The 72,089-nt window shown below is 32.9% G+C and overlaps 2 protein-coding genes across 3 annotated transcripts; one reads left to right on the top strand and one right to left on the bottom strand.

The window, feature by feature from the left end:
* Positions 1–12,535: 12,535 nt before the first annotated feature.
* LOC129234594 (SWI/SNF-related matrix-associated actin-dependent regulator of chromatin subfamily B member 1-A-like) lies at positions 12,536–64,173 on the bottom strand. Of its 2 annotated transcripts, XM_054868616.1 has the most exons (10): positions 63,985–64,173; positions 57,096–57,201; positions 49,150–49,251; positions 42,866–42,992; positions 42,046–42,177; positions 33,793–33,920; positions 30,695–30,861; positions 22,334–22,524; positions 21,997–22,128; positions 12,536–12,638 (listed from the first exon to the last, which is right to left on the bottom strand). In XM_054868616.1, the coding sequence occupies exons 1-10, from the start codon at positions 64,060–64,062 to the stop codon at positions 12,599–12,601; spliced, it is 1,203 nt and encodes a 400-aa protein (XP_054724591.1). In that variant the 5' UTR covers positions 64,063–64,173; the 3' UTR covers positions 12,536–12,598. The 2 variants fall into 2 exon arrangements, with proteins under 2 accessions (XP_054724591.1, XP_054724592.1); XM_054868617.1 differs by lacking the exon at positions 49,150–49,251.
* A 253-nt stretch (positions 64,174–64,426) lies between these two features.
* LOC129234593 (uncharacterized) lies at positions 64,427–66,268 on the top strand. Its single transcript, XM_054868615.1, has one exon. The coding sequence runs from the start codon at positions 64,912–64,914 to the stop codon at positions 65,404–65,406; it is 495 nt and encodes a 164-aa protein (XP_054724590.1). The 5' UTR covers positions 64,427–64,911; the 3' UTR covers positions 65,407–66,268.
* Positions 66,269–72,089: the final 5,821 nt, after the last annotated feature.

Below are 72,089 nucleotides of genomic sequence, written 5' to 3'. Positions count from 1 at the left end.
TGGAAATGATTTACCTGATATGCGAAATCTTGTCAAGATACATTATTCTTTCACACAATTTTAAAACCATAACCTTATAAACAGATTTTTGGCGAACTTTTATTTTTTATTGTTTAAATTCTTAACGTTCTTTCTGCATTTTTCAATCTATTTTGCGATAAATATTTTCAAGAAAATTTATTTGCATACTGTCTATTTCAGTAGGATACTGAAGTAACAAAGGTTATTTAAATCATTTATATGGAATTAGGTTAAGGAAAAGTGTCCAGTCAATGTTGTTAAGTTCGTTTTTTTTTTCATCGAATTGAAAAACTGATATTTATTCAAATTCACTCAGAACAAATTAAATAAAATGTGTACTCACACTTTATATATGGTGGTAGTTTTCTTTTCAGTTGATTGACCATTATTTCTTTTCACTTATCGAATTCTGTAATCTTACTACCATTTTATTCCACTCATGATAAAAATTAAAAATGGTTTAACTAAAAACGCGAAATCTCGCCAAGGCTACTTTGCTCGCACAATACCAAAACTATAACCCTAAACAAATTTGGCGAAATCTTTCAGTTGAGAATAAAAGGAATAAAGTAAATTCTTTCTCGGTTATTCATTTTGTTCTACGATAATATATCCAAGAAAATATTTTGCATACTGTCCATTCCAACTAAATGCTGCTGTAAAATATGATTAGTTAAATTAATTTAAGATTAAAAAAAACTCATATTCTTACAAATTCATACAAAACAATAAAAAAATTTACCTGGTATAACGTTATCCAATTTTGTTAATCCAGAGTTTTCTTGTTTACGCTTCCACCATTTAATACTTTTTTGAAAGAAATAAGGAAAATTAACATTATTTTGAGAAGCTCGAGAATACTACTAAGGGACGAATTAATTTCTGTTGTTGAAGGCGTTCTTAGACATGTTGAATGCGTTACTCAGAACAAACTGACCGCGTTTACGTCAACAGATACACGTGGAGCGCAACGTGGCAATGTTTTAGTTGCATTCGCAGTTTTATAAATCACCGCAAGGTAGCGTATTCGAGCGCTGGAGTTCCGAATTTCTCACGTTTTGCCTGGTTTTGCAAAAAGTTTGCGCTAAATTTCTTTCATTTTTTGTTCAATCTGAATGGAAGGATACTTTGTTATGCTAAAACAAAAGATAATTTACAGCAACGTTGTTCCGCCAATTTTGCTTTTTATTATTATCCAATGCGCCGATCGATAATTAATGAATCATATTTTTACTGAAAATAATTTTGAACTTAAGTTTGATAGGCTTTATGTTATATACATCAGAGCTTCCCCCAGGATTAAAAAAGGGCAGGGTGCTGTTTTTCAAAAAAAGGGCACTTTTTTGAGAAAAGGGCACTTTTTCGAAACTAAAAGGAATGTTGATTATAGCTTCAAAGCATCAGTGGATATAGTCGAGGGATATTACTGATATTCCTGGGTTCAAATGTCTTACTGTCGCAACAAAAAAAACTTTGAAACATTTATGAATTACTTCGCAGGACATTTGAATAGCTTATATTCATTTTCAAAGGAGGCGATTGGGACTAAAAATTGGGGAAGGGGGGGGGGGTTAAAAAAAGAAAGCAACTAAAAGCCATAGGATTTTTAGCATCTGCAAGAAAAAGGAAAGAAAAAAAAGAGAGAAAACAGTACAAAATTTTGCTAAGGTTGGTTTTGAGAGCATGTGAGTGGTAATTGATGCAAATCTAACAGCTTAACTCACGTTTCTCTTAAGATTTTGATGAATTATGTACATAATAACTTTCCCCAACGACACAGTTTTTTGTTCTTTTCTACGGGGAGCCGTGCAGTGCCGTAGCGAGGCATTAAAAAAGGTAGGGCATTTGACTTGCATGGAAGGGCACTCCTAGAGATGTCGACTTAAAAAAAAAAATATTATAAAGGGGGGGGGGGGGGTCTTGCCGCGGGAACTTTTCTAAATTTGAGATAAAAAATAGAGAGCTTCAAAGTTTTTTTTAAGCATTTTAATGTCATTTAATCAACATTAGAACCTTGAAAACTCGACAAGCCTGACACATATTTTTTGGCTTTGAAAAAAGGAAATAAATACAAACACGCACAGTATTTTTGTAAAAAGGTACTTTAATTAAAGCATGTTTTTTAAGACCAGTTGTTTTTTCATAAGTGATATCGGCTGACATATTCAAGTGTAAATGCAGTCTCTCAATGTCTAGGTCATTTTTGAAAAACTCACTTGATTTTTCAAAATTTGTTTCACTTTTGTTTAATAAAAGCAAGCACTCTTGTTCAACTGCAATGACCTATGTGAATCTAGTTGATGTAAACCGCCCAATAATGTAAGATTGTACCATTTCCCAAACCTCAATGTATTGCCTTGTAGTACTTAGGGATTTTGAAAGTGTGCAGTGACCTGGCTTTGTTGTTTTCTTACTTCTTTGGTATACGTCGATTCCGAGGAAGCGAAAGGATCATCATTTTGTGAAGGTTTTCCTTTTAAACACAATTCCCAAAAGCATTCAAAGCTATCACGCCTCCCATTTAATATACAAATCAAACCCTCATATATTTTTTCCAGATCAGCAACACTTAGAAGAGCGCACCGCAGCCTGCCCACTAGCAACAGACTTGACCCGTAAGTTCGCGCACTGGGACAAATTCATAGTGTGCTTGCAGCACTGTAACACCATCATTATCCACACCACTCGCTTTCAGTTAACCTGCTTACTACCATAATAATTATTTGTTTTAACTCATTACTGAATGTATTTTACACGGTAAACTATCTTCAAACAAGGAAAATAAAAGATAAATTTACGAGTTTAGAAAGCATAATATGACTAATAATTTTCTTGATTTATTGGGGGGGGGGCTCTGCCCCCTCAGGCCCCATGGAGTCGGCGCCACTGCTTACATTAGTTACCACAAAGTACTTTGAGATGTCACAAACATTTGGTAACAATTTCATTAAGCAAGAATGGCTTGTTTATGTAAAACAATTGATTTACTAATATCTAAACAATGAATATATAAAGTAAAAGTTTCTGCTTGTGGCTAAATAATGTTTTGTAAGCAGATATACATAAGTAAAACAAATTATTATAATCTGAAAATTTGGACATTCTGCTTTTTTTTAAAAATAATTTTTAGTTTTGATTTCTAAATTGGAAAACAAAGAATGAACTATAAAAGGGGAGGGGGAGGAAAACTAATTCTTTCAGCTGTTACTAGCTGTAACTTAAGACTTTTAAATCCAAAAGTAATAATTGCTCTTGGAGTAACCACCACCATAAGGAAACAAAAACCAATAAACAGCACCAGTTTCAAAGCACTTAGTATTTATTTTCAATAATTAAAAGTCATTTGTTTTCATTTGAAATGTCAAAAATCATCCACATTTGACTTTTACATGCTGAATTCTTTTTATTTTTGTCATATTTTTGCGTTTCTTTGATGCCACGTGTCACGCGAAATATTAGCGTTTTGCTGTTAATCTGCAGCAATCTTTTAGCATCTGCTTTCAGTTTTCGATATTTCTTATTATTTTTTGAGTAGTACACAATGTGAAGAAAACTGAGCAAAAATACAAACGTATTTTTCAGATAAAAAAATTATCGGCGTGCGTATAAAGCATAATAATAAAACAGAGCATATTATCCGCTAAAACAGCTGTTTCAGCAAATAATCGTGATTTTGATTAATTTAAACTGAAATAAAATTTAAGGAAAAAAAAAAAAAGATTAAATTTGCATCGCAGGTAAAAAAAAAAAAAAAGGAAAAAAAAATGGCGCGGATTTTGGACGTTGGCGGATTTTAGGTCGGTGGATTTGTGGCGCTCCATTGCATCTACTTAATTCTAATTCAAAATGGAAAAGCACTATTAAAAATATGAATTTGATTGAAAGATTATAAAATGCAGGGCTAACTAACGTTTATCTGGCTGGAAGAGAAGTAGAGTTTTCTTAACATACATGTAAATTGGACAAAGAAAAACTTCCCTTGTCATGAAGCGATAAGGAGGAAGGATGACAGCCAGTATTCTTCGCTACAGCCCTCCATTATTAAATAAAGGGCGATGGGAAGCCTGAGGCAAGGAGCAAGGAAGTGATTCTGGGAATTCACAGGACTAGAGAATACAAGGGCTAGCTCGTTCCTTTGATCTTTTCATCCGCCGCGAAGTGGACAGCGAGAAGAGAAAACTCGTTTTTGACGTCATCGGGTACACTCCGCGGGACAATATCCACAGCGTATGCCCTAAGAACTGTGGTATGCCTTAGCTAAAATACAATTAAAGAATTTTTACTCTGTACAAGGATTGTTGAAGAGGCAGTTGAAGGGGCTGAGGCCGCTCCCAGACAAGGCTAAAAATCATTTATTATGAATAAGGATATGAATATTGTCTTCAAGGTTTGATTTCAATTTTCAAATGTCTCATAACATTTGACTACGGTTTCTTCAGAAATAAGCTCCTGCTCCTGCGCTAAATCTGTTGGCAGGTTATTTTCCCTTCACGTTATGCTAAAGTAAAGGTCACATTTTATAGAATCGAAAATATTTGTGGGTAATTATATTTGAAAGTATTGAAAATGCCTTCACGTGCTGATTTCCTAGTTGCTGAAAAAGTTCTGGAAACTTAAGCTTCCCTTCAAGATTTTCAAAGAGCTCAAAACACACCCAAAAATTTAGGAATACAACCTTTTTTTCTGTTTTGAAATGCTTTTTATTTATTTATTTATTTTTTTTATTGAATACTAACTTTGAAGCTGCTTCAATAAATAATTGGGGGAAGAATTTTAAAAAGTTAAGATAAAGAGCAAGACAAATTTTATAAAATGTGGTGTACGAAGTTATTTTTTAATGTAAGATTTGGTTCAACCCTGTCACAATGCAAATTTATGATATTTAATTAGTTTAGTAACGGCACTGTGAGACCGTAATAAATTTCCTTCAACCGTAAAATTACAATGCATTTAGATGTAATGCATGAAATTTCTTTGTAAATATTATTCAATAGATTTAACTCTACAATTTCTTGAACACTGTATCCCCATGCTTAAAATATATAATAATTCGCATTGATGCGACAATGACTTAAAGATGAGAGAAGAGAGATTGAAAATGAGTACTATATCGTGATTATCTCAATCGTGTACCTATTTTTGTAAAGAAGCTTTTTTTTTTGTGATTATTTAAAGCTTTCAAATGAGATACATTAGTGTTTTTATGATTGTACAAAAGCTAGGCCATTTAATTGGTCTTCTGTATTGAAAGATCAATTGCCTGACCCATATAAAAAGGCTATTGAACTTTTTTCTTGAGTAAGAACATTTGGAAGAATCCGATATTTGAATGAAAAACTTTCTGAGGACAAAAGGTAAGCCGGCAGAAATATTTTTTTTTAATGGATTTTATCACAGAAGAAAACTTTGTAGAATATTGGGAAAGATTTCATTTATTACTGTAACGTAATGTTTTGGAGAATTCAGACATGAAGAAATTTTTCAGTCTACAAATAAGTTAGCTTTATAAATTTGGTGATAATCATTGAAACTTTAAATTTGGTTTACGTTGCTAAATTTCAATATGTTATTTTTAAATTGAAGTGATTGAAATGCTGATTAACAATTTCAGTAAACACCTATTAATCTGGACTTCGCTTTATCCGGACAACCATTTGAATGTACATACGGTATAAAAAAAGAACGCGTTAGCGCAATAATGTATTTTTGTAAGGCTGTAACTTTATTTTTTTAACTTTTTCTAATGCAGTTTGATATTTCATTCTCTTTAATTCAAAATACAATTTTTACTGTGTTCAAGTATTTTACTTATGTACATTGGTTCAATTTATAGGTCATTTTGCTTAATTCGTTTTAAACAATCTAGATGACCTGGATCCTCAATTAGTCCAGGTTAATGAGGTTCTACTTCAGTTTTCAAATACAACGTTTGTTAAGATTCTTGGTCACAGTTATAGTTACTTCGTGAAAAAAAACTTCCTCTAAAAATATCGGCAGTATTTAGATTCAAATGGGTTATCGCGAAATTCCAATATGTTTTAGTTATTCCTTATATCTATCTTATCTCTTTCATTTTCTTTGAGACAAGGTTGAAATAACAATATTATTATTATTTTTTAAAGTCGAAACTGACAAAATTATGTACACACATGAGGAAACTTGACAAGCACAGTAAATTATTTTCATTTCTTTATAAGTTCAATTTTATTGCGCAGAATTTCTGCTTTCTACCCCTTTATAAAACATGCATATTGGATAAAGAATATCGAAAACTACACAATAGGAACTAAAAATTTGTATTGTAGATTTCTATTATGTTTATTGTTTTTGGTATCGCTTATTAACTTGTCGATAAGATTCAAAACATTTACCCTTGTATTTCATTTTTTTGAAGCTTAACCCTCAAGAAACTTTTAAACATAAAAACGGGGAAAGAGAGTGAAGAATTACGCACGCAAGCACTATACAAATGTCCCAGATCGAGTCTACCCAGTGACGTCACTGGCACTTTCCCCCTCGTTCCTACTTTCGCGGCGCTAAGAGCCAGCCCTTCTAACTTCTATAGTCCTGGGAATTCAGCAGTGGCTTATCAGTAGTGTTCCCAAAAGTGAAAGGTCCTTGGAAGAACATTGTTAAGTCTCTAGAATGCCCAGTAGGCCACTTTTTATCCCTTGTGGTAACTGATAATGGAAGGCATGCTTAGCTCAATGGCAATCCTAGTTAAGAGGCGAGGGAGAGGGGCGGATGTCCGCTGTTTTCACTTAGAAGAAAGTCATTGTGGGAAAACAATGGAAAGGGACACTGGCTCCTTCCTTTTTCTAGTAAAAATCTTGAATCCAAAGGATGCCAGTTCATGAACAAAAAGGCAATTTGGGCGACGTTTTACCGATAAAACGGCACGTTGGGCGCGTTCTAAGAATCAAAGGGCAAGTTGGGCGCGGCGCCCTCCCGCCCAATCCTGTGGGAGGGTCTGTATACATGAGGGGAAAAAATGAATAATTGTTAACCGGAAGTGGATGTTAAAAGATCGCGGCACAAAGAAAGCAGAACGCGTATAACGCAAAATACGTGGCACTGAAGATGCGTTCAAAAAAAAAAAAAAAAGTGTTTTCAACAAGTAATTGCTGAACTTTAACAATTTTTAACTTTCAAAACTGGGGGTGGCGGGGGGGGGGGGGCATAATTTCTGTTTTTAAGTATGGTAAAAGGAAACAGTTTCGGATTTCGAAATTGGGGTCTCATACTGTAATACATTAGAGCAATGGTTCTCAACAAAATTGTTTCAAAAATTTCACTTTGCAAACAAGACAAAAATAATTCTTGACACATAGCTTGATATCCAAGCGAAAAAATAAAAAAGGACATTTTTCGGACATTTTATGAGAAAAAATAATTAAAAATTTATTTCTCATTTTTTTTACATACTTATAAACACAGAAGTGAAACACTAACCAGAGATATTTATGTACTTTAACTTAAATAATTGAAACAAAAATAAAATTCAGGCAGCGATTCAGCATTGAAATATTTAACACTCGAATGTAAGCGCATGAAATTTCGTTTAAAACTTTTTAATTGAATTGATAAAATAAGAACAAATTTTATTCGCTTGCCTCTTTACAAGGAGTACACATCAAAAAAAAAAAAAAAAAAAAAAATTCACATACCAGATGCAGAGATTGCGATTTCGAAAATGAAGTCGTTAAAAAGAGTATAAATTGTTTTGAAATTGCATTTTAAAGCTCTACTATACACATATTACTAATTACTATCAACGAAACACACGGAAAAAAGCGAGTTCAAAATATTTTAAGCGCTCTGAAGTGCCCATGCATTGCCGTAAACGTCAAACTTAAAAACGATTAATTATTCACCCTTGGTAATCAGGGTACAAAATATTCATTAAAAAGCATGTTTAAAAGAAAAAAAATACTGTATATTCTCTCATATATCTCTATCCTAATCCCCTAAATATATAATCAACAAAAAACTAATCATGGAGACGAATCTGGAATTAAAAAAAATAATAAAAATAAATAATTCCTTAAGAGGTTTTCCATCTCCAGCTCAGTCACTTTCCTATGCCGGGCTGATGAGTGCTAATAAGCATGAAACTGCAGTCCTCGGCTGGAAATGACTGAGCTGGCGGTGTATCTCACGTAATTCTGCTTTAGCCCTGGCTAATGGGCGGTAATTTACTGAATATACCTTGGCTCGCGTTCAATCTTCGAGTTGAACTGAACCATTGCTTCGGTCACTCGTCTGGTCTGCTAATTCTATATCAGCTACCAGTTTGTTTCGCACTCTTGGCTTCCTTAAGAGGTTTTCCATCTCCAGCTCAGTCACTTTCCTATGCCGGGCTGATGAGTGCTAATAAGCACGAAACTGCAGTCCTCGGCTGGAAATGACTGAGCTGGCAGTGTATTTCAAAACTCACGTGCATGAAATCAGCGAAATCGAAACATTTTCCTCCCCATCTTGCTTTGAAAAACTAACCTTTGGAGTCACCACTGACAGGCTCACTTGACTTGAATTATGGGGGAAAGCAGCGTTTCCCCCACGCTACAAAGATAAGTGTTTGCTTTTACCCCCTTCCATCCCCCCTTCTTTCGATAGGGGAGTTGTTTATGAAGGATGCTAGACTTGAGCCAGTTATCGCGTTGTTGCGTTTTTGGCGCCGCTCAACTTAGGGGGAAAATAAAAACAGCTGAGGATTTTCCCTGATCCTTTCTGGAATTCCCTGATTTTTCCCGAATTTTCAAATTCCCTGATAATTCCAGGTTTTTCCGGTCTGTGGCCACCCTGTAATTGCATGAAGGATGGATGTAGAATATCATGCAAATATATTAGTATTACGCATTGTGCTCATATACTTTATGAGTAAAATGCAACAAATATTTGCTGCAATATTTTATTACAATTTATGATTCATTCAAGTAAATATTTAAAACAGTACTTCTTTCTATTGCTTCTCAAATTAATTAATAAAATATATGACCGACAAGGTTCCTTATTCCTGTCCTGTTTTGTGTTTTTTATTGACACACCAACAGTTCCAGAAATTTTGTGCACTCAAAAGTCTATATTTTCCACCATGACCCTCCCTAAAATGCAAGTTTGTATCCACTCCTGCCTTGACGATGCATTAAAATATAATTTGCATTAAATGTATAGTCTCTTCATTCTTTGATGATAATGATTTGCATGAAGGACAATCTTTTAGAAATTTTAATGTGGAATGAACTGCATAACCAGTAAGATAATTAATTATAGGTACAATTTTATCGGTTTTAAATCCCATTCTGATACTTTAACTTTTAGCAGTTTTGCATTCTCATGCCTTGACTGAAATATACTAAAACAGGTAGCTCTTTTAATATGCTAGCAAAAGATGATTCCACAGCTTAAGAGGATCAACAGAATATTTATTTTTCGTCGCTTTCAAAACATACCGAACTATTGTTACAAAATCTTTAGAAGAAACTTTTCAAACAGAAATTATTATTGTCTTGACAGTACCACAGTTGCCAGCAAAAGAGACTAAAAATTTAACCTTGAAAATAAACGTACAGCAAGGAGTGATATGTATTAAGTTTGAACTTATTCCATACTTGCCAACCTTCGAAGAAAAAAAACCCAGGAGATTCCATTAAAGGTATATAGGTGATTCAAAAGCAACATATCTTCACAACATAATTATTAATTGTGCTTTTGAATAAGATAAATACTAATTTTAAATTGAAATGGGGATTTTTTGCAGATGTAAACTAATTGGTAGCAGCAAGAAAAACATACTGCAAAGGAAAACCTAATAATAAGAAGTGAACTTGCTGAAAATGTTCTGTACATTCCCCAGTCTCTTCCAGAAAAGTAGCTACCAAAATTTAGCTCCTAAAATTCGAAAAAGAAAATCAATATATAATGAAAATAATATATATTATAAGTAGATATAGGGTAGCACATGTCAAAATAACTTCAAACTTTCAAAATGATTGAAATATTTTCAAGATGCTAAAAGATTGAAATCTGCTGCAATTTTTGGCAGAGCACGTGCTTCGTTGAACATGCAATGTGGAAGGCTTCCAAAAAATTAATTTTTACTAACGGAGTTATTAATTGGAAAAATTCTTATTCCCTGACATTGGTAGACTAGAAAGGGGCGCCATCTATTGGGAAAAAAGTGAAACTTTTTGATGATTGACTGAAAAAACGGGATAAAATCGTAAAAAACGGGAAATCGGGAGGTAGAAGCAAAAAACGGGAGTCTCCCGTTAAAACAGTAGAGTTGCCAAGTATGAAATTCATTAAGCTTAAATTTTGCATACATTTAAAATACAATGAACATGATTCTATTTAATTACAAGGTATGAAAAAGTTTGCTTACTCTGAAATTTATTTTGACTGCACAATCTCTTGGAATAGAAGCCATCCACTTTTGGGGAAGCTCATATTTTTTTTGAATAGTTAAATGTTGAGATTTTTGGCCCATTTGCATCGTGATTTCCTCGGCAATTGGGCACAACACACTTAAAAACCACCCTCCACTTTTATCAGTATTACTTTGACAATTCGTAAGTTGGTAATTAATTTAATTTCTTGAGCAAAGCTTCTTACTAAGAAAATGAGAAGAATGTGTTGCTAAACATTAACAGAAGAACTCTTCGTCAAATAGTTGAATCGCTTGTATTGAATCTAAGTGTGAATGCTTGAGTTGTAAAAAATCACCAAGCTGGCTCAGGGCTTCCAATTTATTTTAGACAAAGAAAACGACAAAAGGAGACTACTTATAGTTGAAAAGAAGACTAGTTGTACTTTAAAAAATAGAGCTATATATACCAGTTATAGTTAAAACCATTTATATTCAGTTCCCACTGCAAATATTTTAGTACATAGAAGCAACAAAAACATACTTGAACAATCAATAAAACAGAACTCATTTAGATATAGGACCCCACTAACAAGATAAAATTTCAATAATAAATTACTACCTTGTCTATCCGGATAAATATTCCCCAGCCCCCACACAATTTCTGTTTACTATTATTTTGTTGCAGTTTGAATTCAACTACTTTTGAATTTTTCAAGTAAAGGAAAAGTTAGTATGATTCTTTTCGTCTTTTGTCTTTTATATTTGTTTCTTTAAGAAGTCAACTGAAAATTTGGGCTTCACAAATTTCTCTTTCTTTTTTCTCAAGTTAAGAAAAGAACTTTGCTTTTAAATTAAAATGAATACGATTTTAAAAAGGTTTCCTTTGACTCCTTATTTAAAAGAAAAAAAAAAGAAGCAGATGATTCGTCTCTTCAAATTTTGTGTTTTCTAAATTTAATCAGACAAAACAAATGCCATTCAATAATTTTCGATGAAATATTTGCAATAAATATCAATTTTCTTTGCATAACAATCTATTTGCTGATTTTTTTTTTTAAATAAACAATTTTCATTTTCACAAAGAAAAAATGTTGAGTTTGATTTTAAAATGATAAAGAAAATTAATAATAGAAATCAAAATGAAAGATAGCAACAATTACAGGGGAATTGTGACACAATTTTAGAAATGCTTAAAATTAGTGCGAAAGCAATCCTGTCAAAAAAACATTAGAAAAAAAAGTAAGAATTTTTGCTCATCCAAAAAGAGATTTATAGTATGAAATACTTTTAACAGTTAGATTGTACAGTACTTTTTTCTTTTAACTCAATGGAAACAATTAAAAAAAAAATAAAAAAAAACTTTAATTAAGGAAATGAAAAGGACAAAAAATTGCTAAACACAATTACCATCGCAATTGCTAATAAATTTTGGTCACTGTTTTAAGTAGGAGTATCCATTCCTCCCAAGGACAATTATTCAACCCCTTCAAAGGTCACAGAACTCTCCAAAAAGGAGTACCCCTCCACCCCCCCAAAAAAAAGATTAACACCCCCTACAAATTACAAGATGCAGCCAGCATCATTTTTAGCAATTTTGCAAGATAATGGTCTTTTATAACCATTTTGATTTGTTCTGCCAAACATGCCACCTGCTTCATTTTATTTTATTTTTTTTGGGGAAAAGACAAACATAAGATTGAGATTTTGAAATTCAATTTTGAAATGCTTTAAAATTTTCCAACTATCACATTGCAAATAAAGGTTCTTCAGTTAAAATTTAATTTTTTACAATTTCATCAAATCTTTCAATGAAAAAATTTATAAACTTATAGATAATGTATCAATTTTGTCTATTATTTCATATTTAGGTTTCAAAAAAATATCACACATTCACCTTTTACATTTTATTGCAAAATACCCAGTTGTTGGATATTTACTCAGGTCTTGGGAAAATACCTAAAATATATTCACCTACCCAATGGGTATTGACCCAATTCACATCACCCTTTACACTATCTCAATGTCTACTTCTCAACGGTGTTGCACAATTTAGCAGATAATCGGCAGCTTACCCTTTTTATAATGCAAAGATATAAAGCATTAAAATATTTTCTTTAGTGTTTGGAAATAAAATCAATCCCTAAGTTTAGTCTAAAACACATAAATATTTATTCACTGTTTACAAATAAAATATACAGATCATTAAATTCACCAGGATGGAGCAGTGTTGGCTAATCGTCTCATCCTCCTAAAAAAAGTAGATAAAAGAAAAATTACAATATTTATTACAATTGGAGTAGTTACTCCAAGATATTGATGAAATAATATAGCAAAATAGTTAAACAACTAGCCTAAACTGATCCAGAATGTTTATTTTGTTTAATATTTGGTATTTTAGCATACACCTTTGAATGTCAGTATAGTGCTGTTACATAAATACGCCACTAGCTCAGTCATTTCATCCAAGGACTGCAGTTTCGTGCTTATTAGCACTCATCAGCCCGGAATAGGAAGTGGCTGAGCTGCAGGTGGAAAACCTCTTAAGGAAGCTAAGAGTGCCAAACGAACTAGTAGCTAATATAGATTTAGCACTGACCAAACGAGTGATCGAAGCAATGGTTCGGTTCAGTTCGAAGATTGAAGGCAAGGCATGGTATTTTCATTAAGTTACCACCCTATAGCCAGCACTAAGGAAGAAATACATAAAATACACTACCAGCGCAGTCATTCCATTCAAGGACAGCAGTTTTGTGCTTATTAGCACTCATCACAAAACTGCAGTCCTCAGATCGAATGACTGAGCTGGCGGTGTATTTTATGTACTTCTGCCTTAGCTCTGGCTATAGAGCAGTAACTTACTGAATATAGTGCAATTCCATTACAACAAATACTGAGAAATTCCTCTGCAGTGTAATTCCTTTCTCAAAATTAAATAACATAATGCAAAAGTATCTAGATAGAATGAAAAACTAATAAATACAAGGAAGCCTTTTAGGAAGGAAGTTACCCTTTTCTTAACAAAAACTTATTCATAATGGAATTTTTACAAAAATGGAAAAGAAAATCGTCATGCTTTTTATTGTAGACATTATTTTTTATGGTTCAACATATTTAGAAAAGTAACTTCTTTAAATACTTCTTTCTTGAATTCCTTGGATGAAAAGACAATTTCTAAAGTTTTTTTTTTTCCGTTCTAATTTATTTCTTAGTTTTGACTGTATAAATGAGCAGAATTACATGAGTATTTTCTATTTACAAAATTTGATGCATATTTTTCTCCCTTGCTCTGACTATCCATTGATAAAACATATATGCAAGTGTGTGGGTGATAGAGTCATTTTATGCGTACACTTTACTTGCTCTTGGACTTATTTATTTTTTTCTCACATCATTTAAAAACTCTCCACAGATAAGATTTATAAACATTACATAATGCACTAATGGTACATAATGTACTTCTGTAAATCCTAAGCAATCAATCAAATTAAGTAAGAAGATAAAGTTTTGGCTAAAATATGCTTTATGAACAAACTTGAAACATAAAAAACTGAAAAAATAAAATAAAGATAACCAGCTACTTGAATTTTTTCTCTATATAATTTTAGAAAAACCTAGTCAGTCTGCTTATACATTTATGTACATCTAATAAGAGAAATTGTACTGATTAGAAAAGAAAACGAGCTGATGTGTGCATCACATGACTTCCTTTTACCCCAATTTAATGTCACTTCCTCATTACTGGCCATTTTAATGTGATTCAATAGTTTACTCTCTAAATACAGTAGACCCTTGTTTTATGCGGGTTTATTTTAATGGGTTTAAGATTTGATAACTTTATTTTATTTTACCCGGATTAGTTTCAGTTTTACGCGGATGAGGCAACGCAAACAGATAAAATTTTTCCCTCTTTCGAAATCCAAACACCTAAATATTGCAGATTACGCTTAATCAACTGCATTTTGGCATGCTAATAATCGAGCTTGGGCCACTGGAAACATTTTATGCGATTCGTTCCAGAGCTCTTTACAGAAGTAAAAATATTAAACTCACACAGTTCAGAACTCATTGGAAAAACAGCTTTTAGGAGTGACCAAGGAGGCCAAAACTAATGACGATACCGACTTTGGTGACGCACAAACAAAAACGTTCACATTGAAAATTTTGAGCCATTCCCAGACAGCAGAAATGATTTTTCTGATTTGTTAGTGAAGGAAGATTCTATCATAGAAATGAGGCAAGTGATCATGGATGCGTTAATACTCTGCAAAGAATTATAGAGAAAAATTCTTAATGACTGCCAAAAGACTATCATTGCCAGCTCCTCTTTATAAACAGAACACGAAACTAATTTGTTTTCTTTATGTATTTTGTGCATAAAAATCAATATAGATACACATTAAACTTATTTTACAATTAGTCATCACTAGAATGAAGTATTTTGCTACCTACAGAACCAAACCTCTATTTTAAACAAGGAGGATAGTAGAAAGGGGAGATGTCGAAAGCCTCAAACTTGCCGCGCGCACTTGTCGCCGCAGACGGAAGCGGGTAAGGGAAGGGGAAAAGTCTACCAAAGAAAGCAATGGTATCCAATGTGGAGCACTAGGGAAAGCGTTCATAAAGAGAAAGAAACGTGTCATATATTCATAATTTTTATTGTCAGAGCATAAAATATGCTTTACTTATAGCCCGGTCGATTTAGACATAAAAATAGTAATCAAATAACAAAAATTCCCGGAAAGCTAAATTTTTGTAGAGATCTTAGGTTTAGCATTACAAATAAAGTGCCAAAAGTCCCCGTCGATGCCATGTGAGCTAAAAAAGTTATTCAGGGTCAAAGGTCAAAATTTTAGGTTTTTTGTATTTTTCTCAAAAACGGTAAGTTTTAGCTAAAAGTACCTCAAACCAAAGTTGTAGATCTCAAAATTCTCTATAAAAATGGTCCTTATGATTTTTTCTGAAAGACCAAACCATTTCTCATATATTGCATACTCTCAAAAGACAGCCAGTCATTTACAGAATCCCCTCTACTCGCATGGCCTTGAATAACATAAGGCATTCTAGTCCGTGTGGCATCATTCACGTACTCAGGGGTGCCCAACCCACTAAGGGCATGGGTGCTCCCCTCAATATCTCGGAGTCCCCCCCTCAAAAGCAAGAGACCCCCTCCAAAAACTGAGAAAAATACCCCTTAAAACAACCACCCTTTAAGTGTTTTTTGAGCTCTCAAACTAACCACATTTCATACAATAAAACATAGTTTGGCTGGCAAGTCGCATTATTATCTTGACTCCTGACAATGTTTGGCTTTAGTGATACACTGTAGGTAAGATTTCTGGATTCTAATCTGACTCTAAGAAATCCATCTCTCTTGTTAGACAAACTGTGGTTGATGCTTCTTCATCCAATTTTGCGCATCGTCTCACTGCTTTAGTATAACGTGAGTATTGGAAATCATATAATTCAGTAGTTACGCCCTCAAGCGCCATTTCTTTTAAAGTTTTATCTGATATTCCTTTTTTAAGAAGTTCATCCGAGTTTTCCCACTTCTGCTTATCAAAGAACTCAAGTTGAATTGTGGAATTGTAAATTTTCGCTATACAATCGAATTCTTCAAACTTGCCATGTTTGAATCATCAGCTCCTATTCTGCAAACTGGTTATTTTGAGAATCTAAAAAATATAACACTATGCATTGCGGATGACCATCATCAGAGAGCTTGTTTCGAGACGGATTACGACGACCAGTTCGAAGATGGACAATGAACATTTACAATTCCAGATTTCAATTTTGAAGCTGAGAGACTACTATGAGCTCATCGATAAGCAGAACTGGTAAAACTTGGCAGCTCCCTCTTTCAGAAAGGGGACTTCCGATAAAACTTTGAAAGAAATTGCTTGATGGTGTACCTACTGAGTAGTATGGTTTTCAAAACCTCTCATGTCATAGTAAAACAGCGAGACGATAGATAAAATAAGAGAAAAAGTGTCAGGTACTCAAAACCTCACATGTCATACTAAAGCAGTGAGACACTAGGTAAAATAAGAAAAAGAAGCGTCAGGTACAGTTTGTTCTCTAAGCAAAAGGGATGAATTTATTAGAGTCAGATTAGAATCTAGAAATATTAAGCCACAATACCATCAAGCCACTATTTCAATCAAGACTGAAAATTATGAAAAGTAAAATAGTTCAACTTGCATGCCAAACTTATGTTTTACTGTAATCAATGTGGTTACAGTTTAAGGGCTCAAAACCCATTAAAATTTCTTTAACAACGTCTTTTGTTTCAAAGGGTGACTTATGTGGGCTGTTGCAAGCCACATTTATATTTTAAAATTGTTATATTTAACATTTGTTCTGTATCATAGGTAAATTTGACATTTTGAGCCAAAGTTATGGGCTAAGTGGAGAATTAACATTTTTTTACTAGATAAAAAATGCTTTTATTACTTATTTTTTCCGTATCTATGTAAGAATTAATTAATATGAAAGCAAACTTTTACAAATCATAACTTCTAATATTTTTTCTCTAAGTACGGAGCAACACGATGTTATTCAATTCTGACACTATATTGGTCAAATTCAAGATTCAACATATGTGTGAAACTTTAAATACAGTTTATTATTAAAATGATCTTATACAATGTGTAATCTACCCAAAAAGCCTGCTCTTAAGAGCAATAACATCAAATTTTGATATTTGATGAAATTATCGTAACTTTTTCCAGTTTTTATGCATTTATGGTCAACTTCAAGGTGCAAGCGACCAGGGTTGGCAAGTTTCTGCCGAGGCAGTTAAAACCACTGGTAGAAACCGGTTAAAACCGGCATGGCAGAAACTACTTTCTGCCACTTTGCGACAGAAACTGGCAAAAACTCACAAAATGAAAAATTAATTCTTGATATACAACAGAAAATGCATGGAAAAAATAATTAATTGTTAACCAAAGTACTGTAATTTTATTACAAAATTATCACAGTTCAAACTCAAATGTTACATTGTTTGGACTCTGCAATTGCCTCTCACTCACAAATGAGAAATTTTAGAATATTCTTAAAACAGAAGAGCTTGCAGACAATGCATCAAGGAGCAAGCAATGTTTGTGAAACTTTCAACTATTGTATAACTAGTCCACCATGTAGTAACTGAGGTTGTGGTAAAAATTTGACTGGAAAAATAAGTTTTGAGAAATGGGGCCAATTTGTTTTGCAAAGCTGTGACATTAGGTACAAAATTTAGGCAAGTAAAATTCTGGCACTTTCTTCTTGAAGCACATGACAATTTCAATCACAAACAATTTAGAGAAAGCATATAAGTGAGCAAATTACAATCAGTAATGCCTGTTTAATTCTCTATGTCACTCCTCTTTCCTAAGCACCCTTGTATGATTTTTTATCCTTTGTTAATTTAATCCAAATACTACTAGCCTCCGCAGTTGGAAAGTTCCCTTTCTGAACTAAATCAAGGGCACTAGCATGGGATTTTATTTTTTAAAATGATGAAATGTTTAATTTTTTAGTTTACTTAAACAAATATAATTTACTAATTACTTGAGTTATTAAAGACTTTTTAAAGTTTTTGCCATTTTCTGCCGGTTTTTACCGGTTATAACCAATTTCTGCCACTGGCACGGCAAAAACTAGTTTCTGCTGGCAGAAAGCCAACCCTGCGAGCGACACCTCAAGGTATTTTTTGCGGTCAAAATCCTTTTGCATAACCAAATATCTCTACAATAGGCAACTTTTCCGGGCAATTACTTATCGTTTATCAGATTTTGATTTTTTTCAATCCACCCTAATGAACATGAACAGTACTTCAAAAGTAAGTCCACCTCGTACTAGAGCGGGATTAAGTGAATCTGAATCTAGCTTTTGTTGTAAAAAACACTGCTTATTTTGTGATTAGGAAGCGGATGAAGAGGCTGAGAAGAACAAAACGCAGAATTATAGCAGAAAAATTCATAAATTTTCTACACTTGCATTTAAAGAATCCCTTTTAAAATTAGCCAAAGATCGTTCTGAGGTGTGTCAAAAGCTGCCCTTGCACGTTTTAATTTTGAGTATGATTTAGTCGCAGCTTTATGAATTTTTCTGCGATAATTCTGCTCTTTCTTCTTCTCAGCCTCCTCATCTGCTTCACAGCTACAAAATAAGCAGTGTTTTTAAGAACAAAAGCTGGGTTCAAATTCAATTAATCCCGCTACTGTACGAAGAGGACTTATTTTTGAAGCACTGGCCTGTTCATCCTCACGTTGCTGCAGAGATTGAACTTTTCCGGGTGTATGATTTTCTGCAATCCACGCGAATTGTAACGGACTTCTAAAATAATCAGCATTCTTATAATTTCTCACGACACTTGCATCGATTAAAGTTGGCATTTCACGACTGCCCAGCACAACAGTTTCACCTTCAGTCAAAAGTTTATTGCAAATAAAGCAAAATTGTGACATTTTTCTTAAAAATTTATCAGCACAAACAACAGTAGACGCTTGTAATAAATACGTTTATTCACTCAAACTGCATGTTTAACTCTAAAAGAAGCAGGTACGTCAGGGGTGCAGGTAGGAGGGGTCATGGCCCAGACTGCACCATCGAAATTTTTAGGGGGATTGTTTTGAGGGGTATTTTTTCCTTTTGGGGGGTCTCCACGATAATGATGGGGTGCGCCTTTACCCTTAGTGGGTTGGGCACCCCTGGGTTTGTGAACGACGGCACATGGACTAGAATAGCCAGATGTTATTCAAGGCCATGCGAGTAGAGGGGATTCTGTAAATGACTGGCTGTCTTTTGAGGGTACGCAATATCTGGGAAATGATTTGTCTTGGAGAAAAAAACCATAAGGACCATTTTTACAGAGAATTTTGAAATCTACAACTTTGGTCTGAGGTACTTTTCGATAATGCTTACCGTTTTTGAGAAAAATCCAAAAAACCTAAAATTTTGACCTTTGACCCAGAATAACTCTTTTAGATCACATGGGATCGACGGGGACTTTTGGCAATTTATTTGTAATGCTAAATCCAAGGTCTCTACAAAAATTTAGCTTTCCGGGAATTTTTGTTATTTCCATTGTCTAAATTGACCGGACTATTATCACATACAAAAATGTAAAAAAACTATATATTTAAGGGGGGCGAGTGTTCTTATTTTTATTTGTTTTTGTCGCTAGTGAATGCATTTTTGGAATGTAGAGCAGTTATTCATTTCGCCACATTACCACTCGATTTCAGAAGCTTAAATGCACTTAATTTATGAAATGTATGTCTAAAACAGTTTAGTTAGAATTAGGCGGAGTCTTTAAATAGCGTATAAAAACGTAACGTATCAATTATACATGAAAATGAGGATTCTTTTGATCTTACATTGTGAACATTGTTTGAAAGAACTACAGAATGCACAAAGTACAGAAATTTTGTTATGCACAATAAATGTTGACATATGAAAATGAAATGAATGAAAGGAGGGCTCATCCGAACCAAGCACAACGACCAGAGGTCTATTGTACTAGTCCCCAAACAGAAGTCTTAAAACAGACTGGTAGCTGAAGCAAAATTCAGCAAACATCTCATAGGAATATCATGAAGCACGCATGGTTCAAGCAAATGATGACCAAGGTGTTCAAACCTATAGGCAGAAAGCACTTCACAATCACACAGGGTGTGACTTTTCGCTGCACCAGTTAAAACCGGTTATGGTTTTGGCTACACTATTCCCCTTGTTGGGCATCTGCCCCTCCTTCTATCCTCCTAGATTTTAACACCATTACTAGAATTTAAGTGGTTTCGATTTGCGCGCCCCTTGCATAAAACGAGGGTCTACTGTATCACCAACAGTGGCCAAATTGAAATCAGATTTAGAAAAAAAAAAAAAAAAAAAAAAATCGCCAAATTTATCGCCAAGTTGGCAACAAAACTTGGCGACCAAAAGACTGGTGATATATCGCCAAGTGTCCGCCAAATTAATACCATTTGAGTTTATATTGAAATTAACACTGATTTCCCCCCAAAAAGGGGCAAAAGACCCCTTTAGAAATACCCGAATGCAACCAAAAGGGAAGGTGCACGACTAGACCCCACTAGGAGTCTACATACAAATTTCAACTTCCTAGGGCATAGGGTTCTTGAGTTATGCGACATACATATGCACATACATACATACAGACGTCACGAGAAGACTCGTTGTAATTAACTCGGGAATCGTCAAATTGAATATTTTGCATGTCTATACGTTCTTTGGCACTTATCCATGTGTGGTCGAGTCAAAAAAAACCTCATCATTCATTTGGGTGAGTAAAATGGAAATTAAGGTCGATTTTTGAACGAAAATTTTTTATGAATACAATACTTCCTTTTTTGTAAAAGGAAGTAAAAAAACTAAAGAAAAAAACTCGCATTAAATTAAAAACATGATTCTGTTATTAATTATTAGTATAACATAATTTATTAATCTGTTATTAATATCTACAGCTTTGCCGGTTACTTTGCATAAATTGAACTTTGACATTGTGAATATAATTGCTTTAATGGATGTTTAAAAAAGGTTTGATTTTGCACTGAAATAATTAGTTTATACTTGCTTAAATTTCAGCACTTAGTGCAAAAAACGATGGTAAAGGCTGGAGGATCAGACTTATTTGTGAGATGAAAGTTCCGAATTTTTTCCCCGAACTGCACTTGAGAATCTGATAATTTCTCAGATTTTAGCTCAAACCCTTTCAATTAAGCATTAAAGAAATAAATAATGACACAATTGGACAAAATTTTATATTGTGCGCCCATTAATTAAAGATTTAAATTATAGTAGAAGCTCCACTGTGAAGAATGCAACAAATGCCAAATTCTGAATTCATCAATTTTTTTCATAGTTAATTGGTAAGAATTAGTTCATTAATCCAACTGCATGTGAAATACTGCTCTAAGAAAATCAAAACTAAAATTTTGTTGATTTTAATTGAATTAAAAGCAATAATTAACATAGAAAAAGGAATTGGGGAAACTCATCCATTTAAAAATTCGAGATAGCAAAAATAAAACTTTTTGATACACAAGATTAAAAATTGAACACATTTCCGATCATTTTTAAGCAAGTTCATCGCATTTTGTCTTCCTTCTTTGTAAAACAGTTTAACTTCTCTAAAATGTGGTAAATCGTTAAAAAAAAAAAAAAAAAAAAGTATATGGTTCACCTGTTGTATTTACCGCATCGTTAATACATAAACTTTTTTCTTATAAATGTTGTGTCTCTAATGCCCGAAAATAAAGTACTTTTTTCTTTTAAGATCGAAACTGCAAGCTCTCTTACTGTTTATGTACATCAAATTTTGTCATAATTCGCCTACTACACTGCCTGCTTTAGAGTCATGGAAACCTGACGTTATTTTATGCACACACAGTATATATATATATTTTTTTTTGAGGCAAGGGGTAAAAACCTTTTGCTCTAATTTGTGATGAATAGTTATGACAATGAAATCGGATTACAACTACAAGATACAAAAAACAAAATGTACTACACAAATATTTTGTACTCAACTTCTTATGCATTAAAATAAAAATAAAAAAAACCAATGCAAATGAAGTCCGGAAAAAGAAGAGAGTCAAACATACCTCGTATTTCTGTCTTGATCTCTGATTTTTTTCTCCATTTCAGCATCAGTTAATGTTTCCAAAAATGGGCACCATTGATCTGCTTCGGATTGATTACGATATGGAATATCAACTGTAGGCAAAGGTGCATCACTGCAAGAATATTAAAAGGAATTCTATATGCACTAAAGAGATGGCTGTAGCATAAATCAGAAATTTTATATTTAGTCAAGCAGATTTTGGTCTGTATTAAGTTCAATAATTGCAGGAAAACATACTACAATATATTTCTCACTAGGAGGGGTAAGTTTCCATTTAGTCATTTTTATTATTAGTGATTTAAAAGAAAAGTAGTTACCTAAAGGCATACGTTCTTTGATGCCATGACAACTGTCCTCTTATGCTATAAGCAATAGCTGTGCAAAACTCTCCACCAAGACCAAGTTCGGAACAAAGTTTGTTTGCAAAAACTTCTGGACTATTTTCTTTCTCCGACATATCCCATTCAAACTGATCAACCAGGGAAATGTTCCCAACATGTATGTTTAGCTGTAAAAGTTTTTTAAAATAAGATATCTTCTACTGAGTTCAATGATGATCACTTTCACTATAATTTGTGAAAATTGTACCACCACAAACACATACACACACAGAGAGAGAAAAAATAGTGGACATAATTTTGGCAGCATTTTATACACAGAAATGTGATACATGCAGAATTATACAGTATAACTTCGATTTAATTATACCCGATTTAACAATTTCCTCAATATAGTGATACATTTCATTGGTCCGGATTTGGCTGCATTTAATGTCTATGCTAATTGGTTCAACGATATCCTTGATTTAGCGATAACTTTTTCCACTTCCTTGACCATCATTAATTCAAAGTTATACTGTATTATATGAACATTGATGTATTATATGAACATGCCTGCATTTACAGTCAAAACCCATTTTAAAGAAGTTGAAGAAGTCAGAGAAAACATTTCACAGTAGCAAAATTTAATTATATTGAAACTACAATCAACCTAAGATAATATAATTTGAGGTTCATAGAAGTTTTTCTTATCAACAAAATTTTTGCGTTAACAGTTTTTACTATGAGGAGAATCAGCTGTATTGACACAGCAATTATAATCAAATTATTTAAGCACACATGGTGAAAATCCGCAAAATTTTAAAGATATGCCTGAAAAGTTGATTTGTTTTTCTTTTTATCAAACAAAGTCACAAGTGAGTTACTTAGTAAATAAAAATTTAAAGATAAACATTCATTTTTATTTGATGTACATCTTTTCTTTCATTCCTATGTTTTCCTTACTTGTAAAATAAGTTGCAGTACTTTCTCTAAAAATTAAAGTAAAACACTTTAATACATTATTATTTTCACTCCTGTAGTATGACTGCAATAACTTCCATTTTATGAAGTTATAAAATAACATTTTAATCTTTAATTGGTTAACATTTGTACACATAATACAACACAAAATCCAGGGCTTGTGTGTACATTTGTACATGCATCTGAAACGTAAATCAATATTTGCTTCTCAAAAAAAAATTGATTACCTTATTTTTGAAAATAAAAGTCAAAGTTTGACTATCTTTATAAAATCTACTGAATTCAAGAAAGTCATGAAAGATGTTAAATGAAAGAAAAAAAAACTAATTACAGTCAAACCTCATTATCGCGACACCCGGATTTCACGACACTCCGGATGTCACGTCACTTTTTCAAAGTCCCGAACTTATGCTATATAATTTTAATGTTTAAGTAGATCCAGATTTTGCGACAGTCTTTTTGGTGCACCTCCCGTTACAACGACACTTCAAGCTGCATCGACTGGATCAAATATTTCTTTGCAATTGTTAAATTTTCAGTAAAATAATGAAAACATCTGGAAATGTTTGTTGAAGGACCTTCGGACTATGAGAAGAGATTTGACCAGGCAGGACACCTCAAGAATTGTGAGGGGCAAGTAGATAAGTTCGGAAAGGTACAGGTTTCAGACTTTGAAAAGAGGGACAATAGAAAGGAATTCAAAGCAGGTGGATTGTAATACTGGACAAGAGAAACAGCAGGAGAAGAGAAGGATCATAGCTACGTTAAGTTGTAGGTGGTCACTACAACCTTCTCCCATAAGAGAAAGACGTCAAAACCTAATCAAATTAAGGACAAAAGTGAAGAGTCTTGAATTGGTATCTTTCTTGCTGATACTTTCGTGGAATGGAGGAGTGTTAAAAGTTCTATTGAAAAGTTAGTTTAGTTAGAAAAGTTTTTAGTTACACAAAAAAATAATAATATTAAGTGAAGATTTTTTTTAAAAATAATTTTTGATGTATCCACCAATAATTCAAATTTACATTAGTTAAATCTAATTTAAAATGTATATAGATACTATTAATTTCTTCTTTAAATCTAATTTTAATATTAACTAATGTTTAATTATGAATTTTTGAACTATTCCGGTTATGACGTCGCTCCAGATATGACGACACTTTGTTGACAGTCCCAAAGGTGTCGTGATAACGAGGTTCGACTGTATTTGTTACCTAATAATATTTACTACAAAAAATAAAACAGGTAAAATAAAAAAAAAATAATAAAAAAAATGTTTGTTTCTGGCAAATTTCTTTGCACTCAAGAACTGTCATCAAGTGTGTACTCCGAAAATGAACAAGCATTGATTGTGATATGTTACATTGTTACAGCGTGTGACTTAATATCTGTCACATCAAGAAGATTCATATATCATATCAAACATTTTTGAAACAAAAGTGTCTTTAGTCAGTAAAGTCAATGTTGTTGCTGTATTAGTAATATGTTTGTGTTAATAAGTATTTTAAACCCCAGAGGGAATTGGGACATACCCTCTGCATATATCTGCCATGTAAAATGACAGCCTTGGCCTTGCCCTCTGAAGGGTTGGTACACTATTCTGTTTCCTTAAAATTCCAAAGTTTTCGGCAATGATTTGGGTTGTGGAAAAGGTTCATAGAGTTTTTGTATTTTCTTTGTTTTGCAAGGATTTTTTTTTCTGTTTAACAAAGTGAATAATATTAACTCAATAGAGCTCTTTCTGCTCTACAAAAGTGTTAATCGTCTTTTTTGAGTAAATGAATTTTTTAATAACTTTTCAGGCTTAGAAATTGAATACTAAGAGGTAAAAATCAACATTTTCAACAACTGCTCTTCTTTGCTTTTCACTGAGGCTAAAAAGCTGCTGAAGCAGCCTGGTACATTTGCAATATATATAAGGAGATGGTGCCATAGGAAGATTCGATTTAAGATTTTCACCGGTCATTTTGCAAGAGTAAAAAAAGTAGAATGCCGAGGAAAACATTTTCGTGTTTGTGGGTCATTCTACAAAAAAAGGAGCTTTTTTTAGGTCCATGGTGGTTAGTTTCAAAAATACTTATTTTAAAACTTTTTTATAAGATTAAAAAAAGTACAACAAATTTTGAAAATGATCAATACAAATTAATAATGTTATAATATTTTTAAAATATTTTTTTCACTGAACGGAGAGATATTTGTATGTCTCCGTTACATGTCCCAACACATTTCTTCCCATGTACTTTTTCATTTATTTACTCAATACAAAAAAATATAACAGAATTAATAGTGAAATTTGAATCATTTGATGTTTTTTAATATGTTAAAAGAATTGTGTTATAAAAAATAGCATTAATAATTTTTTGAATCACTGTCACAGTATTTCTTGTATCCTCCTGTTCAGGATTTAATTAAGTAATTAAATTTCCTATAGACAACAGTAATGGCAGCTCATTACAGAGGTTTAAAATCACAAGTTAGCCCTTTTCAACTCTGGATCTTCATAGTGAAGCTAAACAACTTAGTGTGAAAGAATTTCAGCATTATTCTCTTTGAAGTCAAATAGGTCCTTAATTTTGTGTATAATACATTCTTGATTAAAAAAAGGAAAGAATTGTTTGTGAACAAAAAATTTGTTACAGTTAAAATTGAATCACTTTTTTAAAAGTAAATTCTAAATAACATGTTGCGTTAACCCTAAATCAACACAATGTGCATAGCAAAACGTAAGTATTTGTGTACTCCCTTTCTATAGCCTTCGTTACAGTATAGATGTAACGGAGGACATACAATCAGAAATGAAGCATACAACTTTTTTAAAAATCCATTTTAAGAAAAGTGTGTACATTTTAATCAGTTCAAATTGTGTTCCTCATACAAGATGCAAGTTTGTTTAAATGAAAAGTTTAAAAATAACATTTAAAATATATATTTATTATCTGTTACCCTCCGTTCACATTCAAAATTTTAACTACAAAAGAAAGTTAAAAAATAACCAATAAAGAATGTGACTAACCAGGGCTGGATTTGGAAATGTGGAGGCCCGGGAGCAACAAAGGAGTGGAAGCCCCTAACCAGGGTTATTCCAAAATATCCGATACTTTGAAATATGTCAGAATACTTTGATATCTATATATATAAAGATGACGGTGTTTCTTTGTTTGTTTGTACCCGATGGCCAGAAGACTCCATAGCACCTACAGCCCTGAATCTTGGCACTTGTACCCCGGGCCCATGCACCTCGAAGTCAAAATTCTAAATTTCAAATTAGTTTCTTTTCTATTTAACTAATTAAGCTAAATTTTGGCTTATTAGGGGGTAAAAAATCCCCCCCACCCCCAAACATTAAATATTGTTGGAAAGGGTTTTCCTTCCCAAACAAGATGATGTTTGTTCCATTTTTCTCAATTAATTCGAACAGGAAATATAAGCAATTTAAATTGAGCCAATTTTCAAGGCTTTTCTTTCGAGAAATTGCTATAACACCAGGTCCACTTTAAAGACAATTTTTCAATTACTTTCTTTTAAAACAAAATGGAGGAAGTTGCCTTTGTTGCTTTTGAATATTTTACTGTTATTACTTTATTTTAAACTCATTGTGCGTTAATTTTTTTTTTAATTAAAAAATCACTTGGCGAATTTGGCGATGAATTATGGAGTTTTTTACATTTAAAAGCTACTGCAAATGTAATTTTGATGCAATTTGTTTTTCTTTAATTCAACGGATTTTCTTTAAATTTTTAGCACAGTCATCGCTGTGCGGGTACTGTTAGTATATGTATATCTCCGATATTTTCGACCCGTGAAAGTTAGGATATTTTGTAAAAATTTTATTGTGGGGGCCCCTTTGTTATGGAGGCCCCGGGGCAGTAGCCCCGCCTGCCCTCCCCTAAATCCGGCCCTGTGACTAAACGTGAGAGTAAAAAGGTGTCTAAAAGGAACAATATAAATTAACTTTTAAAAAAATTGAAGATTTTTTTTTCATGAATTCCAACTTCAAAAATCTACGTTTTTTGTATAATGTCCCATTCTTGCTTGAAAACTGGTCAAAGATGAAAAATCGTTTCTTGTCAAAGTGAGCACATATTCTAAATTAGAAGAAAAGGGCAAAGAATCTACCTTCTTGTGAACACACAAAGATATTACAGAACATCCCTCAAGGCAACCCTCACATAATATCTGAGCCCCAATCCTCGATTCTTAAACTTTGCAGGAAAAAAAGGATGGAAGACTGCAAGTAGATGTCTTGAGAACTGGTTCTACCACAAAATTTGGAAAGGCAAAAATGTCTATTAGTATTGCTTCTACAGCAAAAATGCTGACATATCACGGATTTCAAAAAGAAAAAATATTGAGATAACTATAAAAAATAAGGGGCTTTGCCCAGAGAGTTCTTGCCTGCAAAACTACCCACCATCTCCCTAATACCATTGATAAGGCTTTGAAACCATGTAACCCCTTAGTAACTCATGAAGTAAGTGCCAGATTAAATCTTCAAACTTCAGTTCTTAAAAACGAAACAGCTCCTGAAGTTCTCCGCATTCTTGCTCTGGAGACTTTAAATATTCTGTACTCCGAACCTGACTGGCTAAGAGTATATACCGATGGCTTGTTCTTTAAAGACCAACCTAATGCTGGTGAACGAATCTTTTGAGCTTTGTTCAGTTTATACTTTCCAATAGAAAATTTCTGTAGAGCCTACCATGGAGAGGTCTCGGCCATACATACACAGCTGAAACAATTAACGATCCACTGCAACAAGTTTCAAAATGCCGTTATCCTCTATGACTACTGAGCTGCTGTTCAGAGCATTTGGTCAATTTGCATCCTCCTGGGACATATTGGACATCCAGCTCACCATCAAAAAGTCTGAACTAAATAATAAGACTCGTTCTCCAGTGGATCCCAGGCCACTGTGGCAACAAACATGCTGACACACTAGCAAAGAGAGGTTACCTGTCTCGCAAATATCACGCAGCAGCATCTCATTTCGCACAGTGAAAAGGCTCATTAAAAATTCCTTTTTCTCTCAACATCAGGAGGAACTGAGGTCTCAAACCAGCTCCCTGGACCTTCATGGATGGTCACCACATTTCCCACCGCAGAGTACTCCATGCAAGTTCCTTGGTTGACGGTACTGGGAGGCAAGAAGTCGAATGAAACAATGACCTCCCCCCCAATTAATTTAATAATAATAATAAAAATGAAAAATATTGAAAAGACCACACCAAGAGCCCATAGATGCAAGTGGTGCTTTTGCCCATTGTTACTCTATATTGCATGTACTGGAGCTTAAACATTCTCTTTTAGTTCATTGTTAAAATTTTGGTCTTTTGACCATAATTAATGAATCCTCCACGGCTGATGAGCTCTAGATTCATACTTTATCTTTTCCTACTTAATAGCTATTTGCATTTTTCCTTTTTATCATCATTTATTATTAATAATTTGTTTAATATTTGAAATTCTGTTTGCTTAATCTTATATATATATATATATATATATATATATATATATATATATATATCAATGCACAACCAACACTGCTGAAGCCTCAGACTTGAAATTTGGCAGGCATGTTCACATGATTACGAAAGTATCCACTAAGAAAGGATTTTTTGAGATATCAGTTCCGGAGAAATTAATTAAAACTCCTTAATTTCTGTGAAATTAAAACCTGAAATTGAAATTTAAATCCCGTATTTTTGAAAGTTTTCCTCCATTCAAATCATAATTCAGTACTTGATCTCAACTTTTGGTTGATTGCGAATTTTAAATTTGATATTGTTTTTGTTTCACACATGATTCTTTGAGGCTTTTCTCCAGTCAAACAAAAATGTTTCTGGCTTTTGCTTTCACTTTTTCAAAACTGGAAAAGAAGTTTTTAAGAACATCATCACAGATAAAATGCATAAAGCATTTAAGTTTTATTTCACATCGTAAAAGTAAATGAGTGATTTTTTTTAGTTTATTATTAGTTTGCATAGTACTGATTTAGAATGAATTTTCCTGTCTTTGGCCCTGTAAAATAGATGCTGGAAAAATCTAGAAAATATGTTTCCTGAAAGACAATACAATGTAGTATGCTCAGGGCCTGATCACCCAAAAAGCTCAGGAAGCTTGAGAATTAACATCAGGATTCTTAGAATTAACAAGGGGGCCCAAAAATGACTTAAAAAATTCAGCTTCTGCTTTTGAATGTATATTTAAAAGTATTGGAAAATTAGAACTCGCTAAATAAAAATTTTGGAAGAATTTTAAAATGGGAGGACACAGTTCATAAAATGTGGTAGCAAGCTATTTTTATATGAGGAATTTTCCCCAACATACTACAATATACTTTTACCACGCTTGATAAATTTTATAAAGTGATAAATCTGAAACAACTAACCACTCTCATCTACTGCGAATGGGAGTACAAAGTATGTAATGTACAAAAGTTTAATATCCTGGGGGAAAGGGGGAGGATAAACTTTAATTGGAAGTCTGCTTGGGCGTTTTTGGAAATAATATCTATAGCATTAGTGAGTTTAGTTTTAATGTACGTAGAATTTTTAGAAAATATGTGCTGAAAACAAAAGGTGGAGGGCCCTGAAATGAGACTTAGCTTCCCCTAAGTTCAGAGGTTAATCAGGCCCTGAGTATGCTGCAATACAATTAAAGTGAATTTCTAAAACTTTAGAAGAGTGCAGTTTCCTATAAAAGTTTGCTTAGCAATAACCGTTAATAAGCCACAAGAACAGATATTAAAAGTAGTAGGGATCGATTTAAGAGAAGACTTTTTTCACACGGCCAATTTTGTGTAGCTTTCTCCAGTGTAATAATAATTAATAATTTTAGCACCCGAAAAGTAATGTTGTATATACAAAGAAGTTCTTGCTTAAACATAGGTATAAGAATAAAATGTGGATGGCCTGCATTTGCAAAGAAAATCAATACTTTAAAAGGATCGTTATTGACAGTTAAGAATCGATTAAGGACAAGGGCATGTATATAAGGAGTACAGGAGCACCGGGACCCTCCCAAAATTAGAAAAAGTTATAGGTAATACATAATTATTATAGGGGATTTTTGTAACTAGGTGCACCAAGCACTGTTATCGCCTGCTAATTCCATTACCTGAGCAATACCGGGTACGGGAATGCAAGTAATACTATAAAAATGGTTTTTCACATTATTCTGAGGGTAAAATACAAGGAAACAGTATTTAATTTTAAATTGGTTTATTTCTGGCTTTCGAGGGATTTCAATAAGACAATACTCTACAAAATTCAATTCTCTAGAAAACACCGGAACACAATTTCTAGTTAAAATGTGAAACTTTGAAAAAATAATTAAAAAGAACAATAAATACTCCACTTGAACTAAAAAGGAAAAAATTACTTTTAATATAACTCTCTGGTCCGCTTGCTCATCCAGTAAATTGTCTGTTGGAAATGCATCAATTTGCTGGCGAATTGACTGAGCTATGGCTGGCACAAAAGATAAAGGTGGTAAATCCAAATCATCACATAATGCTTCAGCAAACTGCTCAGGTGTAATCAGTGATTCTGAGAAATGTTTTAATAAAAGAAAGAATCAGAACGTTAATGCTGTATCTAAGTCGTCCTAATTAAATGTAATATTCATCTTTTTACTGAAAACTTTCGCTTTTCGCGAAAGTTCAAAACTTTCTCAAAAACGAACCAACAATCAGTAAAATTTAATTTGGGTTAGACATTCTGAGCAATTTAAAATATGTTATGTGCTAGGATTGTTAGCCAACAAATTAAAAAACTTAGGAGGAATTTTTGCATAATTAAAACAAATACATAAATAAATAAAAATACCCAAGTTTACTAGTTTTTTTTTTTTTTTTTTTTTTTTTCACTTTTGAAATACTTTAACAAGATAACAAGAAATATCCAACGTTGTTTACCACAAATAAACAGATTAAAGAATACGCGTTTTTTGGGGGTTTCAAGGAACCCCTTTTTCAATTCAAAGGTGTGAGCATCTAGATGTTAAGACACCAAGTAAAAGCAATGAAAATGGACAGTAGACAGCTTAAATATCAAAATAAGCAATTAACAAAAGAAAAACAAGACAAAATAGAACTCAAAGTCAAAAATTACTGCATGATTCCCTCCAAGAAAAAACCGTTAAGCAATAAATTTCAGTAAAAAAAACCCCATGAAATACATTTTGCTGTCAAAATGAAACCACTTATTAATAAATTAGAAATAAATTTATGTCTGAAAAATTTTTGCTACAAATCAACTGCCACATTAAGGGAAAAGAAGAATAAACATAATTCAAGAAAACAGAAAGAAGTTGGAAAACAACAAAAAGTTAAACAAGTACAAAATAAAACATGAAATGGCAATGTAAAGACAGAAAAATGTACTAAAGAAAGACATTACAATAACCCCCTACAACACAACGGAGAAAGAAGAGGGCGGAAAAGACTAACAATTAATGAATGGATGCTACACTGCAGAAAAATATGGAATGGCTTTCAGATAGTTAACTAGATTAGACAGGGTTCGTACTCAATTTCAGCAATAAAATGAAGGAGCTTTGAAGGAGTGAAATGAGGTTTTGAAGGAGTACTAATGGGTTGTCATTAAATGATGTCGCACTTTTTTTTCAACATATTTGACCCTCTTCCCCCTTTATCACAAAGTGTCACACTTCACCTAACCCCTTTCCTTGTCATGTCATATTTTTTATAAACATATTGTTACAATAACTGTGTGATGTCACTTTTTGTCTACCTCTTTCTTCCCCTTGTCACAATTTCATGAGCCCATCTCCTCCTCAAGGCATGACACCACTTGTGGATGACCCTTTTTACTATATCATAACTGAGATTTACTAAGCAATTGCTTTTTTAACACAATCATTTAATGTAGTACATCTACTTACATAGTTTTAGACAACCTGACTTTTGCTGCTGAGTGTGTGGCGGAGAAAAAACAATTATCATTAAACTTGAAAAAGTAGAAAAGCACCATTTAAGCATGTTTTACTTCACTTATGAATTGTTTCAGTCCTCTAATAAAATTTTCACCTTCAACTTTTATGATTTAACTATGATCAATTTGTAAATCACATGTTTATGAAAAAAATAAATGCACAAAATTACTACATTAAAATTGCCCTTGTGACAAAGTTAGTTGTTGATCAAAGTATTATAAGTTACTGTCATAGAGGAAGTTTATGTAGTCTTGAACTAAAAAAGAAGGAGTTTTGAAGGAGTTAAAACCAAAATGAAGGAGTTTGAAGGACCCTTCAAAAAAAACTTCCAAATGAAGGAGTAATGGAGGAGTTTTGAAAGAGCGTACAAACCCTGTTAGAACGATTCTTTAGAATGTGGAAAGACTCCCAAAAATTAAGATCTGATGAATTTGGGCATTTCTGGATAATTTTAATTGAGTTGAAATCAAAGGAGAGGTTTGAGACTTTGAGTTCCATTTTGTCTTGTTTTGCTTTTGTTAATTGCTTATTTTCATATTTAAACTGTCTGCTGTCCATTTTCATTGCTTTTACTGGGTGTCTTTACATCTATTCAATTGAAAAACGTGTTTCTTGAAACCCGAAACACATGTATTCAGTAATTTGTTTGTTACGCACAAAGGTATTTATTTATTGCTTACTTTAACAGGGTTCATACCCTTCTGGGAGAGAAAAAAAAAATCAAGCACTTTTCAAGTACATTTCAAAAGTCAAAAAATATTTTACAAGGCAATAAATATAAAAGGCAAATTTCCTTTTACTGAAAATATATAGAGAGTTGGGGATGGTCGGGAAAAACAGAAACGTTGGCAAAAAGCTTTTTTTTTCCCCCTATAGAGTTTATTTCCAGTCAGGAAAAATTAAAAATTTTAATATTTCCGGCTCTAAACAATATTTAGAAATTTACAATATAACATTCCAATGCTTCTTTTGTTTAAAATGTTTTCATTTAATGGGTGTGTACATTGCATAAAAGTTAACAATCCTTTTTCTCAAAGCTCTATTAAAAAGATTACAAATACATAAGTGAAGATCAGCAACAGGCTCTGGGCCCAGCAAGGCTGGTCCTAGTTAATACTGAGTGTTCCTAAAATTTTCCTCAAACATAAACATGAGCTTTTTTATTATAGCTTTCCTCTAAGATATATGAAAAACACATGTTATTGTACCCCACTCTCAATAAGTCGTTAATTAAAAAAAAAACTATAATTTTATTTCAAATATGTTCTTAGAATACATTTCACACAAGTCACAATAAATATTCATAATCTTTGAATATAATTTGAGCTTTAAATATAGGAATTTCTAAAGAATTGAAGCACTAAATTAACTTTCAAAACATTTTCAAGGTTTTGAAGCATTTACAAATAGTTTTTTCAAAACATTTTTTAAGGGTTTTTCAAGAGCAAATGAACTTTGTTGTAGCATTTAAAAAGTAAAATTAAAAAATGTTGCAAAATGTAATTTATACAAAATATTATTACCATTCTTATTCCAAGTGAATGTGTCACGCAATTTATGACCTTCTATCTCCATGTCTAAACGCACCGGGACAAGAACTTCTGTTTGAGTTGAGTTTTCATGTATAACAGCAGGTTCTAAATCATCATACCTGTGGTTAAAAAAATGTATATAGAAAATATTACTGACTTAATATCTTTTGATTAAATCTGCAGTACAAGCATTAACATGTTTTGAACAATTTTTTACAGCTTACAAAACAATAAAAATAAGAAATGTAACAAATTAACATTATTATATAGTCACTAGGAGTACCCGCACGGCTGTGCTCCATGGGTGCAAGTTTGGTGATGTGTTCAAGACGGAAAATATTTCCTGCCTCTCCCCCCCCCCCCCATCATGTGTGCTTAAGGAAAAATTTATGTGTATAAATGTTGGACATTTTAAATATGCCAGTTTTGGAATCTGTTTGATTTTAGAAATTAAGCTTTTGACATTTATAACAACATGAACTTAGTTTAAATTGTAATATTTAAGTTTTCTGATATCGTAACTCCAAAAACGTAAAACCCGCCAATAACGGGGGGTCTGGGAGCTCTCCCCCAGATTTTTTTTAAATTGAAATCCAAAAAACGCAATGATAGGCCATTTGGTAAAGTTCAGGGAAAAGAGGGATTCAAGGACTCTCTTAGATCAATTTTTTCAAACTGATAGTCCCAAAATCACAATATTGGGCGACCTTCAAAAGTATTAGCAAAAGAGGTGGGGGGGGGGGGGGGGGCGCTCTGAACTCTCCCCGAAATTAAACATAACGACATTGTACTCCATCTTCCATAACGTTTATACGCTTTTTGACTGCATTATTGAAGGGATGAAGTTCAGGAACTCTCCTTCAGCAATATTTCGAAACTGAAGTTACAAAAACGCAATTTTAGACGATAATGGATAATGTTAGTTGTAAAAGCGTTCAGGGCTCCCCGCCATTAGTCTATTGCCGATCGTAAATATATTTTTTGCAGCAGAAAAATCGCTTGGGACATAAGATTTTCACTTTTGCAACATAAATCAGATATGATCGGAAAGCCTACCCAAGGTAGCGCCAACAAACCAGAAAAGAATGAAAGGGGGAGGGGGAAGGGTATGGGCGACTACAGGCACCATTCCCCCATACAGTCTTCATTTGAAAAAGAAGTCTTTATAAGATAGCAGGTGCTGAAATTAGCCATAAAAAAACCACTTCAGTGAAGTAGATACATTTTTTAAACGAGGCACACTTTCCAGTATTCATTAATTAAAAAAAAAGCAATAGGGGAACTGAATGCTCACCCCCAGGGAGGGCCCTGAATCAAATCCCTCTTAAGGCACTCAAATATAGCCTAAAGTGGCCTTTTAAATATTTCATCTTTGAAAATTTATCGGAAGAGAACTCCCGAACCCTTTTTCTGAATTCACCACAAATATTCTAAATTTGAGTTTTAATGCTTCAGTTTCTAAATTTCTTTCTAGGAGCAATAACCCCCTTACCTACATACATGACTTATGACCGCCTAAAAGTTTTAATATTTTAATTTCGGAAACTTTTGAAAGAAGCTTCCTACTTCCTTCCCCCTTAAGTCATCCAAAGATAGCCCAAAACAGAGCTCTTAAAATTTCAGAAACGGAAATATTTCGAGCTCGGCGACGGAATACCCATCCCCACCCCCTCCTCTTTGGGTTTATTAAAGGCATTGTAAGTTTGTGTTTAAGATTTATTTTTCTAATGAAAGACTTCAATTTCCAAAAAGTTCCGAGAAAGACCTCCGAATCCACTAACTCTAAACTCACTCAACAACAGCCAAAACAGCATTTTAAAATTCAGCATGGAGAAATTTTCGGGGGAGAGAGCCTCCCCCCTCCCCGAACTCCTTCCCTTAAGTTCACTAAATTTGACTTAAATTTACGGTTCCCCCCTTTTAATCACCGAAATTTTAAGAACTTAAGTTCTTAACTTTATTGAGAGTCTCTTATTGAGTTTCTTAAGTCTCTCAAAGATTACTCAAAGCTGAGTTCTGAATGCTTCAGCTTTGAATTTTTTTCTGGGAAGGGGACACGGAACCCCAAGATGGTCTACAGTCTAAAGGTTCGCTTTTACAACTCCAGTTTCGGAATTTCGCCTAAAGAGACTCCCCCCCTCCCCTCTTGAGATTGCCAACGACATCCTGAAAGTTTTAAGACTTCAATTGCAAACACCTTTCGGGAGAGGATCCCAAATTCCCTTTCTCTTAAGAAATTTTAAGTGCAGCCTTAAATAGTTTCTAATACATCAGCTACAAAACATTTTCAGGTTAGAACACCAAAACCATCTCTCATCAATTCGCTAAATATTGCCTAAATTACTATTTTTAAGACTCCAGTTTCTGATTTTTTTAAAATTTCCCCCTCCCCACTTTTACATCATTAAGGATAGTCTAAACATTTTTGACTTTTAAATTTTAAAGAGTTTGCAGAGGAAAAATCCCAAACCACTCCTAACTTCAAAAATGACTTTGAATTCAGTTTTTCGATATTTTATTATGGAGCCCTTGAGTAGCCTCCCGCCTCCTCTTAGAATATCCAAGATACTAACGTTTTAGGACCTCAGTATCGTGGGTTAATTTGCGGACTTTTCCTCTTTGCAAGAGCAGCGTTTTTTTCAAATTCGTGATGCCGTTAGTTTTTCTCGTTTCCTTTTCTCTTCCCCCACCCCCTCCTTCCATATTTCCATTCTAGCAAGTGTTAAATTGAAAGACATTGGAATTTAGTAATTCCTCAAGTCTTAGAATATTTTACCAGCAACATGTCAATCATTCAGGAACAGTTGCCCATCGGTGTTTCAAACCAGCTTGAAATCCCTACCCCCCCCCCCCCCCGATTCTTTTCGAAATTCCCATTTTCATTAAAATCTTTGAAGTCCCTGATAGTTCCCGTTTTGCCTGTGTGGTATGTGGACGCCCTTTGCTGTGGCGTAAACATTTCATCCCGTCAGCAATCACTCTCAATCGGTGATAAAGATTTAACTCTTAAGACATTTTTTGCAAAAAAAACCCCACAAATGAAAAAATAAAAGGATGATCAAGAGAAAAGGCTAAATTTTCAAATAGAGACGATAAATCAGGGAGAATAGTGAGCAACTCCGCGGTCTGCAATGCAGTGAGTTGGAACTAACAAAGCAACCTAAAGCAAGTCAAACGGCGCGAGTCTAAAGCCACTCCTCCAAAAGCACGTTGCAAACAAAACAAAAACAAGCCCATGGTGGAAAATCGACAGAATGTCGATGTAAATTCGTGGTTATGGAACGGTACAGTAATTAAAGCATATTTTTCAAATACTCAATTTTTCTTTTTTAAGTAACTTTTTAAAACTGCAGGAAAGTCATCGAAGCTCTTTCCGTCCCGACCTCCGTCTCGGAAATTTTGTCCAAGACGGAAATCCGTCCTGAGACAAAAGGTCTTGCACCCATGCTGTGCTCGTGCTATAAAATTAAATAACTCTGAAATAAAAAGAAAGATTCTGTTTCGTTAGTTAAAATGTGCACATATAATTTTATCTAAGCTCCATAGTCCATAAAGTAATTTTGAAAAAAATCCCGATATAAAGAGTACACCTGTCTGTCAAAACTCTCTCTTTCAAAGAAAATAGCATCTAAAGTTTAAAAAATATGATAATAATTTTTAACTCTTCAATCCGAAAGATACTGCCAATAAAAGAAGCAAAGAAATAAATATCACTAAACTTGTCTCAAAATATTTATAAACAGAACAAAAAGTAATCAATATTTATAAACCCTGTATTTGTACATCCAAAAACATGATAATGATCATGTTACTCCCTATCTACCATTTGCAAGGAGAGTAGGTTTTGACAAATGTAAGACATTGGGCAATGCGACCACTATGAGCAACCCTGATTGCTGAATCAGAACCAAGTAAAAATCTCCCAACCCAAAGAATAAATAATTTTGTTGAAATACTAAATACTAAAAGAACGGAATAAAAATCCGTGCCGCTCCTGATAAAAAGGTATTTTATTGACACATTTGTTACAGTTACAATGAAGGCAAATTATTACCGAAGAAAAAAATCTTGTCATCAAAGTACTCACTCCAGTTGAATCAGCTAAAACTACACATACATTCCTACTAAAAAGAATCACAGATTTTTAGATTTGACAGCATTTTATATATGTAAAAACGAATTTTCACAGTGCCTCTAATTTCGGTGAAAGGTAATTCCACGAAAATGACACTTTTTATGAAAGAATTTTTTTTCATTAATTTATTGGAATGATTTTGTAAACTATATCACTCATCACTTCATTATGCGTTAGGGGCCTTTGTGGCTTTGTGGTAGAAACTTCGCTTCAAATGCCAGTAAACGTGGGTTTGATAACGTCGGATGCTCTAAGTGGTGTTTTTTCTTTCTTTACACTGAAATCTTTCTCATGTTGTCTATGTGTGAATAAATAAAAAAGTCGAAAATCTCGAGACAACGGCCCCCTATAATTCCATGGTTATTAACCAATGACACGTAAACAACACTAGTGTCATATACGTTAAAGGCAACAATTTTTAACTTAATTAAAAACGTGGTCTTTTTTATAGTTATGAATAGACTTTAAAAGCCACTCCACCGCAGTTGTTCCATCAAAATGCATAAACTTGAATTTGTCAACCTAGTGCATGAAAAATTATTCAAATTAACAGTTTCTTATTGTTACTTCTCTATCAGGAAAGTATTCGTCAGTTAAAAGATTGAATTAATGCACAGTTTCACAAAAATATCGTTTTGTTCTAAGTCCAGAATTTGGTTCAAAAAAGTGTAAAATTTTATCATGGAGCAGAAAATAGCACAAACATTGAGGGAAAAGGAATATTTTTTTCTCTGTCTTGTTTTGCATATTTTAACAATGAAGTGCAGAGAAAAAAAAAGTCAGCTGAAATGAAAATAATTTCACTGTAATCGCTTAAACCTTTAAAAAAAACTGTCTTTCTGTTACACATGGAATTGCTCTGAACTAAAAGGCATTATTTTCTCTATTGTAATTAAAATAGCAGGCCTGTGGACATTACCTTATGCTGTGGATCGCTGTAAAATAAAACCCCAACAAAACATAAATCTGAAAAGGAGCCAAGTTCGATCAAAATGAGGCCCTGGGTAGACGGTGCCATCGATAAAATAGTTCAGATCTAAACAGGTACCAAGTTCCATAGCTGTTCCTCATAGAAGTTGGATTGTCCATTGTTTTTCAATTCATTCAGAAAACAATTTTTTTATTTTCTTTGATTTCGGATTTTAAACTTACGGCAAGTTTTGGTCGTCAATAAACAATTTCCAAAGCATGTGCCTACTCCAATTATACAGTAACTTGCCAAGTTTAAATAATGGGCTCAAAGAAAATAAAAGATTGTTTTCAAAATGAATTGAAGAACACGGGGCAGTCCAATTTCCATGAGGAACTGCGATGGAACTTGTTATCTGTTGAGATCTGAATCTTGTCGGTGATATACCGTCTTCCCAGAACCTCATTTCGATCGAACTTGACTACTTTTCACATTAATATTTTGTTTGGATATCATTAAGTTTTGAAAACTAAATGATAGTAGTGTTCTTCTTTAGAATTAAATGTAAAAGCACGTACAAATACAACTTCCATCTTTCCATCCCCCCTGCTTTTACGATGCACTGGTTTCTTTTCATTAGTAATTTCGAAGATATTTCGATAACTGGAGGTTTGGGGCTATCGTCAATTATGGACTATAATCGTTTGCTTCTGTCACTATCAGCAAGGCCATGGCCGAAATACATTGGATCTTGGTCTTTGGCGTCCACAATTTTGGCAACAATTGGGATAATTGCTCGTTTTCAAACTCTTCCTGCAATTTCTACATCGTTCTACCAGGGAAATTATCATAATGTAGATCGTAAAATATGCAGAATTGGCAAAAACATTTCCCCCATTGCTTATAATTCCGTGGTGCCAAGTTTGCGGCCCTTTAAGAAATTAAAATGATGCGAAGCTAAAAGACATAACCATGGCAATGCAAAACAAAACATTAGTAATTTTAATGGAGATTAGATTTATTCAAACTTGATTTTTAAGGGCTTGTAACTTTTTTTTTCTTTGGAGATAGAAGGCTATTTTTCCGACCATAGGTCGAGATATTTCCGAAGTAAAAAATGTCGCTTTTTCCAATGGTGTCAAAAAAGAAAATTGTGGGACAATTTCTTCACTTTTTATTGATAGATTTAATGAAGAAAGTAGTGCCTAAATTTCAGTTAAGCCAAAAAAAGTTCGAGCTAAAAACGCAAATTATTCCCGTCATAAAGAAGTTAGAGCATTGAAACAAATTGCTTAGAACGCGGAAAATTCTATCTTTTTCAACGATATAAAATATTAATATGTGCAAGTAATTTTTCACCCCTTTAATAGGCAATAATAGGCAATTTACTTGAAATTTGGGCCTAAATTGAAATAAAAAAAGAACTATTTATCGGATTTTTTTCGAATTATAGCCTATGTTACTCAGTAGTAAGAAGGCACTTTTCATACAGTGAAAGAATTTTTCAAATAGTTGCAATGGTTCCGGAGATTACCTCGAACATATAAACACACAAAAATTTGTCCTCTCTTTATAATATTAGTATAGATTCCTTAAGTGCCAGAGGTAATTCAGGGACGTTAACGGATCCTCCAAAAAATTTTGATCAACCAAAACGGACCTTTCACAATATTTAGTTCAACCAAAATAGACCTTTCACAAATTTTGATCAACCAAAACAGACCTTCACAAAATTCTGACAAACTAACATGGATCATTCACAAATTGTTTAATGAATAAGAGAATCCAAAATCAAAATAATGTATATTTTCCAAAATAAACCGATAATGTTTGGAACCTTTTTTAAATTTAAATTAGAGAGATCAGCTTATACACAGATCTGCTAATTTTGCAAAAAAAAAAAAAAAAAAAAGGCATACTTCTGTGATACTACTGCAAGCGATAAATAACTAATACTGCCAAATATGGTGATTGTTTATTTCTTTAAAAGAAATTAACAGCTTAAGTTAATTTTGTTTTAAATAATTTGCTTGTTTGTTTTAGCAGCAGTATTATTAGTTATTATAAACTTCTCTGAAAATGCAGCTCGAGGACTTTTCTCTCTCTCTCTCTCCCCCCCCCCCACTCACAACATAAACAAAATAAAGAAAAATAAATACTGTCTGATCTGGAAAGCCGCGACTAGCACCCGACTAGCACCGTTGAATGGTTCTATTTTAAAATGGGCTGAGAGCTTGATGAAGATAATGCACTATGGTAGCATTTCTGCTTTACCGATAAGGAAGGGGAATAAATTAAAAATTTAAAAAAAAGCCTCAACTCAAACCAACACCTCTAATAAACAAATCTAACAGAAAACAAAACAAACAAAAAAAAAAAAAAAAACCTCACATTCATTTTCTTTCTTATCAATGCTCCCCTATTTTGATAAAATCAGAAGCGACCTGACGCAAGTGCAAATTTGAGGAAGGTTGCAGTTTAAAATATCAAACAGTTATAATAGCATTATCAGCAGTTTGAAATTTAAACTGCAAAGGGATAGCTAGAGGTGTTGAAAAAAATGTGACATGTTTGCTTTGGATAGGCAGGGAGGTATGTACCCCCCCCCCCCGATCAAGGGCACACCCCTCAAGTACCACAGAGCCCTCGGTCAAAAGTTTTTAAAGGAGTATTCAAAGGTTTTTTAAAGATAAAATGAGCCTTTTCAAGGTCTAGTTAGGACAATTTGAATGAGTGAACTTTTTTACAATAAATCAGATAATAAAGGCCAATTTTTATTATTTTTTGTTCCAGTTCTTGTTAATTCCCAATACCAGTCTTTAATAGTGTGAGGGCAGTAAGGATCAGTATGCCTCTCTACTGACCTAAAATAAGTTATCAAAATCTTCCCATAGACTAAAACCAGAATGTTTTCATATTAACTTCAAATTAGTTTTTATCACCCATATGTATATTTAACCATTTCTCAAGCTCTTGAAAATGAAACTTTTCATTTCAAGCAGTCTTCAAAGTTTTTTAAAAGTGTACGAATCATGTATGTACAGGTAATAACATTTCTTTTTTTTATTTAAGTTTTTGGTTTCTAGAAGGCAGAGCATCAAATAAATAAATAAATAAAATTTTAAAAAGTGCGGCTTAACCCCCCCCCCCCCCCAAGTATTCATATGAAAATGACTGAAATAGATGAAAGAATACTTACAGTAATGGAAAAGTTCGAACTTTTTTGTGACTTATGCGGTTTCGATTTACTGGAGTAGAGCATGGTACCGCATCTAAATGCGAGCTATTTGGCATAGTTGGCATCCAAGTACTCCTTTTAGTTTTAATTTCTCTGAAAATAGAATATGCATTAAAGACACGCATGGAATAAGACAATTTTATGAAAATCACACGAGAGAAGAACAAAAAATGTACAATCTTAACTAAGCATGATGATAACTAACATTTTAAAAGAGATAACTACAAATAGAAAACAATCTCTCTCAAATAAAAACATAGATCAACACGAACTGATGGTCCTGAATTCAAATTCAAAATATAAAGAAATATATTTATATTACAATATTATGTCAATATGTAGGACTGTCAGTCTTTTCTCAAGATTGTAAAAAAAAAAAAAAAAAAAAAATGCATCAAACTAAAATGATATGCTTGGTTGGATACATTGTGAAGGCATTTTTGACAAATTTAAATAATGTAAATTTGAAAGAAGAAACTGAAGATAGAAGCAAAGAGAACTTTGTTATTGCTTTGAAAAGAACAAAAAACTATGTATGCCTTTAAATAATTGAACTTTATTAAAAAAATTCAGTGGACTAAAGATTTATTTTTTTAACTAACAGAAAGTTATGACAATTTTCAACTTCTTCCTCATATTTGCATACAAAAGTTTCTTTAAGGAGGAAAAAAGTCACTATGCTATCAACAGTAATTAATTATATTGGCCTGTTTTTTATGTAATGCAAAACAGGTTACATTCAGCATAAAAAAGATTCTGTTTAAAAATATTCAATATTTACCTAGAAACAGGTGGTTCAGTACTAATTGAGACTGCTCGATATTTTTCATCTTTTCCTTCAAAAATTTCATCAACTTCAGTAGCTCTAAGCAAAGTTATGTTTGTTGCAAGACTGTGAGGTCCTAAGCCTATCAAGGATACACAAAAATGAATATTACTATCCAAAATTCTGTTTCATTACTACCCTTTTTTAAAACATTTGCTAAAGTTTCAGACATGTATTGAAAAATAAAGCTAAAAAAGAGACAAGGACAGACAGTGAAGGTAAAAGGTAAAATTTAAAGGATGTTTTAATGCTCAGAGAATAATAAATGTCTCTAAAAGAATAGGATATAAAAAATGCATATTAAAATCAGGGTTGATAAAAATCACGATTTTTTCCAAAAAATAGAGAAAAATCTGATCTTTTTAAAATTTAAATCAATTTCTTTATTTAAATAGAATTTTTTTAGTTCAAGATTAAAAAAGTATGATTAATACTAACAAATTAAACTCTTCAAGCTACATGTCTAAATGAGATTCTTTTTTATATGTAAATTTGAAAAATAGATAAAACCAAAAACATAAATAAGAGTAATTAATAAATTAGTAGAAAATAATTGCTGTATGGAAACAAGGAAAAATGTATGGATTTTTCCTTGTTTTAATTACCTATATCGTATAAAGAATGCATCATGTAAATTTAGATGTTTTACTCCTTCAACCACAGAACTGTTAGAGAGATGAAGTAGACTGAGGGATAACCATGATAATTTTTATTTTTCATGAAAATTTTACAACTATTTCTCTATTCAGGAGTTAAGTTCAATGATTTTATAGATTTAAAAAAAAAAAAAAGAAAAGAAAAGAAAATTAATTTGAATTCTAAAATTTTGAATCCAAATTATGTTTTTCGCAATCACGAACTGAGACAGTACCCTACTCATTGGAGTTATTGTTTCTAGAAACGGCTCCTGTCCCCCCCCCCCCAAGCCTGCCTCTCCTCCTGGGCGGTTACGTGTGCATTAGTTGTGTGTGTGCGTAGACCTGTGTGAGTGTATGTGTGTGAAGTCGTGTGTGTGTACATGTGTGTGAACGTGCGTGTGTGTAGGACATGGACGCCTCCGACCAGGAGATCAGATAGCTCAAAACCGGAGCAGCCGCGCCGCGCCACCAGCAGAGGACGGTGGGCGGTGGTGCTGCAAAGGCTTCTGGTCCAAGATGAAAATGGCACGGACACCAAAAATGGTCAAATGAGAGCAATAAGCAATCGTGATTGCTCAACAAAAAAAAAAAAAAAAAAACCACCTATATCCTGACTTTAAATCTGTAATGCTTAAAGACTGAAAAGCAGACTTTTTTCCCCCTTGAATTCTTGTCCTATTAATATGCATATTTTATTTTTAAACTGTTTTGATCTTAGAGCAAGAATTAAAATGGAGGGAGCAAGTCCAATCATTGGTTTAGCAAAAGCTGACTCAAGGACCAGAAGTCACACGACTCAACAACCGCCATGAATGGTTGGCACGTTTTGCGTGAAACAAGCGGAAGAAACCGGATTTCTTCCAATGTTTTGCTTTAAAATCTATCACGTGACTTGGAGTCTGGGTTTCATGAATGAAAGTCCTGACTCCCTTTATTTCATCTCTTCTCAATGGTTTTGATTTACTGAATGTTGAAGAGGATTGTATGACAAGATTATTTTTAAATGAACACTTTCATAGCTTAACTCCTAATAGATGAATCCCTCCTATAAAATTCAGTGAAAAAATGCAACACTGAAATTAAAAAACTTCACATCTCGAAAAAAAAAAAAGGATAACTAACTAACTATTCTTATGGTCCAAGTCTAAAAAACAAAAATTGGTTCTATAAGAATTTATTTACTTTTTATACCAACTTCACCATACATCTGATTCTAGATTTTATGATTTAATTCTTGACTATTCAAATAGATTTATTTGAGAAAACATTTGTTAAGATAGAGACAGAGAGAGAGAGAGTATATGCTAAAATTTGAAGGGCAATATTTATTCAGGTAGTGTGAATTGGAATTTGCTCTTTTCAAATGAAATATTTTAAAATATACATTAAAAATCTTGGATTGTATTACATCAATGAACATGATTTGATGTAATCTCTACATATATTGCAAACTTGGTTTGAACTACAAAAACAAAAAAGGCTCCAGAAGTATAGTTTATATTACTAGGGGGCTCGGCCCTCCGCTTGCTCACCAAACTCCGAAGATTGCTTCACAATCTTATTTGATTCACAAAGATTTAAACCGTCAGTTAGAAGGAATCAGATTAAAAAGACGTTACAAGTTCCATTTGGAACAAAAAGCACCCTTCTCGCGACTTGCAGAGCTATAGGTGTTAAAGGACTCCTGAGCTTTGAAACGGCAGTTTTCTCTGTTTGAACAGATGCTTTTAAATTTGTAGTCTCTAGTAATATATTTTACTCTGTAGCCAAGAGCTTGAATTCAGTTGAGCCTAGGATTATCCATAAAATAGAAACCCTTATGTATGTTGCTTAAATTAATTGAGAAAGTTGGAACAAGCTTTATTTGATACAGAAAAAAAAAAAACTCTTTCAAACGACATAAAATGTTAAGGGGTGTAGGAAATGTTTCATTCCTTCAATAAGCAATTTACGTGAAATTTTAGCTTAAAAAATTAATTGCAAAAAAACTAATTTGAAATTGAAAATTAAAAACCCCAGGTTCAAACCCCTGGGGCTTGAAAGTAGTTTACTAAAATTTCAAGGCTGTAGGTGCTATGGGGTCTCCTGGATGCAGGCCTGCCACAGATTTCCTTTCACAATTTATTTGATGTTACCTTTTTCTAATATACAGAAATTACTATCCCCTACTCCTAAATATCCTAAGTTTTGAAAATAAAAAATCACTAACTAACTTGATTTTGGAGAAAAGTTTGCTAAGATCACAACTCTTCCAAAAAAATTTCACGCACAGATTGCTCATTTGTTACTCTTATGTGCAGTAAGCAGGGTTGAATTTAGTTCTGTGTTTCCCCATAGGCAGGCCTAAAATCTGCCTGTCCCTTTCCCTTCTGAACTTAACTAATTTATTAAACTACGCTCAGAAAAAAAATTCATTTTAATAGAATGAATGAAAGTAATTGATATTCATCAAAAAGAAAAATATGTTATATCAGGAAATAAAAAGTTACAGACATTTTGTCTGAAAAATATTAAAAAATACATGAACAGTGTATTTTGTTACCACCTCTAAATATTTGTCAGTCAAGGCAGCTGCTTACTCTGCTTATTTAGAAATTTGGCTCCGGCTGTATGATGGGGCTAACAAGGATGCAGGAGATAATTTAAATTCAGGCAGTAGTTAGTAAGAGGATTTTGCAGATCTAATTAAAGTACTTTTAAGTTTTTTTTATAAACTAAACTAATGTATCCAAACATGCAAATTGTATTTAATTAAAGTCATCTGCTTTATCAGAAGCGTTAAAAGCTTCTAATTGGTTCTCAACAGTTTTTGAATAATAACTTTTATTTTCACAAAGTTGAAGAAAACCAAGAGCAGTAAAAGCATTGCATTTCAATTTTTATCAATAAGTAAATCAAATTAAGCTTAAATTATTGAGAAAAAAGCTTTTAAAGACTATGATATGTCTTATTACTAATACATGAATCTAATACTGCTTAATTTTATTAGATATACAGGGTGTACCCATTTAACCTGCAAGATCTCTATTTTTACAACCGTTAGTCCTAGATGCATACTTCCAACTGCAAAAATGTTCAAAATCAGATGCAGAGTTAAGACATTGAAAGTTTGAAGCAAAACAAAAATGAGTCAAAAAGTACAAAATTTTAATCTTTTATACGAGCCCTAGGTCCTTTAACTTATAATTTAGGGAAATAATCTCCACTGAAAAATAACTCCAACACAGAAAGTTCGACATTAGTAAGACCAATATTCACTGAGATATGAAACGCAGCATTTTGTGACTTACACCACTTCACACTCCCTGTCAATAACACCTTTTGGGGGGGAACTGTAGCAGTTAAAATGAAAGAGACTCGTTATGAATCAACGCAGCTTCTATGTAGACTTTCAATTCATGAAATGAACCAGAATCAAATTCTACAGTTGTGATTTACTCATTTCATCAATATTTGATTTTGTACTATTTTAGCACATAATTTTTTAAAACAAAAAACCATTATGGATGAAATAAGAGTTAAAATAATAATAAAGTTAAAAATAGTATATTTTTGTTAGTGGAATTCAAGATCATCCAATTCACGTTGATCAGTAATTAAATTTTGAATGATGAATATTGTACTTAATTGAATAAGTGGCAACATATAGGATGCAATAATACCTAATTCTATAGAAATATAACAATTTGTGTTGGTAATGCAAATAAAAAATACGTGTGGGGAATAATTTGGTGCAATAAGAAGAAACACAAAGAAGAAACAGTTGCAGAGAAATGTTTTATTAGAGACAGATAAACAATAAGAAACAGACAAATTCATTACAGAAACATTTACATTGCATGTAACATAAGCAAAGCAGTGCAGTAAAAAGAAGAAAGCAACAATTAACAGAATGTTAAAAAAAATCTGTGCATGACATAAACAAACACTATTAAGAAATTAACAACAGGAAACGTTAAGTAAATAAGTTAAATGGTAATTTTATTTATTTGTTTGTAAGCTAACTATTTTAATTTTTCAAATAGTAACTTAAACTGTAACAGGGCTGCCACTAAGTTCTGCTACTAAAAATAAAATCTTTAGCTGCCTCTAATATAAAAAATAAAGTTTGTTATAAAAAAAAAGTCATAGTGATGCAATGCTTCAATAAATAGACATATCTTGGCTCTGTAGTATGTAAGTCGGACTACACAGAGCAGGGACCTAGACATATACGTGGGAAAATTTTTCCGAACTTTTTCCAAACAAACCTTGAAAAAAAAAAGAACTTTAAAAAACATTTCTAAGATTTTAATTTAACCCTTTTAAAGGAACATCACAAACAAAAAAAAAGGATTGAAACTTTCTGGTGAAAATTTCTCATTGTCTGACTTAATTGACAAAAGTAAATGACACAGTGAATTAAAAAAAAATAAAACAATGCATTCACAACATTTCCGACTGACCGCATGAAAATTAGCGCTTATTTAAAAAAAAAAGAGTGAATGTCATAAGACTGCAAGAAATGAAAAAGCAAAATTTTGTTAACATTCGATCAGAATGCAAACAACAGTTAATAAATATAGAGGTAGCTGAAACAAACTTTCTCATAAATTGCAATCAGAAAAACTAACAGTTTACGAAAACGCGATCACAAAAACAAAACTTTTGGCACAAAATATGAACGACACTCATTTCTGATCCTGAATATTTTAATTAAATTTCATTTTTCTACTCTTAAAAACATTTATTTTCAAAAAAAAAAAAAAAATGCGAGAAAAAGGTTCGAGATTTCTTTTGTTATGGTATTAACTTATGAGCATACTTTCAATTTTTTTTTTGTCCAAGGAGAAGTAAGGGAAGGTAGTTTTTATGCATTTTAGCACCTTCTAACAAAAATAGTCGTTATTTTTAAAAATTGACTGTAAAAAAATGTTTTTGGCCATATTGAGACTAAAATAGTCACCATAGACACCTTAGCTCAAAAACAGTAGCTTTAATTGCTTCTTTAGTTGTAGGTGGCAGCCCTGTTTTATTACTTAGAAAAGACAGTACAGTAATCGTAGTTTGAACAATTGCTACTAAGTAACAAGCAGAAAGTATACACTGAAAAAGTCTTTTTCTGTTTTGTTAATTAATTGAACTTTCTGCATCTATTTCATGATTATTTTAACATGTTAAAAATAGTCAAATCTGCAGATCAGCACTCGGAACTCCGTCAATGAGAAAGATAACTATTATCATGTGATTATCTTGCTTAACATGTTCTTATATACATCTGCAAAAAAGTGAAATTAATTTCACTGGTAAGCATAAGCATATAAAATATTCCATATAATAGAATTTAAGTAGTTGTTCAATGGCTATTTATGTTTAAAAGTAAGCTTAGTAATATTCACAATAAAATGCTTGTTCAGAGTTTGAAACAGAGGAAAGTGACAGAGAATTGAAAGCACAGAAAAACTATCAATTGATGAAAGTTATTAATAAGGATTTATAGAGAGATGAATAACGATTGGCTTTAAGGAAATTTTGTGATTGTACTTACAGGAATTGCACACTATTTTTTAATTTATAACCTATCACAATGTCAATTTATGCCATCAAAGTAAATACTTTTACCTTTTACGTCAGGCGTTACATTAGGATCATCAGGGTTTAGGGTTCCAGCTTTCTTAAGTAGTCTGTTTTTGGCATCAATTCCCATTGTTCTTGTTGACAGACCTACAATTAAAGATTTAGACATCGTAGGAATCACTGAAAGGGATACCTTGTTTAATGTAAAAAAAATTAGGGGTATTTTCTTTCTCTTAGAATGTGCAAAACCATCTTAAACTTCTTACATCAAATCTTGTACGGTAATTAGTTTTGTAAATATGCAACTGTTCTCTGTCACTTCTTGTATTTCAATTTAGGATTTTCCATGTACAGTATAACCTTGTTTAAAAACAATATTCAAATATTTTTTGTAATAAACATTTAATAAAGCTAACTTAAAAATGCATGCAAAATACAGTAGACCCTCGTTTTACTTTACGTTTAAGATTTACTCTACTCTTTTAAGATTTGACACATTTTTTTAAAAATTTTACGTGGATGCGGCGATGCAAGCAGATAAAAATTTTTCCTCTTTCAAAATCTAAACTCATGAGATTGCAGATGTGTAATAAACTGCATTTTGGCATGCTAAAAATCAAGCTTGGATCACTGGAGACATTTTATGCAATTGGTTCCAGAGCTCTTTCCAGAGGCAAAGTTATTAAACTTACACAGTTCAGAATTCACTGGAAAAAGAGCTTTTAGGAGTGACAAAGGAGGAAGAAACCAACAACATCGGTGACATACAACTAAAAACGTTCACATTGAATATTTTGAGCCATCCTTGACAATAGCAAATTATTGTTCTAATTTGTTAGTGAAGGAAGATTCTATCATGGAAATGACGCAAGCGATCATGGATGCGTAAATGCTCTGCAAAGAACTATAGAGAAAAATTCTTAATGTAAACTTCTTTTCCAAAAGACTATCATAACCCACCCCTATTTATAAATCTAAAGTTAATTTATGCGTTCTTTATATATGCTGTGCATATATATCGATATAAGTAAACATCAAACATTTATAATTAGTCATCACAAGAATGAGGTAATTTTTTTATCTATGGAACCTAACCCCTATTTTAACACTGCTATTAAGTTTTAATTTGAGTGGCATTTTCATAGAACGTAACCCCCTCATAAAACGAGTGTCTACTGTAGTTTCAATGTAAGTTTTAGGTTTTGATCGAAACATATTTTATTTTTAGACAGACAAATCATACTTTTGAAGAACTCACATTTCATTACTAGACTATGGGGTATTTAAACTTAAAAAAAAATGAAAATAAAGGAAATAATTTAAAACAAAATTCAGCGAAAGCAGTTGGCAGATTAAGCCAGTGCCAAGAGTATGCAGTGACTGCGCATGCATGAACTTTACATGTAAGCAAAAAAAGAAGTGCTATAGCTTACCTCGAGATAACTTTTCTTCTTATGATGGAAACTGAAGAATTTACAGGTATAATTTGAAAAGTAGCTATATTTTTTCTCAAATTATCATCACAAAATATTATTTATGCAGTGAATTGATCAATGTTCTTATGTACAGAAAATCGTGTATTTCTTTCACACTACTTCATAGTTTGAAATGTTTTTCATGTTCATAATCAAAATAAGGGAACGAAATACAGGAATATAAAAAACTATTATTAATAATGATACAGTCGAAGCCCGCTATAGCGAACCCAGGATATAATGATCCCCCGGTTGTCGCAAACCTTTTAATAGGTCCAACTGAAAACCCATGTTTTTAATGTCCCTTCAAACGCTTGTGACGAACCATAAAGGATGCAGAATCGGTTATAGTGATCCAAAAATTTCTAAAATTTTTAGCTTTTTAGAGCATTTGTCCTACTTTGTTGCTTACCAATTTTTCCATAGGCAAACCCCATCTTCCGTATTAGCTACCCCCATTTCACCAGAATACTCTGGTTTAAACCACTCATCTATTGTTCTAATAATATTGTAATATGAACTCTACACTGACCTCAGCTAAATTAGGCAAGCAAAAATAAAATCTGCAAGATATTAGGTGAAATTTATTCTGAAATTGAAAAACACTGAAAGTCCATTCACAATTTGCAAGAAAATTTTCTTTTCTAAATTTACTGTAGTCACTATCTTGCAGAATTGTAATTCTAAGGGTGCTCTCAGTGTTTTGAGCGAAAGTTTTGCAACAGAAACTAGATAAACAAGTTATAGATTTATTTGCCATAGTTGACAAAAAAAAAAAAAAAAATCAACGAAACTTACATAAAACCTTGCAGCCAAAAGTAACATTGTCCTTCCCATATTATGGATAAATAAGATACATTTCAATATTTTCTTAACATTATTCTTTTCACTAATGGAAATATTGTGTAATAAAGACATTCATCATAGAAGTATCTTAGCAAGCGTGGAATTTTTTCGAAAAATTGGATGTAGTGAACTATCGGTTATAACAATCTCCTAAGCCAGTCCGCTAATGGTTCGTTACAGCTGGGTTTGACTGTACCTAATTTAAAAAACAATATAAATAAAAGTATGAGCATAGTTTATATGACTCATTTCTTTTACTAAAAGTTCTTTTGGCATCAAACCATAGTAAAACAATAATAAAAATGAGAATATATTAGAAGAAATAGTCTTTCCCCCCACTAAGCTACAGTTAAAATATTTTATAACTGTTGAAATACAACGTAGAACAATTATGGTGGATTTTTACCCTCTTTCTTGACGCAGTTTGTTTACTTTTAGTGCACAAGTGCTTGAATATGCAGCCTTTACAAATCAAACAATAAAAGAATGAGAAATTTCTTTTTCAAAACTGACCACAAAACTCAAGTCTCTTAGTGGTAAATATTACAAAGAGAATGTATATATTCACTTAGAAATTGATCTCGTGCATGAGTCGACTTTCTTAGTTTTATGAGAAAAAAACAGGAAAAAAATTGAATAAGTCGAGAGGCTACATTTTGGAAAAAAAAAAAAAAAAAACACAGCTACAGTTGAACTCATTCATAGCAAGCACGAAGGGACCAAAGTATTTGGTCGTTATAACCGAGTGCTTGTAAAAAATGAGTTTGTGAAAAATTCAGACTTTATTATTATTATTATTATTATTTTAAAATTTGCTTTGAACTTCCTTATTGTCTGATATTACCTTTCTTGGGCACCCGAAATAAATTGACACTTGCACCTCTGACTTCGAAAGAATGTTAAAAGTTTTTCTACATAAAAAGTCATTGACTATGTTAAAGGTGGTTTAGCTTCAAATTTTTCACATTTGTCCTTATCCTTATCGTTGCTGCTTTCATTATTTTTTTAATCAGCATTTGCTTGAATTTGAGTAGCAATATCCTCAGAAGTATACCTTGGATAGGTTAACAAATTAGTGTCAGCAAATATTTAATTTTAAAATGTTTCTATACTAAACAAATTAAAATAAAAAGGATCTTCATAATTTTTTTCTCAGGATTTTCGTACTCATCCCTAACTTTTGGTTGACTTCAGAATGTCAAAGGAGTTTTTCTAAAGCTGAGGTGGAAGTCATATCAATAGAAATTCTTTGAATTACAATAATATTACTTGTTTTTGCGGAGTTTCCGCGTTAAAAGTGAGTTATATTCCCATAGAACTAACATTGTACCAAATAAATCTTTCTGATTACCCTGCGAGGTTCTCGTTAAATCACTGCTCGTTATAAGCAAGTTTGACTGTACGCATTACCGCCATTTTTGAAAACAAATGTTTCAATAAGATGGAAAATAAAATGCAATGAACATTCTCAGGCTAAAAAACGGGAGAGATTTATGCATTGTACAAAACAGTTTCATTTCCGCAATCACGATTTTTGTAAAGGGATAGTTTTCACAAATAAGATTTTTCATACTTGTTGCTTTTATTTTGAATTCTGTGCAGTAGACATGTGCATTCATTTTCTTAAAATGAATGTTAATTTTCATGCAACCAACTATTGAGAAAATTCGCAAATACGGCAATGCCTGTACTTTTTGCATAGCTAGTCTAATGCTGCAATTATCGAGTGTTTACTTCACAGTCAGACCATGTTAAATTATAACAAAATATGAGTATTTACTTCTTTAGCATCTGTTTAAAAGGGTTGGACTAAAATCGGGAAATTTTTTATGTTTTAGAGTGTTTTTTATAAGAATTGTTCATTGAAAATTTTCAGAAGTTCTGCTCTGCGTATAAGTCAACCCCCCCCCCCGCCCCCCAAATTTTAATCTTCTTTTTTGTACAAAACTTCTCAACTTATTTGTTAGTACATACAGTTAATGAAAAGTGAAATTTGATCTTTATAGTATTATGAACAAGGCAAACATAACCTTAAACAGAAAACTTTTAAATGATGAATTTATTTGAAATATTTTTAGAGCAAAATTGAGAATGAACCAATAATAATTACAACAATATAAATAAAGTGACAATTATAAGTTTTGATTTCTTAAGCAAAGTTGTTTTGTGTAAAAAATTAAAATAGGGTTTTTTGTGACTATAGGATTTAAAGTGATGATTAAAAAAAAAAAAAAAAAAAACTTCTGGATGACGAAAACAGCAACAATGTGTCACTCCAGGGGTGCCTACAGGCGGGGATTATGGCGCAAGTTGCGCCATCAAACTTTGGGGGGGGGGGGGGGGGATTTTAATTTTTTTAAATTTATTTATTTAAATTCATTTATTGATTTATTTTTAAATCAAATTATTTATTTCACTTTATTTTATTCTGTTCATATTTTATTTCATTTATTTATTAGTTGCTGTGTGTGTGTACGTTATTGGTGTAGTACAGAACTTTCTAATAAAATAATATTAAAAATAAATTAATTAATTAAAAAATCAATGAATTTAAAAATAAATTAATATTTTTTTAAAAATAAATCAAATAAAAAAAGAAAGCTAAAAATAAGAAATAAAAGAGAGAAAGAGGGTTGAGAATTTTTTTTTTTTTTGGGGGGGGGGGAATTTGCGCCATTGAACTTGGGGGGGGGGATGGGCACCCCTGTGTCACTTAGCTTAAAATCAAAAGAGATAATAAAGACGAATGATTGAAAATATTAAAGTGAGAAGTTACAGTATTCCACAGTACAGTACTCATGATTAGTTCTTCGAGGGGGGGGGGGAGACATTAAGAGTTGATTTATTAAGTACTATGTACTTCCCCCCCCCCCAAAAAAAAGAAAGTGGCCTTTACCACTGTTTTTCAGTTGAATGTTTCTTAACATTTTGTTAGGTTTAATACTTCATAGGATATTATTACATCATTCAACTTTTTATAACAGAGCAGGATCTATGGTCTCCTGCTCGTTATTGCTTATCAATCTCCAGGAACTCCAATCTGTTCTATTTAGATCGCTTTAATTTACACCTATGGAGTTTGTTCGTATTTCAACATTTTTAGCGCAAAGTTAGAATACCTGATTTCAATTAAAGAAACCACTGGCTTTGTACTTTACAATAGTAGAACGGAGTCAACAATTTCAATTTTTGCACGTCTAAAACATAACATCAATATGCTTGTGCTTAAAAATTACTTAACCTTATTCTGTAAAGCTGACAAAGAGTACTACAAGCTATGATCGTATTTAATATTCCGTCAGTAAGAACAGATCAATGGGTGCGATCACCTCTCCCTTGAGCAGTGATAGCTTTTTTGTTATTGAAGTCTCAAAAATGACATTTAAAATGATCTTCAATGATGTTAGGGGAAGAGATTTTTGGGTCTATACTCCGGAAATGTTTCTGAATCGACGCCCTAAAAATGCAATTGTAGATTAACTTTAATGTTAAGGAAAAGAAAAGGGTTTGTTCGGGTACAAGGCTCTCCCCCACACGTTTTCTCAGCTGAAGATTCAGAAATGCAAATGTATAAGTGATCTTTGGTGATTTATGATGGAGAAGGCCTACAGCTGGACATTTTTGAATATTGAAGTTTTAAAAACATGATTGTAATGATGCGGGAAGGGGGTTCTGGGATTTTTGAAAACTGAAGGTTTAAAAATTCAACTTTAGATAATCTGCAATAATGTTAGGGAAAGGAGGATTGGGGAGCTATCTTGAAATTTTTTTACATTGCAGTTCAAAAAAATGCATCTGTTGGCTATCTTTGATGAGGTTAGAGGAAGGGATGAGGTTGGATATCTCTCCCCAGGAAAATTTTCAAAATTATTCCAAAAACGCAATTACCAAATACAATCTATTTCTATTTTTCACACTTGAAAGAGTTTCAGTAAAGAAGGAAGTTTCATGTTTTTACCCCGATTCAAAGAATTATAGATCTGGCAATGCAACTAACCAACTAAACCATGAGAATACTTTACAAATGCTTTCCTTTTTTATTCATTCTTTCTCTCTCTCTCTCTATTGGATTATTCAATATAATAAAATAAAACTGCTTTTCTCTTTTAAAAGATATTATGTAAGAATAATGGAATCCTTCATTCTAGTACAATGGAGGGTCCAAAATCTGCACAACTTGAAGGAAGTAATTGTGCGGATTTAAGGCCATAAAAAAACTAGCAGTAAGCTTAGCTGTTCTTAAAATTAGAAAAAAAAAATTATAAGGCTTATATATTTTAAAATCATTAAAAAAATATGAGAAAATTAATTCTTTCCGATGTAACTTTCTGCTATCGTTTTGCCATACTTCTTATTATTTCTTTAATAGTACATAATATATAGTATATTGAGCAAAATTAGAAATATATTTATAAGAAAAATTATGTTTTTATTTAATTGCATCGCTCGACATGAATATAATGCATAATATTAAGGCAGAACATGTAATCTGCGAATTATGAGTTGAAAACAATTGTTTGGGCAAATAATCGCGATTCATATTAAAGCCAGAGAAAAAAAAAGCATGCAAAGTAAATTTGTGGCTTTTCTGCAATGTACTTCAGGGTTGCTGCCTTTACTTGCCACCTGAAACAGCTTCAACTTGCAAAATAATTTAAATTGTTATTTTTAAGACATAAATTACATTCCTTCAGAAGACAAGAAAAAAAATAATTGCATCAAAAACGCGCCTTACTTAATCCAATTTTGCTCAACCAGGCATTATTGGCAAGTGTCAACTCAATCTACCTTTATTTGAAGCAGAGCAAGGAATAATTAGCAACAAGCCAGCAAGCAAGTGTTGCAACTTTCCCGTCACCGAGAAGGGAGAAAAAGTTGCCCATAATTGATGCTTTTAATTAACATCTCCGTTAATTAAAGTCATACAAAGATGCGATCTGGCTAAACATGATAATCTTCAAATCTTTTGATACCTGATTTCATAATCCATTCTGTGGCGTTCTCATACTTAATGGCACTTTTAATTTTTTTTTTTTTTTTTACTGTTAAAGCTATCATTCAGATACTTTTCAAGAATTTAATTATTACAAAAAAGATTTTCCTAAAGCAAATTTCAAGAAAAGTGAGAAAGGTGATAAAAACTGCAAAAGGTGACTAAAAGTAACCACATTTTCAAAAGGTAACAAAAAGTGAGAAAGGTGACTGACTCCTCAGCCTGCGAATAATGATTGAAAATTTTTCATTTAGTTAACGTTGAGACATGTAGGACAACCTGGAATAATCCTTAATCAAAAACTAAACACACAGTTTGCGAAAAAACGGGGCAAGGAACAATTTTAATTTTTTGTAAAATTACAATTTTATGAAGAAAAAGAAACATGTCTTCAGAAACATCTATTGTGTGAAGTGTGATGGAGATGAGAATTCGGGAATCAATTCCAAAAGGAATTTCTGACGAAGACTATGGTTTACGTTCAAATTTCTTTGTTCTTTTAAAAGTTATTTCATCAGGAAAGCAGATTTTAGGATGATTAACACTTTCTTTTCAAAATTAATAATAATGCATACTGCTTGTCAAATAACCTTTGAAAAAAATATGAGTTGACGATATGAGAAATATTAATTTCTAATGAACTAATGATTTTAATTTCTGAACAATTAAAAACATACCCAGCGATGCAATTTTTCTTCTTTCATCAACAGTAACTAAACGTCTCCACAAAGATGGATAGCGCTTGTACAATGAGCCTCTGAACATGCGTAAATAATTGCCAACCTAAAATTGGAACCACACATAAAAATTTCAATAAGAAATAAAAAAATATTCTAAGTATTTTTTTAAGCATTGAGTGATTAAGAATTACCCCAGATACGGACAATTATGGGTAACTCATGGGGTAAATATTGGTCAACCCTTATTTTTTTAAAAATAATATGTATCAAAGTAAAGGTTCTATATTAGCATTTTCTTAGCACACAAAGAGATTTTTCATTGAAAAAAAGTGCTTTGTTGAAGGAAAAAACACATTATAGTTAAAATTATTTCATGTTACTAGTTAAAGACAATTAATTGTCTTTTTGCACTGAGGAAGCTCACAACTCTGGGCAGAATTTCCTATGATATTTATATGCTACCTTCATCTTGTTGCTATCAACTGCAAAGCAGGGTTGGTAAAAAAAAAAATGTTTTTTTTTTTTTTGGTTTAAACTGGGTTTATTTGGTTTAAACTAGTGTTCCCCGCTAGGCCGTTTTTGAAGGGCGCAGCGGCCTGCCCTTTTCCATATCAGCAGAATGCGCCCTTCCCTTCTTTTAGATCGCGAAATGCGCTCCACCCTTTTCAAAAAAAAAAAAAAAAAAAGAAATTGCACCCTGTGTTTTTAAAAAGATGCCTCAACCATCGCTTTGACCTGCCACGATATCGGGGCAATTTTATTTGTCCAGCGATCGTCTGCAAAAACGCTCATGTCTTATCCTTGTTCCCAGAATTTCACCCTGAAAACGGCCCCATAAACAAAAGGGGAAGCAAATACCTAGCAAAGAGGGGATGAGATTCTCAGAATTCAAACAGGTTTATCAGTAGGAAACAAAGGCATGTTCTTCCTTCTACTGAGGGTGGGTATTTGAAAGGTTGTGGGAAGGAGTAGGGTCCTCTGGGAAGGGAGAGATCTTTGTTTCATTCCTTCCCATCCTTGATCTTCTGAGAATCAACAATGAGAGGGAATAGGACATTTTCCTAACATTTCAGCCCTTTGTGTCCGTTTTTCGTTTGCACGTGGAAATTAGGCCTAGCTAATTTTAGTGCATTGCTAGTGATTGTGTAGCTATCTTTTCACATCTGTTTCTGGAAAGTTAACTTTCTGATTGTTTCCTAAGAAGAACATAGTACAAAGCTTACTGGGCTAAAATGCAAGGGTAATTTTTTTAATATCTTAGATTTTTAACCCCCATCCCTCAGCCCCCTCCCCCTAAAAACCATTTGAAATGGAAAAACATCGCATTGACTGGGCGTTCATTCAATTCTTTCCTTTTTGCTAAGAATTTTTATTATCTTTTTATATGTGTGGTGTGTGTGTGTGTGATTCATATAACAGATTATTTAAAACACTTATTGACACAATAAAAACCATACTTTTGACATACTTGTGCTTTTTTCTAACTAAAATGATCTTGCACTGTTTCTTTTTCCTTTATAAATTAAAATACAGTGAAACCTTTGTAAGTTGACCACTTGAGGTGCACTACTTTACTTGAGGTCAACTTTAACAGGTGGTCAACTTACAGAGGTTGATTTATATGGTAATGGCTAATTCCATGCCTGATAAAAGCGGTCAACTTAGACAGGTGGTCAACTTACAAGGGTGGTCAACTTCACAGGTTTTACTGTATTATGCAATTGATTTTTAAAAAAATCACAAAATTAAAATGCCGTTATATTAAATTTTCACAAATTGTCTGAGATAAAAATCTTAGCTTGGCCCAAGCTGCTTATGTATTGCATTTAGGAGCGCATACATCTGCCAACACATTTATGTTATGAATTTGAACAACTCCAAGACTAGGAAATAGAGCTCAAATAAAGTCTTTTTAGTTTTGCAACTTGCTACCACTGCATTTTGAAGCGCTGCACACAGTATTTTAAGTTAATTATTCTATTTGAAGTATAGTATATTTAAAAAAGGAGAATTTACACTCATCACGATTTCGATGTCTACTAAAATACTCAATGGCACAATGCACATTACTAGGCAGTTTCTTTGGTAGAAAGGGGAGATCAGTAATTAAACACTGTTCTTCTTAAATTGAAATTCACAGGGTTTTGAAATGCCTAGAATTTTTTTTACTCTTATAGGTAGTTAAAATTATGGCTTGAAAAGTGTTGAAAAACACCCAAAGCCAAGTTTTAGTTTTTGCCAAATGTTCCTATGGAGTATGGAAAATGTGCTTAGCTTAGTTGGCATTTGTGTTTGTGTGGAGGGGGGGGGGGAGCTAACCCTATTCTGCAGACAAGTGCGTTTTCTGGATGAAATCATATTTAATACTAAAGTCAGTGGTGACGGCGATCGAGGGGGGGAGGGGATTATAGTGCAGACTAGATTGTTTGAATTTTTGCAAGGTTTTTAAGTGTTATTTCTCCTCTTATTTTTTTTTTTGGGGGGGGGGGGAGGGGGGCGCTCAGTACTTTTTGAGTGGTGCATCATTGGTCTTTGGTGGGGGGGGGGGGGGACACTACGTTGAAATAGTGCCTTTTTTAAAAAAGTGCCCCTTTCAAAGGCCAGCACCCTGCCCTTTCTTTTCCTAGAGTGAACACTAGTTTAAACACTATTCGTAAGAAAAACAATTTTATTTTAGGAAAATCATGAACATTTTATCAATTAATTGTTAAGGAATGTTTAATATTTATATTTGTACCTAATTTCTTAGTAATTAAATAAATAATTAAGAGTACATTTTTTTTAATTTCATTTTCTTATACGTAGATTTCTATAGCAGAATATTGTTTGAAAATCTTTAACAATTATTAAAAATACAATTTTTAAATGGGCCTTGGTATAAATGATGAAAGAAATAATATACTGTGATAGTTCAGACATTACTAATTACAAATAACTAAGCATAAATTCTTCTAAATTAATTTCCTCATAATCATAGCAATCCATGATAAAAAAAAAAAATAAAAGTCAAATTAAAATCACGCATTCTTAAACAAGTAGAAAGTATTTTGTAGTATCAACAAATGAATCACTCTGGGAATGTCTGTTGTACATTACAGAACTTTAAAAATAAAAAATAAAACATAATTAAAAAAAATACTAAGCACTTTTCATAATGTGCACTCAAAAGGACAAAATAACTTTTCTGGGTCAGAAAGGACCAATTTAAGAATCCCTGTAGTTTTCGAAAAGTCCAAGAAAGTGACACCACGGTTGATGAAAAGCGGCTCAAGTCATGAAAAGAATTTCCTATCATCATCTAGCTTTCAATCATAACTTTTGAGTCTTGAAACATGCATATTTTCCTTATTGGGGAAAGTTTGGTTTGAAATGACTAGAACTGCACTTTTCTTCGTTTGTGGTGTCATTCTCTTGGAATTTTTGAAAACTACAGCAATTCTTAAATTGCCTTTTCTGACCCAGAAAAGTTATTTTGTCCTTTTGAGTACATTATGAAAAGTGCTTTGTATTTTTTTTTTACATTTTTACATTCTGTTATTTTATTTTTTTTATTGTAAATGTATTTCAGAAATAGAATAATTTTACCCTCAAGAAACTTCCCCTTATCTTTTTCATATAAATGCTCTGTACTAAAAGGGAAAAAAAAACCTATACGTGTTTGAAACTTTAAGCAGTTGGCACTAAAATTTAATCCTTGCTCCACTAAAGTATTTATGCTTGCTAATTTCGTGCCTGCTTCAGAGAAGCCTTGATTCAAAATTTTCATTATGATTGCTTTTAACGTTACTGTTGCAAGGCAACAAAATTTGTAGCAATGGGTTTTATATTTAAACATTTAATAAAAAAATTACATGAAATTTGCTGTTTTCCATCCTAACAGAAATAATAATTTTATTCTAGAAGATTCTTCGATTTAACAATTTCCTCAGTTTAATGATATGTTTCACTGGTTTGGATTTGAAAGCATTGAATGTCTTGACTTAAGGATATCTTTGATTTAACAATAACTTTTTCCAGTCCCTTGACAATCATTAGATCGGGGTCATACTGTACAATTATTTCTTATTCTGCAAGTTATCCTGAACATTGCAGTGCAAAAATCTTACTATGAAAGCTGCGAAAGTTATGAATTTTTTGCTTCAACTTTATCCCTAGTACACAAATGTTTCTCCGAAAAGCAAAACCATCCCTTTTAACACATTTTTGAAAATTAATATATCAAAGAGTATTAAAGATATCAACAAAAAAACATTATACAGGATTAATAGTACCGTATATACTCGCGTATCTCGCGTATAAGTCGACCCCCCCTTTTTCAGAGAAAAAATCCAGAAAAAATCTAAAATCCGCGTATAAGTCGACCCCCATACTTTCCAAAAACATCGCGAATTATTTTCAAAGAAATTTCAAAATAATGAACACATTTATTTACAAATAAAATAGGAATTAAATAAGAAAACATTTCTAAAAGCCTTCAAACTCGGATTCCGAGTCGGACGCAAAAAAAAAGTTCATTTAAGTCCGCTTCCGTCATCACCGCGTCATCGTATACATCGGCGGCTGCAGAATCGTCAATGATATCAGAGGTTGCGTTCGACGAACCTCACCGCTAAACCGGTAAGTAACCAGTTACTAACCGCAGGCGTTCTATGATCAACTGGTTACCGCAGCGGTTACCATTCTAAGCAGTTGATTGGTTGATTTGAGCACGTGATCATTAGCTGTCACTTGATTCACTAACCGGTCCGCTCCCAGTCGTGCTCGTCGAACGCACTCTCAGTCTGAATGGCGTGACTGTTGACGATAAATATTTTCATACGTTTCACGATATTTGTTAATTGCTGATTTGATCCTTAATAAAGAAGAATAAAATTATCTTTATTTATGTGTATTATTTAGGTTTTTTTAGCTATTATTTTTGAATAAGTTTACTTTTTCACACAATCAACTTATCAGCAACTACCTGTAACCGCACATCGGCATTTCTCGTAGCTTCCCAGCTCTCGTTGATCGGAAAAAGAATTTCGGAAAATTTGACCCGCGTATAAGTCGACCCCCCTTCCTTTGATCTCATTTTTTGGACAAAATTTCTCGACTTATACGCGAGTATATACGGTAATGGTAAACGGAATGAATATAAAAAAACCCTTCAAACTCTGAGACCACAGGTTTCATTTGTGACTGGATGATTTGATACCGAATCACCTATATCAAAAACATTTTTTGTTTGTAAAACCACCCATTCGTACCAGTTTTTCTATTTTGTAAGGTTGCGTTCGACGGCCTCAACCGGTCGACCCAGTGACTAACTGCAGCGCTCTATGTGATTTACCGATTAACTGGTTGTTATCGATGTTGTTCTAGAAGACTCACCGGTTGATCTACCGGTCGACCGCAAGCTAAACTGGTTGATTGAACCATGTGACATTTTTGACCAATTATAAGTATTTTTCACCTGCGTGTAATTTGTTCTGCGCAAGTAACTGGTGATCAACCGAAAGCATTCGATGAAGCATTGGTTGATGAACAAGTGGTTAATAACCGCTGTCATATGATCAACGACCGTCCGCTACATGTCTTGGTTGTTGGACGTAAGCTAAGAGATAAGTGATAAAAGTTTGAAACTAGAACCACTGTTCAAAACTTTTTAAATGAACACATTACATACTACATTTCTTTAAACTTGTTTGTTTTCTTGTTGAAAATGTAATTTAGCAAATGTCATAAAACTGCTCAAAATGTCATAAAATATCAGAATTTGGTTGTGCTCGACGAAACTCAGCGGTTAACCGGTAAGGAACCGCAGCGTTCTATGATCAACTGGTTACCGCAGCGGTTACCATTTTAAGTAGTTGATTGGTTGATTGGAGCATGTGATCATTAGCTGTCACGTGATTAACTAACCGGTCGCTCCCGGTCGTGCTCGTCGAACGCAAGCTTTGAAAAGTATAAATTACTTATTTTCGACTGATTTAATCAGTAAATAACATGAGATGTGGCTAATATGTTTGTATTTAGAAACAAATTCACATTAAATGTTCAAATAGTAAATAAACACAGAAAAATAACTGCTTTCTATAACAGGATTTGGGGGCATTAAACAGTGGGCAGAAGCCCACTTGTCCTTGTGGGTATTAGGCTCTGGCCTTCTAGGTTAAATGGATGGCATCGATGAGTTTTACCATCACTTATACGGCATTAAAATTATTCTTAATTTAGTTCCAAACCTCTCTTACACGTGTTGAGAAAATTTTGATAATTTGAATAAAATATTTAAGTATCAGTGCACAGATTTTTTTTTCTGTCAAAAATTCAAGAGTAAAATAACAAGGTTAAGTATGTTATTTTTTACAAAGGGGAGGGGGGGGGGGGGTGCTGTACACCAATTTTTAAGTGTAATTATATTTTTTAAGGGAAAAATTTAATTTAAATAACAATGAAATGAATTAATTATTTTTAAATGCAACACTGGGCAGTCACCCCACCCTGACAGAAGGGTCCGAAAAAGCAAACTTCCTCGCCGCAATACGTTTATGAAGTCTTTGTTAAGAATCAAATGCTGATTCATAACTAAAAATAGAAACGAAATTAGCCTCACCAATCATCCCTATGAAACTTAGCTATCTCTCTTAACTCTGAAATAACAATAAATACTGGTGAAGTATATTTTTTGACGAAATCACAATAAAAAGCAAGCGGACAATGAATAAAAAGTAGACACTCTCAAATTTTTGACGAAATATTAGAGGATAATTTTGATTAGAATTATTTATTGAATAGAATTATTCATTTATTGAATTAGAGGATAATAAACTCTTTGAACAAAAGTAAATGTTTTATTTTTCTTTGATTAACTTTTTTCGTCAACAGAAAAAAAACAACAAACCTCAGATCCAATATAATAGAATTCTCCACTTTCTTCAAGCTGGAATGCAATTGGCTTTTCACCAAAAGTACGCATCATGATGATTTTTTAGGTAATTTTATATACTTATTAAAAATCACCCTATTTTAATGCAGTACGCTCCTCAAGCTCTTTTCCAAACCAGCAAAAAGCAGAAAACACGGACGCTAATCAGACGATTGCCACACCCAATTTTGTAAAAGAAAGATTTAAAAAAGTTTCTTTGTTTGAAAGTTCTTAAAGTTCTTTAAAATAATGGAGCAAAAAATAAGAATGATTCTGATAAACTCTTTTTACAAATTACATAAACTGAAATTATTTTGTGGCAAATGTAAAACATGATGGGATCTGTTACGACTCCACTCATCTGCATCTCTAATGGGATACTTGTTTGTTTATGTTGTTTTGTTTACAACTTTAGGAACTCGTCATGGAAAACTCACGAAACTAAAGAACGAACATCGAACATATATGTATTCATAAATTAAAAAAGAATTGGCGATTTCGTGCATGAATTATGCAACAACGTGCATTTAAGTAGCGATATTCGAAGTTGGTTGTTTGCCTATGAGCATAATAGGTCTTGTGTTCTAGACTCTGATAGCAGTGATTAGTTTTATCTGATTCATTTCAGAATTACTTGGTGGAAGCAATTTTCAAAGTTTAGTTTAGATCTCATCGCCTTTTTCTGTTATAAAATTTTATTCTTTTTACGAGTCACGTCAGATTTACTGTTGCTTTAATTTAAGAATTCAAAGAGCCAAGGTTTCTCGTTTCAAACGCCTACTTATTCTTTTTATCTATCACTTTAGACCAACTTTCACTTTGAAACTATTACGGTAAATCAGTTGATTTCACTACCATCATTAAGAGGATTTTTATAGAGTCATCAGGTGCTTGTGCTTAAAAATGGTGAATTTTTTCATTATAGCAGACTTGAACTGCAAAGTTCTTTATTCAGAAGTGTATAACTTTTCAGAAGCTTCGAAACACAAAGTTGATGTTACTTCAAATATTGTACAGCAAGTCAAGAAGGAATTTGATTTTAATTTCGCCTCTTCAACTGATGTTGACTGCAGTATTTCAGATTTTGATAGTAACGGAATATTTAATGTTAAAGTTCAAGAAAGTCTAAAACCAACAGTTTGGCATTCATTCAGAGGTTGCCTTTACATTCTGGTTTGTGATGATACTGATAATAGAGTCTTAGCAGCAAGAACATTAATTATTATCATTAGAACTTTAAGAGATATTCTAAAACCTAATACTTTAGCAGATTTTCTTTCTGGAGCTGATGTCATATCTTTGATCTTAAATACTATTTTACCAAGTGGACAGCTATTATTTTTACACAACCAGGCAGTACAGCAAATTACAAAAGATATCCAGAGACTTGCTAAATGAATTTTACAAATAAAATTTGTTTATGTTTTTATGAAGTTATTTTATAAAATATCATCTGTTATCAGTGAAAATTACACATTGAGTCTATATTTTTTGCAATGTAATGTTGCTTGTAATTATTGTAAAAAATAAATTGTCACATTTGTTTAACAAGCAATTGGGTGTGCAACTTCTCTCCCCTTTTAATCAACTGGATGGGACAGATAATAAGCTAGTTTAGATAAAGTCAAACCATTAACATTTTACACCCAGAGACTGCAGTTTCATTCTGATTAGAACTCATCAGTTTGGAATAGTGAGTAACCAAGCTGAAGGCAGATGTCATCTCATTGAAGCTGAAAACAAATTGATAGATAAAGTAAACTTATCTCACCAGCAAGTGTCTGCAGCATGACAACAGGTTCGACTTGTGAATGAAAATACTCGCTGGCGAGATAAATTTACTTTATCTATCAGTTTGTTTGCGCTCTTAGCTTCAATGAGATGACATCTGCCGCCAGCTCAGTTGTTCACTATTCTAGACTGACAAGTTCTAATAAAAACAAAACTGCCGTCTCTGGATTTGATAGCTGAACTGTCTGGTATCTGCCTGAGGCTTAGGGACAGTAACTTACAGCCATTAACAATTTACTTTCACATACTATAGGAGGAAATCAAGTTTTAAACATTTAAAAGGCAAAAAATGATATATAGAACTGAAAGCAAGAGCCCCCCCCCCCTCTCCCTTTGAACTTCCTTAGCTTTTAGTACTTTTTTCTTTGCAAAAATGTAAAAACATTTCTTCTCCAGCAATTAATGAATAAGTTATTAAAAACTAAATTTTAATAACTTTAATCTGTACTGAATTTAGTTTCTATGGGGAAAATATTTGAGCCCCCTTCCCTTAAAATTTTGCATATGGGCACCCTTAACTGAAAGTAATGTACATCAATAAAAATAAAATAATAAATGCAACTGTTTTAAATTCACTTGTATGAAATTTCTATTTTTTGAAATTTTTTTTCAGCATTTGGGTAAGGGTGGTTATTTGTAGGCCAGCTAAGAGAGAATTTAGTATACTTTTTCTCTAAATGTATAAAAACCCAAAATATAGTTGTTCAGAAAAAGAAATCATTCAAACATTATCAAAGAAAAAATTATTGGTTTTTCATTGTTTACATGTACTCATATAACAATAGCAGTATTTACTTTTAATTTTGCATTAATATTTATCTACCATGACAGCATTCATGTGATATGGTACAAGAGAAATCTGGCTACAAGGCAGCACATGATTGCCTACTCTAACTGTCCTAAGGATAATCGTCAATTAATTATTTTTTTCAAACAAGATTCTTCTTGCAAAAAGGCACACTTTCAAGCAAAATGAATAAGATATAGTTGAACTTTGTTGAAGCAAACTTAAAAGTGTCCTGTAAAATTAATTCCTCTTAACAGTAGTTTGTTTTTTCTAATAAACTGCAAAAAATAGAATGGGGATTACAAATTTAGTTCATCTTAGCAGTAATTCTTTTTATGCATGCTTCAAGTATTGAGGTTCGACTGAAAACATTTAAATTTGGTGAACTAACTACCAAACGGCACGACCTTGAGGGTCACAGAATTGGATGAAATTCTGCATTTAGGTCAGTTCGCACTAGATGTGATTTCAGGTAAAGTGGTTTGACTGCATAGGCCCTAGTTTGGCAAGGGGTTCAAATTTGCTAGCCAAGTTCAGAAACGCAATGGTTTTTCATTTCAAATTAAACTTTTTTACCCTTTACATGTAATTGCATTATGAGCCAACTGAATAAATTGACAACATGGAATAAATCCCCCTTCCCTCGCTACATTGTACTGACAAGCAGCGCCGAATGTATGCAGAGGGAAAATACTATATTAAAGTTTCAAATTCCAATGAAAATGCCATTGCAATTCTGGAGTCCTGGAACTCAGTCTGGTTAGTAGGCAAAAACTTGAGGGTCATGAATCTGGATGAACATCTGGATTTAACCCTTAACAGGGGAGGTGCGGTCTCACAGACCGCTCTAAAGTTCATCCCATCACAGCTACTTCATTTTTAGTCCGATTGAATGGTTTTTTCCAATAGCTTTTTGTTTTGTGACCTTGAACACCCAACTTGCTTATCAATACCTTTTGGCATGTGCATCTAGTTTAAATTTCATTGCATTCCTTAGAAGCGTTCTGTGAGACCTCACCTCCACCTCAGTGTTACAATTCTCAGCAGTGATAGACATAGCTTTTAACGTTAAGACCATGGATATGGATTTATTTGATCCGCGATATGCGGAAGAGATGTAAAATATTCGAAATGAGGTTGATATTTGTTTAACATGTTCTCAAAAGGTACGCAATGACTGTTCTAGAGACAATGAGAGCTGAATTATTTTTTAAATACGATGTGATATACTAATAGTTTAGGTGCTGCCAAAATTTTCCAGTAATGTGATACAATCAATTTTCTTGTATTAAAATGTTCTGTATGCATTTAATAACTAAAATAAAATCATTAATAAATAACAAATTCATTTTTATTGCGAGTAGTAAGTTATTTACTGTAGCGTATGATTTTTTTTGAAAAATCTTAAGACTCTAGCAAAATTTCCTCAAAAAAGGTATATTTCAATAAAAAACTCAAAAATATTTTTTCCTCATGCTAACAAAAGTTCAAAGAACATCAAAAGGAAATTACGGGAATGTATCTTAATTACACGATTTTTTAAAAAATTTTAAAGAGTGGTCTCCGAGATCTCACATCCCCTGCTACGTCCTACTTTTTCACTCCCCTGTTACGGGTTAAGTCAATTCGTACTAGATATGAGCCCATGTAAAATTATTTTAGTGCATAGACTCTAGTTTGGGTGCAAGGTGGGTCTAAACATACGTGTTTGTTCCTAGAACTGCAATAGTACTTTCCTTGGAATTTGATGCTTTGGCACAATATTTGCTTTCCTAACATCTTTTGAGTCTCTTGTTAGTATGACGTTGGGACGAGGGAATTTATTCTATATTGTTAATGCATTCAGTTGGGCTAAGCAAGAAAGGGTAAAATGTTTCAATTTCAAAGGAAAAATCATTGCCTGTCTGAGGCTAAACTAGCAACTTTAGACCCGCATTGCAGCCAAACTAGTGCCTATGCAGGCAAACCGCTTTACCTGGGTTCATACCTAACGCGAATTGACTTAAACCCAGAATTTCGTCCAGATCCGTAACCTTCAAGGTTGTGCCGTTTTGTACTAAGATCTAAAATTATTTACTTCACTTCAATAGTTCCTTTTTTTGCCATGGACATTTTTACTAGTGAAAGCCAAGCTCAGATCCAGAGGGAGGTCATGACCAAAGCTGAGCTACCGCAAGAAGGTTCCATGCAGGTGTGTTTGTGTTTCAGAAATTTTGAGCCGATAACACATTCTGAAACTGAAAAATTAAAAAAAAATATAAAAAAATCTGTGAAAATCTTTTTTTTATTCAATGATTTCTGTATGCATATTTGAGGCATATCCAGCTTAAAATGGAAGGTGGCAAGACTTTCTATAGGGCAACCAGGAGAATACAGGGAGGAGCAGACGATTCCCCCGGAAATCAGAAACAATGTAATTAATGCATTTGAGTTGGAATATTTTCAGGGTTCGTACTTCCTTAAAAAACCCTTAAGAAACCCTTAATTATAACAAGCAAAATTAAGGTCCCTAAAAAACCCTTAAAAAGTCCTTAATTTTTTGAAATTTTCCTTAATTTTTTAAAAACTATTGATTTTATTTTTCTTAGTGTTACTTCCATGAATTAAAAAGCTGGCATGTGATCCGAAAGGTTTTATTTATTTATTTAGAAGCTAAACAGCATTCAACATACATGAGGACTGCATACAAATCCGAAAGGTTTGTTTTCGCCATTTGCACTCGTGCAATACTTCTCCAACTTGTTATCCAGCTCAGTGACTTCAACAGATGTGTGACAACTTAACTTGTGTCGTTCGCGTCATGGACGGTTAAATGCCAGGAATAACCATTTTGGAAGTGTGGAAGAAAATCATAGAGCAAAAGCGGGATACGTCACTGACGTTCCCGAGGTTTAATCGTTGGTGTCGCGCCGTGCTCGATGCGAAAGGAAAACAACGTGGATCTTCATCGGCATATATGATTGAGTTTTGAGTTAATGCAGAAGTTTCACAAGTCCAAATATGTCTAATAAATGCGTGTTCAACGTGTTGTGGTTAAAGAAACCAGAGTACGACTGGCTGGAGCAATACTCTCCCAACAAGCATAAAGCTAGATCTCGCATTTGCAGTAAAGTAATTGATTTAGGAAAAATGGGGGAATACGCATTGAAAACGCACATGTCAGGTATGTAAATTTCAGTCTTTTGTCTGTTTCAATTAACTTGATATGTGTAAGTTTTTTTTTTATTCATTGATTTTATTTTAATTTAAATTATTTATTTTATTAATTTTGTGTGTGAATGTCATTGGCGTAGCACAAGACTTTTCTGACAAAATAATAAAAATTAAATATCAAGAAATTATAAATGTTAAAAAATAAACTTCTTTTAAAAAGTGCTAAAAATAAGCGCGCAAGGGTTTAAAAAAAAAGGGGGAAAGGGGTCGTAAGCAGTTATTTTTTTTATCTCATAATTTATGAAAAGTTGATAAGGTTAACTATTAACACCTTAATGTTACATTTATTATATTTTATACTAGTAGTTTGTTTATATGATGAAAGTTTAACCTTGTATATTCCTCAATATTAATTTTAAAGTATACCTATTTTTTTCTTTATAGAATGAAGGTAATTAATATGTTTAAATTGATTGATTTTTGTGTGGGGCAGGGGATTATGGTGCGAATTGCACCTTCAAAATTTAGTGGAGGGAGATTAAATTTTTTTTTTTTTTGAATTGATTTATGGATTTAATTGTTTAATTATTTATTTTATTTTCATTTTTTAAAATTATTTTGTCTGTGGAAATGTCATAGCTCAGAATTCTTCTATTTTTTTAAATAAATGAAATAAAAAAAATAGGGCTAACAAAGAATGAAAAGGGGCAAGAGGGTTGTGAAAATTTTAGATGAGGGGGGGGGGGCAGTTGGCATTGAGCTTGGGAAGGGGGCCCCTAGTGTAGGGTTAAGAATGCTAATTTGCAGAACAACCTGTTTTAATCTCTTTTTTATTTCCAGGGAAAAAGCACAAGGATTTAATGGCAGCAAAGAAGTCTGGTATATCTCTTCGGCAATTTGTGTCTACAACTGAAAGTTCTAGTGTGGAGACTTGTACTCAGGTGCAGCCGACGATAACGTTAGTTGAGCAGCCGACGATAACGTTAGTTGAGCAGCCGAGTTCTAGCAGTGCAACAGAGCTGAACAAAAGATCTGTAACAGACTTTGTTACAAAATCTGATGTGGGTATCTGCTGAGATTTTGTGGTTGTTAAAATGCATGACGTCCCATTATTCGTTGAAGTCGTGTGAAGACATCTCGAAACTTTTCTCTAGAATGTTTCCAGACAGCGCTGTTGCCCAGAAGTTCTCTCAAGGAGAAAAGAAAAGTGCTTATGTGTGCTACTATGGCATTGCACCACACTTCCAACAGCTTCTGTGTGACTCGCTTAAAAATGTGCAGTGTTACACACTTCTGTTTGATGAAACGTTAAACAAAGCAAGGCAATCCAAACAAATGGATCTATATGTCAGATTTTGGCATTCTGGACTGAATGAAGTATATACAAGATTTCTGACTTCTGTCTTTCTTGGCCACTCAACTGCTGACGACTTATTAAAGTCGTTTTATAGTGGTATTGGGGACAGGTTAGAATTCAAGAATATTTTACAAATATCAATGGATGGACCAGCGGTTAACTGGTCTTTTTATGAAAAATTACAGAAAGACACTGCGCAAAATTATGACTGCGAAATTCTTAACATTGGATCTTGTGGTTTACACATAATTAACAATGCGTTCAAAAGAGGAGAAGCAGAAGCAGAATGGGGGATATCTTCCTTCCTAGTTGCCCTCTACTGGTTATTTAAGGACTGTCCATCTCGTCGAGATGATTATGTGAAATATTCAAAGACTGGCAAATTTCCGTTAAAATTTGTTAATCATAGGTGGTTGGAAAATGTCCCAGTTGTAGAGCGTGCGCTTGAAATTTGGGAGGACTTGGCCGTTTTTTTCAAAAATATTGAAAAAGGTGTGATCAAAACAAGAAAGCAGCCTAAATCTTTTTTTGTTGTGCAAACTGCTATTAAAGATACACTTATGCCAGCAAAATTAAATTGCTTTCTATCAATTGCTCTGCAGTTAAGGCCTTTTTTAACTGAATACCAAACTGATAAGCCAATGTTGCCCTTTTTGGCTACTGATGTTCATGTTCTAGTTAGAAAATGTTGTTTAAATTTTAATGTACTAAAAAAAGATGCCATGAAAAGTATGGAAACCGTTCTAAAAATGTGCAGTTATGATTTTAAGGACAAAGCTGCATATTCTGCAATAGCCGACATCAGCAGTGGATTTACTGCTGATAAAATTTTAAGTGAGCTTGTGAATAAAAAATTAATTGTGGAGCATCAACTGATGCGGTTTAAACATGAATGTCAACAATTTGTTGTGACTATGCTAAAAGATATAACTGACAAATGTCCTGTCAATCACAGCGTTGTCGGAAATATTGTTTGTTTAGACCCCCAGCGTA

The sequence above is a fragment of the Uloborus diversus genome, chromosome 1 (assembly GCF_026930045.1).
Source record: "Uloborus diversus isolate 005 chromosome 1, Udiv.v.3.1, whole genome shotgun sequence".
In the NCBI taxonomy this organism is placed as follows: Eukaryota; Metazoa; Arthropoda; class Arachnida; order Araneae; family Uloboridae; genus Uloborus; species Uloborus diversus.
The sequence above is the reverse complement of the archived record's forward strand: the minus strand, read 5'-3'. Positions and strand labels throughout refer to the sequence as shown.

Coding starts and splice junctions, on each gene's coding strand:
- LOC129234594 (XM_054868616.1), bottom strand. CDS start 64,062: ATGATGCGTACTTTTGGTGAAAAGCCAATTGCATTCCAGCTTGAAGAA. Junction 42,178..42,865: donor ACTGAACCACCTGTTTCTAG/GTAAATATTGAA, acceptor TTCTATTTTCAG/AGAAATTAAAACTAAAAGGA. Junction 22,129..22,333: donor CAAAGAACGTATGCCTTTAG/GTAACTACTTTT, acceptor ATATTCTTGCAG/TGATGCACCTTTGCCTACAG.
- LOC129234593 (XM_054868615.1), top strand. CDS start 64,912: ATGGTGAATTTTTTCATTATAGCAGACTTGAACTGCAAAGTTCTTTAT.